The 72,089-nt window shown below is 31.6% G+C and overlaps 3 protein-coding genes across 4 annotated transcripts in view; 2 read left to right on the forward strand and 1 right to left on the reverse strand.

Annotated features, from left to right (window-relative positions):
* Positions 1-16,018: 16,018 nt before the first annotated feature.
* On the reverse strand, positions 16,019-28,557 carry LOC112747144 (probable LRR receptor-like serine/threonine-protein kinase At5g48740). The gene is made up of 16 exons (XM_025795153.3): positions 28,236-28,557; positions 27,295-27,835; positions 25,856-26,310; positions 24,549-24,666; positions 24,167-24,235; positions 24,005-24,073; positions 23,852-23,920; positions 23,047-23,118; positions 22,583-22,651; positions 22,228-22,472; positions 21,524-21,729; positions 20,757-20,883; positions 20,597-20,665; positions 18,721-18,910; positions 17,727-17,859; positions 16,019-16,423 (listed from the first exon to the last, which is right to left on the reverse strand). The coding sequence occupies exons 1-16, from the start codon at positions 28,309-28,311 to the stop codon at positions 16,202-16,204; spliced, it is 2,730 nt and encodes a 909-aa protein (XP_025650938.1). The 5' UTR covers positions 28,312-28,557; the 3' UTR covers positions 16,019-16,201.
* A 14,071-nt stretch (positions 28,558-42,628) lies between these two features.
* Positions 42,629-49,261, forward strand: LOC112726540 (lipoxygenase 3, chloroplastic-like). The gene is made up of 9 exons (XM_029290224.2): positions 42,629-42,995; positions 43,892-44,172; positions 44,268-44,508; positions 45,383-45,712; positions 45,797-45,882; positions 46,727-46,834; positions 46,928-47,232; positions 47,501-47,767; positions 47,844-49,261. Exons 1-9 carry the CDS (start codon positions 42,629-42,631, stop codon positions 47,998-48,000), a joined length of 2,142 nt encoding a protein of 713 aa, XP_029146057.2. The 3' UTR covers positions 48,001-49,261.
* A 16,100-nt stretch (positions 49,262-65,361) lies between these two features.
* Positions 65,362-72,089, forward strand: part of LOC112747172 (coatomer subunit delta) — a 7,049-nt gene continuing 321 nt past the window's right edge. The window contains exons 1-11 of one of the 2 annotated variants that reach the window (XM_025795166.2): positions 65,362-65,522; positions 65,765-65,815; positions 66,497-66,536; positions 67,216-67,439; positions 67,870-68,109; positions 68,204-68,366; positions 68,544-68,848; positions 70,092-70,287; positions 70,382-70,535; positions 70,839-70,901; positions 71,007-71,103. In XM_025795166.2, coding sequence (XP_025650951.1) covers positions 65,813-65,815; positions 66,497-66,536; positions 67,216-67,439; positions 67,870-68,109; positions 68,204-68,366; positions 68,544-68,848; positions 70,092-70,287; positions 70,382-70,535; positions 70,839-70,901; positions 71,007-71,103 — 1,485 coding nt within the window. In that variant the 5' untranslated portion in view covers positions 65,362-65,522; positions 65,765-65,812. Of the gene's footprint in view, positions 65,523-65,660; positions 65,816-66,496; positions 66,537-67,215; positions 67,440-67,869; positions 68,110-68,203; positions 68,367-68,543; positions 68,849-70,091; positions 70,288-70,381; positions 70,536-70,838; positions 70,902-71,006; positions 71,104-72,089 lie in introns of those variants that run through there. The other variant, XM_029292373.2, reaches the window with a different exon arrangement.

Below are 72,089 nucleotides of genomic sequence, written 5' to 3' on the forward strand. Positions count from 1 at the left end.
TTGGAAAGTAGATATCCAGAGCTTTCCAGCAATATATAATAGTCCATACTTTATTTAGAAATTGAGGACGTAACTTGGCGTTGAACGCCAAGTACATGCTGCTGTCTGGAGTTAAACGCCAGAAAAACGTCATGATCCGGAGTTGAACGCCCAAAACACGTTATAACTTGGAGTTCAACTCCAAGAGAAGCCTCAGCTCGTGGATAGATCAAGCTCAGCCCAAACATACACCAAGTGGGCCCCGGAAGTGGATTTATGCATCAATTACTTACTCATGTAAACCCTAGGAGCTAGTTTATTATAAATAGAACTTTTTACTATCATATTATCATCCTGGATTGTATTTTGAATCCTGTGATCACGTTTTGGGGGCTGGCCATTCGGCCATACCTGAACCTTTCACTTATTTATTTTCAACGGTGGAGTTTCTGCACACCATAGATTAAGGGTGTGGAGCTCTGCTGTACCTCAAGTTTCAATACAATTACTATTACTTTCTATTCAATTCTCTTTTATTCTTATTCCAAGATATACGTTGCACTTCAACTTGATGAATGTGATGATCCGTGACACTCATCATCATTCTCACCCCCATGAACGCGCGTGACTGACAACCACTTCCGTTCTACCTTAGGCCGGGCGCATATCTCTTAGATTCCCCAACAGAATCTTCGTGGTATAAGCTAGATAGATGGCGGCATTCATGAGGATCCGGAAAGTCTAAACCTTGTCTGTGGTATTCCGAGTAGGATTCTGGGATTGAATGACTGTGACGAGCTTCAAACTCCTGAAGGCTGGGCGTGATGACAAGCGCAAAAGAATCAAGGGATTCTATTCCAACCTGATTGAGAACCGACAGATGATTAGCCGTGCTGTGACAGAGCATAGGAACGTTTTCACTGAGAGGATGGGATGTAGCCATTAACAACAGTGATGCCCTACATACAACTTGCCATGGAAAGGAGTAAGAAGGATAGGATGAATGTAATAAGAAAGTAGAGATTCAAGAGGAGCACAACATCTCCATACGCCTATCTGAAATTTCCACTATTGATTTACATAAGTATCTCTATCCATTTTATTTTCTGTTTATTTTTATTAATCATATTTGATTTTCTAAATTCCATAATTTTATCCTCCTGACTGGGATTTACAAGATGACCATAGCTTGCTTCATACCAACAATCTCTGTGGGATCGACCCATACTCACGTAAGGTATTACTTGGACGACCCAGTACACTTGCTGGTTAGTTGAACGGAGTTGTGTCCACACATAAGTGCCATAATAAGGATTCCATACAACAACAAAGAATACTACATTGATGTGATCACAATTTCGTCCACCAAGTTTTTGGCGCCGTTGCCGGGGATTGTTCGAGTATGGACAACTGACGGTTCATCTTGTTGCTCAGATTAGGTAATTTTCTTTTCAAAAATCTTTTTCAAAAATTTTTCTTTTATTTTTCGTTTTTCCAAAAATATTTTCAAAAAAAAATAATAAAAATACAAAAAAAATCATAAAATCATAAAAACCAAAAATATTTTGTGTTTCTTGTTTGAGTCTTGAGTCAATTTTTAAGTTTGGTGTCAATTGCATGCTTTAAAAAAATTTTTCTTGCATTTTTTTGAAAATTCATGCATTCATGGTGTTCTTCATGATCTTCAAGTTGTTCTTGACAAGTCTTCTTGTTTGATCTTGAGGTTTTCTTGTTTTGTGTTGTTTGTTGTTTTTCATATGCATTTTTCGTTTGTTAGAGTCCATGCATTAAAGATTTCTAAGTTTGGTGTCTTGCATGTTTTCTTTGCATCAAAAATTTTTCAAAATTATGTTCTTGATGTTCATCATGATCTTCAAAGTGTTCTTGGTGTTCATCTTGACATTCATAGTGTTCTTGCATGCATCTTGTGTTTTGATCCAAAATCTTTATGTTTTGGGTCATTTTTGTGTTTTTCTCTCTCATCATAAAAAAAATTCAAAAAAATAAAAAAATTATCTTTTCCTTTTTTATCTCCTAATTTTCGAAAATTTGAGTTGACTTAGTCAAAAATTTTAAAAATTAGTTGTTTCTTACAAGTCAAGTCAAAGTTTCAATTTTAAAAATCTTATCTTTTCAAAACTTTTTCAAAAATTAAATCTTTTCCTTTTTTTTATTAATTTTCGAAATTTTTTTTAAAATATTTTTCAAAATCTTTTTCTTATCTTTTACATCATATTTTCGAAAATTAGCTAACAAGTAAATGTGATTGATTCAAAAATTTGAAGTTTGTTACTTTCTTGTTAAGAAAGGTTCAATCTTTAAATTCTAGAATCTTATCTTTTAGTTTCTTGTTAGTTAAGTAATTAATTCTAATTTTAAAAATTAAATCTTTTTCAAAACTAATTTCAATCATATCTTTTTAAAACCATATCTTTTAAAATCATATCTTTTCAAAAAAATATCTTTTTAATCTTATCTTTTCATATCTTTTTATCTTATCTAATTATCTTATCTTTTTATCTTATCTTTTTCAAAATTTTATCTTTTTCAAAATTTGATTTCAAAATATCTTATCTAACTTATTTTCTTATCTTTTTCAAATTTGACTTTTTGGTTTTTTCTTATCTTTTTCAAAACCACCTAACTACCTTTCCCTCTCTAATTTTCGAAAATACCTCCCTCTTTTTCAAAATATTCTTTTTAATTAGCTAATTGTTTCAAGTTTTAATTTTAATTTTAATTCATCTTTAATTTTCGAAATTACTAACTCCTTTTCAAAAATATTTTCGAAAATCCCTCTCTCATCTTCTTCTATTTATTTATTTATTTACTAACACTTCTCTTCATCTCTTATCACCTCCGCTATCCTTACTCTTTATACAGACTATTCATCCCTCTCCTTCCATTATCCCCTTTCTTCTTCTACTAATAATAAGGATCCTCTTTACTATGACATAGAAGATTCCTCTTCCTTTTCTTTTCCTCTTCTCTTTCATATGAGCAGGAACAAGGAAAAAGGCATTCTTGTTGAAGCTGATCCAGAACCTGAAAGGACTCTGAAGAGGAAACTAAGAGAAACTAAATTACAACAATTCAGAGACATAGTAGAGCTCAAGGACATCAATGGTCCTTCAAGAAGGCGCCACCCTCACTAAGGTGGACTCATTCCATGTTCTTAAATTTTTCTTCTGCTTTTCATTTTTTTTATGTTATATGTTTATCTATACTTGTGTCTTTATTACATGATCATTAGTAGTTAGTAACTATGTCTTAAAGTTATGAATAAATCCATTAATCCTTCACCTCTCTTAAATGAAAAATGTTTTAATTCAAAAGAACAAGAAGTACATGAATTTCGAATTTATCCTTGAATTTAATTTAATTATATTGATGTGGTGACAATACTTTTTGTTTTCTGAATGAATGCTTGAACAGTGCATATTTTTGATCTTGTTGTTTATGAATGTTAAAATTGTTGGCTCTTGAAAGAATGATGAACAAAGAGAAATGTTATTGATGATCTGAAAAATCATGAAATTGATTCTTGAAGCAAGAAAAAGCAGTGAAAAAGAAAGCTTGCGAAAAAAAAAGTGGCAAAAAAAATAGAAAGAAAAAGAAAAAGCAAGCAGAAAAAGCCAATAGCCCTTAAAACCAAAAGGCAAGGGTAAAAAGGATCCAAGGCTTTGAGCATCAATGGATAGGAGGGCCCAAGGAAATAAAATCTAGGCCTAAGCGGCTAAATCAAGTTGTCCCTAACCATGTGCTTGTGTCATGAAGGTCCAAGTGAAAAGCTTGAGACTGAATGGTTAAAGTCGTGATCCAAAGCAAAAAGAGTGTGCTTAAGAGCTCTGGACACCTCTAAATGGGGACTCTAGCAAAGCTGAGTCACAATCTGAAAAGGTTCACCCAGTCATGTGTCTGTGGCATTTATGTATCCGGTGGTAATACTGGAAAACAAAGTGCTTAGGGCCACGGCCAAGACTCATAAGTAGCTGTGTTCAAGAATCAACATGCTTAACTAGGAAAGTTAATAACACTATCCGAAATTCTAAGTTCCTAGAGAAGCCAATCATTCTAAACTTCAAAGGAAAAAGTGAGATGCCAAAACTGTTCAGAAGCAAAAAGCTACAAGTCCCGCTCATCTAATTATAATTAATATTCATTTGGAATTTATAGTATATTCTCTTCTTTTTATCCTAATTGATTTTCAGTTGCTTGGGGACAAGCAACAATTTAAGTTTGGTGTTGTGATGAGCGGATAATTTATACGCTTTTTGGCATTATTTTTAGGTAGTTTTTAGTAAGTTCAAGCTACTTTTAGGGATGTTTTCATTAGTTTTTATGTTAAATTCACATTTCTGGACTTTACTATGAGTTTGTGTATTTTTCTTTGATTTCAGGTAATTTCTGGCTGAAATTGAGGGACTTGAGCAAAACTCTGAAAAAGGCTGACAAAAGGACTGCTGATGCTGTTGGAATCTGACCTCCCTGCACTCGAAATGAATTTTCTGGAGCTACAGAACTCCAATTGGCGCGCTCTCAACGACGTTGGAAAGTAGACATCCAGAGCTTTCTAGAAATATATAATAGTCCATACTTTATTTGGAAATTGAGGACGTAACTTGGCGTTGAACGCCAAGTACATGCTGCTGTCTGGAGTTAAACGCCAGAAAAACGTCATGATCCGGAGTTGAACGCCCAAAACACGTTATAACTTGGAGTTCAACTCCAAGAGAAGCCTCAGCTCGTGGATAGATCAAGCTCAGCCCAAATATACACCAAGTGGGCCCCGGAAGTGGATTTATGCATCAATTACTTACTCATGTAAACCCTAGGAGCTAGTTTATTATAAATAGAACTTTTTACTATCATATTATCATCCTGGATTGTATTTTGAATCCTGTGATCACATTTTGGGGGCTGGCCATTCGGCCATGCCTGAACCTTTCACTTATGTATTTTCAACGGTGGAGTTTCTGCACACCATAGATTAAGGGTGTGGAGCTCTGCTGTACCTCAAGTTTCAATACAATTACTATTACTTTCTATTCAATTCTCTTTTATTCTTATTCCAAGATATACGTTGCATTTCAACTTGATGAATGTGATGATCCGTGACACTCATCATCATTCTCACCCCCATGAACGCGCGTGACTGACAACCACTTCCGTTCTACCTTAGGCCGGGCGCATATCTCTTAGATTCCCCAACAGAATCTTCGTGGTATAAGCTAGATAGATGGCGGCATTCATGAGGATCCGGAAAGTCTAAACCTTGTCTGTGGTATTCCGAGTAGGATTCTGGGATTGAATGACTGTGACGAGCTTCAAACTCCTGAAGGCTGGGCGTGATGACAAGCGCAAAAGAATTAAGGGATTCTATTCCAACCTGATTGAGAACCGACAGATGATTAGCCGTGCTGTGACAGAGCATAGGAACGTTTTCACTGAGAGGATGGGATGTAGCCATTGACAACAGTGATGCCCTACATACAGCTTGCCATGGAAAGGAGTAAGAAGGATAGGATGAATGTAATAAGAAAGTAGAGATTCAAGAGGAGCACAACATCTCCATACGCCTATCTGAAATTTCCACTATTGATTTACATAAGTATCTCTATCCATTTTATTTTCTGTTTATTTTTATTAATCATATTTGATTTTCTAAATTCCATAATTTTATCCTCCTGACTGGGATTTACAAGATGACCATAGCTTGCTTCATACCAACAATCTCTGTGGGATCGACCCATACTCACGTAAGGTATTACTTGGACGACCCAGTACACTTGCTGGTTAGTTGAACGGAGTTGTGTCCACACATAAGTGCCATAATAAGGATTCCATACAACAACAAAGAATACTACATTGATGTGATCACAATTTCGTCCACCAGATCCTAATCTTAATAATGGAGGTTTAGTTGTCCATAATGTAGAAAATTAAAATCCTCATGGACTTTTGGCCCAGCGTGCCACGCCTTCATGTTGGCGTGTGGCACGCCCTCCCTTTCGGCATGTTGCATACCCTCTCCTATGCTTCCTTGTATGGCCGTGTTGTACACCCTCCTTTCTGGCGTGTTGTACATCAGTTTTCTGTCTCCTGGAGGATGTTTTTCTGGTTGCTTGTGCTTTGCTTTTCTTTTTTTGCTATCATTCTCCTACAATTAACAAGAAATTAAAGCAATCAAAGTACTAATAGAATAACCTTAAAAATCATATAATAGCTAAGAAAAAGTCATCAATTTCCTCCAAGAAACACCAAAGAAAAGTACTTATGATGCTCATGCATCACAATACCAAACTTAAGATCTTGCTTGTCCTCAAGCAAGTAAAGAATCATGCCTTAATCCTCAAAGTTTTAAAGCTTAAAATGCAAGGGTGAATGGTAGCAATTCAAATGGTTTTGGTTAGTCATTTCACTTATGCATAATTCAACACAAATGGTTATAATCTTCCAAAGCCTCAATCCGGATTAGATTATGGAATCCTTCCTTGAATCATCACCTTGAAGCAAGCTTATTTACTTTTTTTTCAGTTTATTTTTGTGTTGGGTTCTTTGCACCTTAAGTCTAGCCGTGATTTTAAATGTTTTGTCTCAAGCTTTGCTCGACACAAAACACCAAAAGTACTTGATTGGAGAGCTCTTTGAGCTTACAATGTCCTTTTAACATTTTCCATCAGTGGTGCTCAAAGCCTTTGGCTTTCTCATTCTTGGGGATGCTTTTCACCTTGAGTTTAGTTATGATTCTAAATGCTTTATTTTCAAGCTTTGCTTGATACATAAGCACCACAAGCACTTGACTTAAGAGGCTCTTAGAACTCATTTTCTTTTAATTTTCTTAGTCAGTGGTATTCAGGGCCTTTGGCTTCTCTTTTAACCCCTTTTTGTTAATTATTATTTGTTATGTTTTGCTTCTTCAAGGCTTTCTCAATGATAAGGATCCCATAATAGTCTCTTAGATTAAGACCTCAAGCAATTTGGCTCATTTTATGTTGAACCTTCTTAATTAGTTTGACCTTCCAAAGTCACATTATCATGCTCTTTATGTTCATTCCCTTTTTTATTTTGTTTCCTTCTTGGCACATAACCCTTGCTTGCTTTATGTAGCAAGCATAATTATAATTGTGGGTTGTGATGAACAAGTCATGATAAGCATGTCAAAAACAAAAATTCTAAATGCATTATATAAGATGGAGCAGGAAAACATACATGCACATAATTAAAAGGAAGGAGACAAAAAGAGTTCAACAACCTTAGTTATTATTGCCATCATTTTCATCATCTTTCTCATCGTCCTCTTCATCACCTTTTAGGCTATGTAGAGCATAGCCTCCAACACCAAATTTAGAATGGTTGCTTATCCTCAAGCAACAAAGAAAAATATTTGTGATAGAAATAGGAATAATCATGATTATCTAGTGGAAGCAATTAAGTGATGCGAAAGCTTATTCAAATAAAATAGACAAAATTAAAAACAAAACAAAAATAAAGATAAAACAATGTAAAATAAATAGGTTGCTAATGTGTTTTCATGGGGATGGACCTTGCATGGGCGAATTGTGACAACACCAAACTTGGTTTGAGAACACCAAACTTACTGTGACACAATCAATGTAAAACTGGACCAAGTACTCAGCAAAATGAAAGCATCCTGTTGATATAGCAACACCATACTCAATCCATGAAACACATACACAACTTTAAACAAAGAAAAAAGAAAGATGAAAGTAGATTATCTAACATTGGGTTGCCTCCCAACAAGCGCTTCTTTAACGTCACTAGCTTAACAATTTGTTCTTGCTAAAGTGGAGGTTGATCATAGTGCTCCAATGCTTCCTTTCTCACTTTGAATATCCTTCTATTGTCTTCTTCTATAATTTTAATGTATTTCAAGGAGAGGATCTTATTTACAGTGTAAGGTCCATACCATCTGTTGTACTTGCATGGCCATATCCATGGTGGCAAAGGAAATTGTATCACTTGTTGTCCAGGTGAGACGTTACTTATAGAAGTCTTCTTATTTCTCCATTTTCTGGACACCTTCTTCCTGGGAACTTTCCTTCTTCATTTGATAATACACTCCCAACACCAAAAGAATAATTGGATTGCAAACTTTTGTTAGTCTCATTTGTATCTTCAATTTGCTGCACCTTTTCTCTTTCTTCTTTTTTTTTTCCAAGCATGGAAGTGGGACTTCTAAAAGTGCTTCATCAAGGGGTTCTTTGAGGTTTGGATCACTTGTTTTAACTTTTATGCAATCTTCGTTATCACTCGAGTGATGTATAGTTTTGAAAATATGAAACACTAAGTGCTCAACATCAATCAAGGCTCTACTAGTAGTTAGAAAATGTTTCCTAGAATGATAGAAGAATTCTCATCCTCTTTCATGTCAAGAATAATAAAATCTGTTGGTAGGAATAATTTTTCCACCTTAATCAATACATTCTCAACCACTCCGTATGCTTACTTTATTGATTTGTCCACCAATTGGAGAGCTATTCTTGTGGGCTTTGTCTCTTAAATTTAAAATTTTTTCATCACACAGAGAGACATCAAATTGATACTTGCCCCTAAATCACACAATGCTCTTTCCAAGGTTGTGTTTTAAATGGTGTAGAGGATTCAAAATTTTCAGAATCTTTCTTTTTACTTGGCAAATTTCTTTGAATGATTGCACTAAACTCTCTAGTCATTACCACTGTTTGACCTTCCTTTAAGGATCTTTTCTTAGACAACAATTTCTTTATAAATTTAACATACAGTGGCATTTGTTCAAGTACCTCTATGAATAGAATGTTGATGTGTAGTGACTTGAATATCTCCAAAAATTTGGAGTATTACTTTTTCTTGTTCTTCCTTTTGAGCCTTTGAGGATATGAAATTCTTGGCTTGTATTCTGCCATCTTAACCTTCTCAATTGATGGCTCTTTTGAAGTTTGAAGTGAAGGTGTAGGGAAACTAGTAGGCACGTGTTCCTCTTGAGGCATGACATTCTCCATTGCTTCTTCCTCTTATTCGTCAGTACCTGTAGTTTCCTTACCAACCACTTTGCCACTCTTCAAATGTATCGCCTTGCATTCTTCTCTTAGATTTAAAATTATGTCACCAAAAAAAAATATTTATGCGTTTTGCTAATTATTGAGCAATTAGTTTCACTTACATTTCCAAATTTCTAATGGAGGCTTTAGTTTTCTGCATAAAGTTTTGAGTATTTTGGACAAAAATAAAGGTTTGTTGGGAGAGTTTTTCTATAAAAATTTCTATATGGGAAAGCTTATGAGGAATTTGGGATTCTTGTGATGGTTGGAGATGTTGTGAGGGTTGGTGGTTGTGACGAGAGTTGCTTGATTGATGATAGGGGTTGAAGTTATTTTGGTGATGGTTGTTGTTGAAATTATTTTAGTAAGAGTTATTGTTAAAGTTATTTTACCTCTGACCTTGATTTTTTTACCCCAAAGAGGTGATTTCTCTATCCAGAATTGTAGGTCTTAGAGAACGGGTCATTATTAGGTGGTCTTAAAGAATTTCTCAGGTAATTTTCTTACTCAATAGAGAATTGGCCATAATCAAAACTTTCATCTTGAGAGATTTCTCCACTCATATAATAAGAAACATCTTGTATATTCACTGCAGAGACTTGCATATTTTCAAGTTGTTGAGTAATAGCATTAATTTGTTGGAACATGACTTTATTTTGGGCTAGAAGAGTGTCCAGTGCATCCAACTCCATCACTCCTTTTCTCATTGTTCTTTCGGAGGAGTATAAGTATTGATTATTAACCACCATTTCAATTAACTCCAATGCTTCATCAGTGGTCATTTTCATATGAAGAGATCCTCCGACTGAGTTATCCAACGAATTTTTTAAGGTCGGGGTAATCCCATTATAGAAAATATGGAGTTGTACCCAATCTGAAAACATATCCGGAGGGTACTTTATAAGCATCTTTTTGTACCTCTCACAAGCTTCATAAAGAGACTCTCTGTCTTGTTGTTTGAATGTCTGGATATCTATTCTCAACTTTGTCAACCTTTGATATGGAAAAAATTTGGTTAGAAACTTGCTCACAAAATTCTCTTAAATTGCTATACTCTCCTTGGGTTGAATTTCAAGCCATTATTTAGCCCGATCCCTTACAAAGAACGGGAGCAACAATAGTCGGTAAACTTTGGCAGGGACCCATCAGTCTTAATCGTTATAGATTCAAAAAAAGTTAGAGATATGTCGGTTAGGATCTTCTTAAATACTTTCACCAAATTGACAATTTTACTGCACCAAAATAATGAGTTGGGGCTTCAACTCAAAGTTGTTAGCATTTAAATTAGGGGTGAAAGTGCTAATACTACAATGCCCAGGATTTGGGGTAGTTAAGGATCTAAGATTCTTCCTAACTTGATGGTCATTTAGGACATTAGGAGTAATAACATTGTTGTTGTTAGCTGCCATATTGAATTCAAACTCTTCTTCAATTTTCTCTTCAATCTCTTCTTCAACTCTCTAGTCTCTAGCTTGTTTTCATTGCCTCTAAAGAGTCATTTTAATTTTAGGATCAAATTGAAGAGGTTCTTTATTCTTATTGTTCTGCATAAACACACACACAGAAAATAAGGGAAATTGGGATTCTATACGTCAAAGTGAAGAGAATCCCCAGTGAGATAACTAGCAAAAATTAAATAACAAGAAAAGAAATGGTCTTATCTAGGTAATCAATTGATTGGTTTGTTGTTAATCTCTATTAATCCTTAGCAATAGCGCCAAAAACTTTATGCAGATTTTACAAAACCACAAACGATCGGCAAGTGTACCGAGTCGTACCAAGTAATACCACGGGAGTGGGTTATTGTTTCCACAAGGATTAATGGACTAAACAAACAATGATCAATTGATTAATCTAATTACACAATCAAAATCAAAGGTTTCAAAAGCAATTACATAAAAATAGTGAATTCAATAAAAGAAAGTCATAAATAATTGAAAAGGTAATATGATTCAAAAGAGTTAAGGTTTTAGAGATATTGAGACTTCTGAAAAAATGTTTTTCATTTTTCATCTTGATCAAGAAATGATGTACCTATGGCAAATCCTTAGTAATCAAATTCTAATTTATAGGTAATTCAATTTCTCTAATCCTAATAAATTATCAATTCCTTTATTAATTAATTGACATAAGAGGTTAAGTGCTTTCACTGATTCAAAAAGCATACAATTCTCAATAACCAAATTTGGTTGATTCGATGTTACTTATCAAATTCAAGGCCAAAACCTAAGAACCATGAGAAGAAATTTTCAAGCTAAATTCAATTAAATAACTTTTTTAAGATATTAAAAGAATTCAAATCATATTAGAATTGCTTTTTAATACATTCAAATCCTTTGGATGAAGAAAGAAAACTTTTTTTAAGAAAACATCAATGTATTAATCAAGATAAAGAAGCTATAATATTAATCTATAGGAATCAACAAAGCTCCAAATCTTAACCAATGAGATTAGTAACTCGTGCTCCAAAAGAAAACCAAAAAAGTTGGGTCATGTGTACGCATGAGAGATGCATATGCATAATTAGACAAAATTTCTCATTAGTGCGTATGCATGGGGATGCATACGCATGATCTATAAAACTTTTAAGGCATGTGCGTACGCATGACTGCCCCTTCGAATGCGTGCCAAAATGATATGCCCCTTCATCTTGGTATGTTACACGCCATGCAGAGACGGACTCAAGGGGAGCAAGTAGTGGCCTTAACCCCCCAACAAATTTTAAACTCATATACTATTATAATAGATGCATTATATATAGTAAAATTTAATAACATAATAATAGTAAAAAGAGTTGGAATTCTTTATCTATTAGGGTTCAAATTTTTCTACATGTATTTATATTATTTGTATTTTTTTATTTAATTTGAAGTTATTTTTATATTTCTTTTCTTAAAATTAATTTGAACATCTATAATCATATAAAAAATATTTTAATATTATTTATAATAATATTATTTTTTCTAATTTTATTTAGTTATTTTTTAGTTATTTTTTATTAATTTTTATCCCTATTATTATATAAAAATACTTTAATATATTTTAAATTTACGTAACAAAATTGTTAGTGCAATTAATTTATATTATTTTATGTCATATTTTTTTTAAAGATATAAAATATAAAAATATAATTTACTGTCACATAAATACTTAATAAAATAAATTAATTAACAAAATATTTAAAAATAGATAATTTTATATTTTATTAGATATAAAATCATAAAAAAATTATAAAGATTGAGATAATTCTTTTATTTAACAAATATTTATTAATTTTTAAATTAAAAAACTAATTTAATTATATCTATTATCAAATATATGACATTATATTTAATTATGCAAGATTTTAACTTTCGACCCCTCCATTCTTAGATTCCTAGATCCGTCCCAGACGTCATGGTTCTTGGCCTCTTGGAGCACGATTTTTGGGCATGTGATACGCCCTGACTTTGGCGTGTTGCATGCCCACTTTTATACGCATACACCATAAATTATTATATATCGTTGGAATGTTCTAGATGTTAGCTTTCTAACGCCACTAAAAGCACTTTATTTGGACCTCCATAACTCAAGTTATGTTCGTTGGAGTAGGAAGAGGTCAGCGTTGTACACCCACTTTGTGCACAAAATTACCCCCTAGACTTTTGGCCTAGTGTACCACGCCCTCATGTTGGCGTGTGGCATGCCAATGCTCTGTTTTGGCTGCCTGGGCGTGTGGCACGCCCTCCTTTTTAGCGTGTTGCATGCCCTCTCCTCTGCTTTCTTATATGGACGTGTTGCACGCCCTCCTTTCTAGCGTGTTGCATGCCAGTTTTCTCTCTTTTGAAGGATGTCTTTTTGGTTGCTTTTTTTTTGCTTATGCTTTACTTTTCTTTTGCTATCATTCTCATATAACTAATAAAAAATCAAAGCACTCAGTATTAATAGAATAACCTTAAAACAAGTAAAAAGTCATCAATTTTCTCTAAGATAACACCAAAAAAAATACTTAAGACGCTCATGCATCAGTGGTCCCAACCTCTTGAGTCTTTCTCTCCGGCCAATCCAAGCCTCAATCAATTCCTCACTAATCCAAGTTTTAATAAACTATATTCAATCTAATTTCATTCAAATTACACAATGTTCATACTAGGATTTCACACCAATTAAAAAAAAGTAGAGGAAAAAAGCTTTTTTATCTTATTCTACATGAACATGTGTTAAAATTTCTACTAGAATTTGAGCTTGAGCTTTCTCTAAAGCATCAAAACCACAATTTTCAATACCTCACACCTTCAAAGTTCAAAAATAGTAAGAAATAGAGAAAAATTTTCATGATTACTCACTGCAAAAGAGGTATAAAAACGTGTAGAGAAAGATGAGAGGAATGTGTAACTACAAACGGATCATCAATCTGAGCTCCAGTTTGTGAGAAAAGTAAATTTCAAGGTATTAATGATTAATTCTTTAGAGTTTTCCTTCTCTTCCTCTCCTCACTCTCGAGCACTCTCTCGCTCTCTCATGAGGACGGAGTCATGTTTCTTGACTCTATAAATGATGAATGTTTTTGTTTTTTTGCCTATTGATCCTATGTAAGACCAAAATTATAAGAATATATATTTCAGTTTGTATTCTAAATATTTTTTTGGTCAGTTTTATATTTTTATTTCTCCCATACGCAATACCAAACAGACTTAAGCGTGTATAATTAATTATAATGTTGATATGCATTTTTTTCTAAATAATTATATTTTCGTAACTCAAATAATTTTTTAAGCTCAAATTTTATCTATAAATTCTTAAATTATGAAATTTAAATTTTCAATTCAGACTAAACACCCATAACTAATTTTTTTAAATATATAATTAACTAATAAATTTTTCGAATCTTACAAATGTGATGAGATGAAAGTTAATGGTGCTAATTCTTAAATTCCTTGCATTTTAAAAACTTTGACCCAAGTATTTTTTTATGGAAATTTTTTTTCTACCTTTTAAAAAAATGGTATTGTATTTTCTCTTAGTGTGTGAAAAAGAGATAAAAAAAAACTAAGGAGAAGGAAAGGGAATAAAAATACGATTGATAATTTTTTTTTTTGTGATAAGATAAGAATTTTTATGAATAAAAATTTGAGATAAAAAATTTTATACAAATTATAAAACAACTCTTTCATCTAAGATTTTTTTGTTTAACCCTTAAATTTACTAACTCCGTAATTGGCTAATGAACTTAAATTGGATAAATAAAGGTTTAATTACTTTATAGGTTCTTAAAGTTTTATCGAATTTTCAATTAAGTCCCTATACTTTTGTTCTTTTCAATTAGATCTTTAAATTATTTAATTTCTTTAATCAAGTTCCTACTGTCAGAAAAAAATTTTAGATAACAGAATATTTTATTAAAAAAGGAATATTCTAAAATTAAAAATAAAAATTCTAATTTAAAACACCTCAATAATTTTTAAATTTAAAAAATGCCCTTAACATTTTTTAATTTAGAAACCTCATCCCCTACTTCTGATCCCCTTCTCACCTCCTACTCTCTCATCCCCTTCGCAGATTTGATTAAAACAAACGGAAAAAAAATTTATGAAAAACGTGTGCAATTGTTGTGAGTTCACTCACTCACTCGTTCTTTCTCTCTCTGACTTTATCATTCGGCTACCAACCTTCGACGCCGCCGATCCATCACATCCATCGGAGACTGAGAGAGAGAGAGACACAGAGAGAGAGAAAGAGAGAGAGAACCGATCCCTTCTGTGTATGACTTCGAAAGATGTAAAAAGCGGTGAATCTGCAGTCACAAAGATCGTTACTCTGACCGAGAAAGCTAAGCTTGCTAGTCGTGAAGGCGTCGTCACTGCCACCGCTGCTCCTTCCTACGCCTTCACCACCATATGCAAGTCCCTTCTCGCTAGTGGAGTCGCCGAAGGAGTGTCAGTTCCGTTTCTCACCTCTTTTTTATTTAATTTTTTAATTTTAAAATTGATTGAATATAATAAATTAATGATAATATCTTGTTGGGGCACCTGATGAACTCAAGTCTGCTCTTTCAGAATTCTTCTCGACTTGAAAATCGGCCGTTATCAATGTTATTGTTGATCCTTATGCTAGTTCAGAGAGTAGGATGCTGCAATAACACAAATTACATAGCCTTATAGTTTTCTATGATTTTTGTTTTTAGATTTCAAATTTCAACAACACAAATTACATAGCCGTGTGATTTTTTAAAGTGTACCATGATATGATAAAGACACAAACTATATTCTATGAATCCACACAAACATAAAATGTTACATGATCATAATAAATACTTGAATGATAGAAACTGAATTTTATATATAGTTATTACTATTATTTCTGTTTCATTTTATCCATTTTTTTTGTATGTTTTTAAGATAAGGTATTTTGGGAGTAAAAAAAAAAACAGAGAGAAGGTATTTCTGGTATAATTTGTATATAATAAATAAGTAAAAGAATGATAGTGACAAAATAAAGGGATTATAGAAATATCTTTCATTGAATATTTATAGTTTTATTGAATTTTCAATTAAATCACTATACTTTTTTTCTTTTCAATTTGGTCTCTAAAAATATACAAATAATTTTACAATTCACTAATATTTTTTTGACGTTTAACGTTAATAGAGACTAAATTGAAAAAAATTAATGTATAAGGACTTAATTAAAAAAAAGTATAGAGATCTAATTAAAAATTTGATAAAATTATAGAGACCTCCAGAGTAATTAAACCATAAATAAATACCTAATTGTTCTCGAAAGATATTTTTTTCACAATTTTTTTTACCTTGAGATACTTACGTCTTTTATCGTCGCCTCTGTCTTTTAGGTGCATATTCTAGATTATGGATCTCAATTGTATTTAAAGTATGATCCTCATTCAAATTGGTTACATTATTGTCACTTTTAGACCCAATGATTTATTTCTCAGAAATAAATAATCCAAACAAACTATCTACAATAAATTAATTTTTGGCCTATTAAATTAAGAGATGTTGTAAAAAACCGAAAAAAATAATAATAATTCAAACTTTATCAAGTATTAGCTGTTGGACTAAATAAATTGCTTTGCTGATCATAACATTTAACGTGACATTTACAACAACAAAAAAGTACAAATCATATAATTAAATTATATATTAGTTCTCTTCTATTATTTCTTTATCTGCATTAGGTGTAAATCAATTGTTGTTTTGACAAGATTCTTCAAGGAATCTGAGTTGAATAGTATAGGCCTCCTTTAATTCTGCTAATACTTGTCCAATGCATGGTCTCTGTGAAGCATCCCTCTCCACTGATTTTACAGCAATCAAAGATGCTTTTTTCATGCTTAAAGGATCAAAAGTTCCTCTTATGTCTTCATCCACAATCTCATATGCACCTGCCTGTAAGTAAGGCTTGGCCTGCAATTGGTAGTTATTACAAAGGGAACAAAAAATGTGAAATTATCTTAGTATTTTACATCATCGTTACACAGACAAAACTTTTAACTTCAATTTGTGAAGAATATGAAGGAAAAAGAATACAACATGGATAGTTTCATAGTTATATTGCTTAGAATTGTTCTCATGCTACATGATTAAATTGTTATTTGTTTTAAATTAGGAGTGTTCAAATCTAAACCGATGCAAATTAAATTGCTTATTTAATTCAAATCAAACTAAAGACCGATTAAAATCGCATTAATTTAAATTTGATTAGATTCTATTTTTTGCAAACTGCATGAATCAGATCGGATCGGATTTCTGATCCACTTTTTAAAACCAGTGCAATCCAATCCAAACTACACAATGTGCTATAATATTATTTTTTATTATTATATTTATAAATTTACTTATAATATATTTAATTTGTTATATTTTTATATTATTCATGTATTATTATTATTTAATAAATATTTTATATTCAAAATGAGATTTATTTATTTGTTTTAACTAACCTAGTTATAATTTTATTTCTATGTTATGTTATTATTGATTTTTTAAGATAGTGTTGAGACTTATTATGTCATTATGATGTTAACTGTTAAGACTTGTTATACACATTTAACTTTTTTAATTTAAAAAATCACAAACCCAATTCAATCCAAACTACTTAAAATTGGATCGAATTTTTTTTAAAAAAAATCATCCAATCCAAATCACACAGCAAGTAAAATTAGAGTTTGCATCATATGAATTTTTTGCTTAAAACTAATATAAATTACACCGCAAATATCCCTATTTTACATTTAACTAGTTCTATCTAGCTCGATTGAAATTACCTTTAGAGGACTTGTGGTTAAAAGAATAGTTTTACATTCTTCAAAATTTTTACACTAAAATCTTTACATCAGAATGATTTTACAATGTAAGATTTCCAGAAATTTGAAAACTTTTAATGAAGCATAACCTTCTTAGTAAAATCTAAAAAGATAGTATGTCAATGAGCTTCATTAATTTAAAAATAGGTACAGTATATTTTTTGTCCTTATTATTTATAATTTTTTTAAAAATATCTGTCATTTTAATTTTATTCAATTTTATTACTAACATTTTTTATTTATGTTAAAACTATCTCATAACGTCAACTCCATCTAAATTGTTAAAGGACAAAATTTTCAAAAATCACAAATATTAAAAAGAAAAATACTTTACCTATTTGAAAAGTTTAACAATAAATAAGCTGCTATAGAAACAATAAAAGGAAGTAAGGAAAATAAGTTACCCATAAGACCAAATTGAATGAGTCAGGGGTCCCTGAGTGACTCAATGGCTCTCTTCCACAAATAAGTTCTAAAAGAACCACTCCAAAACTGTATACATCACTTCTCTCAGTCAACTGCTGAGTGGAATAGTACCTGGCTCATGAAATTAATTTACATAAATAAACAATAAAATAAAGTATTCTCAACATTTACCAAACTCTTCAATTTTATTCCAAAAGTTTAAATTCTTTCAACCTCTGTTGGCTATTAGGATAGCTTTGACAATATTTGAAAAGAAAAGTATAAGTAGACAATGAAAATATTAAATAATATGAACAACAAAGGTATAAGATGTTTATTTTATTAGGTGTGCAGATAGTTATTTTAATATTAATATTTAAATATGTAATTTAAAAGTGTAATATATTTTTATTTGATTGATGATTGTTCATGTTATTCAAAAAAATCATTAGTTACCTAGCATTGTCCTGTTTGAAATTCATAGGCAAAAAATTGAGATCATTTAAGAATGTTGAGGTAAAGTAAAATTGAAAATATGAGAAATGTTAAAAGTAAAAAATATAATAATAATAAGAGTAAAGTATATATATTTTTTATTCCTAAAATTTGACAAAAATTTTAAAAATACCCTTAAATTTTATTTTGTATTAATTTTGTTCCAAAAGTTTTCTTGCATCAAATATACTCTCAACCGCTAAATTTCAAAAAATTTAAGACCAATCTAACAATAATGCATGAAAATTATGCTTGGTTTGCTTTTAGTGAGGGTTGTTCTTATAAAACTGATATTAAATTGGTCTTAAATTTTTTGAAAAATTAGCCGTCAATGGTATATTTTATGCAATTGAAAACTTCCGAAATAAAATTAGAACAAAATAAAACTTAAGGGTATTTTTGAAACTTTTATCAAATTTTAGAAACAAAAAGTATACTTTATCCTAATAATAATAATAATAAAGCAATATTAACTTGTTAATTTTAGTAAAAACATACTCTGGATCAAGATAACCAGCAGTTCCTTTAACAAGAGTGGTGACATGAGTTGCATCAGCATGGATGACTTGCTTAGAAAGGCCTAAGTCACAGACCTTGGCATTCATGTCCATGTCCAAGAGGATGTTGCTGCACTTTATGTCACGGTGAATGATTCGCGGTTCGCTTCCGTTGTGCAAATAATCCAATCCTTAACATTAATTCAAAAATTAGCTTTAGGAATATGCCAATTTTGCTATTGAACATTTTGATGTCATTTAACATTTGATTCATATAATTTACTTGGTCGGCTAAAATTAGGGGTGAGTACGGGTCGGTTTGGTTCGGGTTCAAGGTAAAATTAGAACCGAACCGATCAAAAAGTAATTGGTTTGGTTTGGTTCGGATTTGCGTTTTTTTGTGTTTGTACCCGAACCAAACCAAACCGATTAAGAGCGGATTGGTTTGGTTCGGGTAGCGGGTACCCGATGACTTTGAAATTCATTAAAAAAAACCAAATTGGCAAATTTTTATCTTAAAAATTCAAGAAATACAATAAACATGTAACATCAACAGAAATAATGCAAACATATTAAATACCAAATACATTAAAAATTAAACTCATCAAAATTCAAACATATTAATAGTAAATAATCTTGTCTAATGAAAATATAAAAGTGCAATAGAAATATTAGAAGTTAAATACAAAAGTCTAGTGAATAATCTTTGAAAGAAGCTAAAACCAAAACACATTAAAATCTAAACATTAGTGAGATAGGATTAGGGTTATGAGTTAGAAAACACATAAAAAGTCATATATATTTTATTTAATTAATTATGATCGGGTATACGGGTTGGTTCGGGTTCCGCGCCCCCAAAACCGATACCCGAACTAATCATAAGCAAATATCATTGGTTTGGTTCGGGTTGGACCCGATTACCCGTCGGTTCCAGAACCAATTTGATTGGTTTGGTTCGGGTTCGGGTGGGTAATCGGGTACCCGCTATCCGTGCTCACCCCTAGCTAAAATTGCTAAGAATAATATTTTAAATCAATTCCTAAAAAATTTTTAGCAAGACAATTTAATTTTCAACAAGTTTTATATACTAAATCAGTCTTTAATTTTTTATTTTATTAGACAAATCAATCTTTAGTCAAATTTTAATAAAAAAATAGACAAATTAATTTTATCATTATTTAATAAAAAAATAACAATTTTTGAAAATTCTTAAAATTCTTAAATAAATTTCTCTATACAGAGAAAGTTAATACTCAATTTGGTTCTTAAATTTATACGTTAGTCTTAATTTAGTCTCTAAAATTTAAATTTTCTCTGTTTAGTTTGAAAACTTTACAAATTAGTCTTTAAAATAACTTCCGACATACAAACCTTAATAGAGCGCTGACATGGACAATCAGATGCACCCTGAATCCTGTAAAATGACGTCGTTTTGGTTTTGGCGTTCAAATAGTCTAAAAATGAGCCGTACCACTTACTTTAGGAGAAAAGTTTTAATAAACACCACTTACCATGTTGTTTTTGGGTTATTTGAGTACCAAAACAAAAATAACGTCGTTTACAGAATTCAGTGTGGCATTCGACTGTCTATGTCAACGTTCCATTAGTGTCTGTCAAAAATTGTTTTAGGGACTAACATAAATTGCGTTCGCAAAATATTAAGGACTAAATAAAAGCAATTGAAATTTCAGGGACTAAATTGAAACTCGCGTGTAAGTTAAGAGACTAAATTCAATACTATTTCCGTAAAAATTTAGAGACTGATTTAGTGAATAAAATTTATTAAGGAGTAAAGTATCCAAACCAAATATTTCTTAAGAAATTACTCAATTTAATTTCAAATTGTTACTGTTCAAAACTTATTCCAACTGTTGTACCTTTTGCTGCATCAACAGCAATTTTCAACCTCCGAACCCAGCTTAGAGAAGTTTTTTTACTCTTTGTACCTAATGGGAAAAGAAAAAAAGATAACAAGAGAAAAATGATCATGATGATTGAATTGTTGGGATTATGAAGCTGTATTGAAGAATTTAGTACCATATAGGTGATCAACAAGGGATCCACCAGGCAAGTACTCATAAACTAATATTTGATGCTTTGATTCATTGCAAAATCCTTCCAACGACACAAGATTCTGATGCCGTATGCTTGACAAAATATTAACCTGAGCTCAACACAATATATATTAAATGGTCAAGAATTATAGGCAGTTAGGCACTAGAAAAGAAAAATGGTTACAGAAGTGAACCATGTAATAGAAAACCATGTTTTATGAATTATATAAACATGGGACATTTTGTATTACAGGACAAAATTTCATTGGATCATCAATTTGGCTTGACGCATTTACTTACATGTCACCTTCTTATTTGTGACATACAAGTAATAGTATCAACATAAATGGAGTCCAATTATTTATAATTGGATCCAATGGTTAAACAGAATAATCCTTTGATTTTGACTATTACATAAAATTCTTGTATAGAAAGTAGTTTAATGTCTCATACTTAGAACAACTTCAATAAAATGTTTAGAATTTTAAATTTGACATAAAAAGTTAATTATTTTCAAATTTCACTTTACATTAAATATGATTAACGAAATAAGACCTATCTCAGTATAAAGAGATAGTTTTCCTGTGATGGAAAACTAATTATTTATCATTTTATATAAAGTTTAAATTGAATTAAAACAAAATATTTAAATAACAAATCTTATATCAGTATTTATGATATATAGTCTAACAAATACTAATATAATATTTTATAGGATCCAAAATTGTTAATTAAATTCAGTAATTTAACCTCATTGACAAAAGAATCAGCCCCCAGTTGGGATTTGTCAGAGCGAACTTTGACGGCTACTAATTTTCCATCTGGAAGCTTTCCAAGGTAAACAGGTCCAAAACTTCCCCTTCCTATAATTTCTTTGAAATTTCTTGTTGCTAATTTAATCTCTTTGTAGGAAAACACTCTTGCTGCACCCCAGTTCCTCATATCCCTATCAGACCCTAAAATACATAAAAATTTATCAATTTAAATATTTCACATTATGCTGCACCCTTACAAATACGAATATCTAATATGAATACGATCCAAAATACAAATATAACAAAATATATTAATCAAAAAGTATATTTATATATTTATTGGTGATTTCTTAATAATGATTTTGAATATATCATTGTTCTAATATTTATATCGAAATGTGTATAAAGATATGACTGTGTAAAATATTGTATACTACCAATCAGGGACGGATTTATGTGGAATAGTATAGAGGGGAAGTACCCCACTGGATTTTAAAAAATTCTTTAGTACTCGAATATACAACAATATTATTTATTTGCCTTCACTATGCTATTAAATTTGTCCCATTACATTAAATTATTTTATTGTGATGTTATATACATTTTGTTTTTACTATCAAAATTTTTTAAATTCATCACTGCTACCAATGCATTAAAACTGACTGTAAATATATTTGCATGATGTAAAAGAATGCATACTTGATGTGTGTGAGGCTACTTCATGTTGCATTTTAGTCTTATATAAGAAAAGTGAAATGCTTAGTAATAGAAAGGCTAGTGTAACTCCTCCAACTACTGCTCCTAGAATGATTGCTAGGTGATGTTTATGCACATTGTGCTGATTTTCAGGAACTGTAGTGACTTGAGGTGTCTCATTTGTAGAATTGGATGAAGCATCATCACATGTGGTTGTGGAAAATGTTAGGCACAAGTTCCCTGATGCTCTGCAGAAACAAACAAAACAAAAGGGAAAGAAAACAGATTTAGGTTTGTTGTTTTGACAACATTTTGTGTGTTAAGGAGAAAACTGCATTAACATTAATAAATTATGTACCTGATCTCTAAAGTAGGCTTGTTCAATGTCTGTGGTAATGGACCTTCTAGTCTATTATTTTCTAAATTCCTGCAGAAATAGAGAAAAGAAAGAAAAGGGGGAAAAAATTAAACAATAAATAATAAACCTAAATCTTATTCCTAATTAAAATTTTGGGGAACAAAATAGTCCTTCAAGATCTAAAAGTGATAATTGTGCTTCTCGCCAAACAAATTTTATTATCTTACCATTCACTTAATAAATAAGTTGTCCTTAAAAAGAACCGAGATATTAATAAAGAACTAATTTACTACTATTTTTTGGATAATAAAAGATGAACTAGTTATTTTAAATATTAAGGAAAATTTTGTAGTCCTTAATATTTTTTGTTGGAGATTGGTAGATTCTCTAACATAAATGAAGAGAATTGAAACAAAGGATTCATATTTTAGTTTTTGAGACTTTTTTGATAATTGCTCACTTACAATAAGTGGAGATCCTCCAACTCTCCCAAGCTTTCCGGCACTGTTCCTTTTAGACTATTGTTCTGCAAGTCTCTTTAACATAATGAAAAGAAATAATGTAAACAAAGGCAAAGAATTGTGGCAACATTATTATAATTCGGGTTAATAATCAAATTAGTCGTTGAAAGAGAAGATATTATTTAAATTGGTCCTTAAAAGCTTTTTTCAATCAAATTGGTTCCTTAAAAATTACGAATTAATTATATCTATCCTTCAATTACTCCATTCATAATTTTTGTCAACTACTGATTATGTGAAATGTTAACTGATAGTATACATGACACATAACATGTTCAATTAGATGTGATTAAATATGTTTACGAAAATCTATCAATTTAGTTACTAGGTCATATTAGGAATAGGATTTTTGTAATTGGGAAAAATGACTAAATTAATAAATTTTCATAAACATATTTGATCAATATTCAATTAGACATATCAAGTATTATCAATTAACATTTTACAACATCAATCTTTGAAGAAAATTGTTAATGGAGTGACTGGAGGACAAATATGATTAATTCGCAATTTTGGAAAGACCAATTAAAAAAATTTTTTTGGGATAAATTTGAAGAATGTCTTATCTTTTAGAGACTAATTTAACTATTAACCCTTTCGCAAAAAACTTTCATTTTAATGCATTCTAAAGTGCAAACTCATAAATCAATGCAACTAAATTCACATGTCAATGGTTAATCAAGTTCAATCAATTTTCGTTTCAATTAAAAGAATTTCTAACTTTTAGGGAATTGGGAATGCAACTTACAGTACTCTAAGGTTAATTAAATTCTCCAGCTCTGCACCAAAGGATGTTAGTTGATTGAAACTCAAGTTCCTGCAAATTTTTAGCTGTAATTAGTCATTACCAATTTTTTTTTAATATAATCAAATATCTAAGTTCCTGATTTTGAGGCATTACAGTATCTGAAGACGTTGCAAGCTACCCAAATTTTGTATTTCACCAGAAAGAGATGAGTTGTGCAAATCCCTGATGAACAGTGAAAGCCAATTATGATTATGAGAAATTGAGTGTGAGAAAAACATAAATATAATCTACGGTTTTAGTTGAAAGAAAAATTACAATGTTTTAAGGTCTAACAAGTCACCAAATGTAGGACCAATTGATCTCAAATTTATGTTTGAAAGATCCCTGATAAAATAAAGTCACAATTAGATCACCAATGAAATAAATAAAAGTAAATACTCTTTGGTCACTGAAATATTAGTGAATTACAATTTTGATCATAATTTTCATATACAGTGAAACTTCACACAGATATATTCAATCCAAATTAATCTATATGTGGAAAGACCATATAGAAATTAAATATGCTACTTATACACTAAAAATCAAAATTATTAGAAATTTTATTAGAACTCAAACTATAAATCGCAAATTTGACCGAATCTTGATCCTTTATAAATAAAAAGAAGAAAAAAAAGTATGGTTTGAATTCACAGACAATGATGTAACAAGGTTTCCTTGGCAATTAACGTTTTCCCAAGGAGAGGGAGAGCATGGATCATCTTGCCATCCAAGATCCAATCCAGTGGACTGCTGAATAACCTGCATTGCTGAAACTGGAATACAAATTTATCCCAGAAATGAAAGGTAATTTGCAATTTACCCCTTAACTTTGGTTTATGCACAGTTTACCCTCTAAATTTTTCAAAACGTGCAATTTAACTTCGTAATCCTAACATTACAAAATGGTGAAAAAAATTAAAAAATAAAAAATTACTAAACGCTCTTCCAAATTTTTTCTCTCACGAGGTGTTTTATTAATAAATTTAATGAATTTAATTTGTTACATGGTAAACCATTTTACATAATTAATGATGACATTCATTTTTTTAAATAACTATTTATGTAATAAATATAAAAAATAATTATTTTTGTCAAAATATATAATTAAATATATATATAAAATTATTTTACACTAATAATATATTAAAATTAAATTTTAAATTTAACTCTTAATAAAAGAATAATTTGGGACGAAAGTAATCCCCCGGAGGGCGGAAGCCCCCTTTTTCCCCTGCACCATTAAGGGTCTGTTTAGAAAGTTTTAAAAATAATTTTTTTGAGTTTTTGACTAATAAAAAAGAATAGTATTAATGTTTTGTGTAATTTTTAAAACTACTATTTAGGAGCTTATAGAAAAATTTAAAAAATGGCTTCTCTCATAATATTATTATTTTTTATCACATTTCTATAAAATAAGTACTTTTAGAACTAAAAATTCAAATATAAAATAATTTATTTATAAGCTATTTTTAATATAGCAATTTATTGTTTAAACTATTTTTTCAAAAACAGCTTAATTAAGTTGTTTATCTAAACTGGACCTTAATATTCATAAAAAAAAAAAAACTGGACCTTAATAACAACAAAAATAAAATTGAACGTTTTAAGAGTTTAGAGGGTAAATTACACAGTAGCCAAAGTTCCCGAGGCTAAATTGCAATTTTCCCGGAAAATGAACGTTAACATCAAACTATACTTAATGGAAAATATATATATTCAAATAGGTCCAAAAATTTTGGCATAAGACGTGTTTGTTCTAAAAAAAAATTATTATGTTAAAGTCCTTAAACTTTACAAGTATAATAGAAAGAGCTATGTTTTATTTTTAATTTTTTATAAAGTTTAGGAAGCTAAACGTAATAAAAAATTTTTGGGAACAAAAACTTAAAATATAAAATTTTTTAGGGACCTATTTGTATATATACTGAAAAAAGATATATGAAAATGAATTGGGTGGTAAACCTGTGGTTGAGGAGGCTTCAGATGGAATATGAAGCATCTTGTAAACTTCAAATGCATTGATGAGAGGGTAAAAGGTGTTGTTCTTGAGTGTAATACTCAATCTTGTGATCCCCTTTCGCGTAAAATATAAAGCACTGATCTCTGATCTCATGATTGTATAGTTTGGTTTTACAAGATCTCCATTTATGAATACATCAAATGATGGAAACAGAGGAAGAATTCCAGCAAAGTAAAGGATGATGTAGTAGTCTCCCAATTCTTCGTCCAGAGGCAGGTTATACGTCAGCGTGTTCCTTCGCGCCAAAACTCGGCCGGTTTGAAGAACAGTTACTGGTGGTTGTTCCATAACATTACTTGGATTGAATCCAAGTTGAATGCTGAATCCAGTTGTAGCATGAAAGGGTGTGAATCTTGTATCAGAATCCCATATTCTGTCAAATGGATCCAAAGGATACCTGTATTTTAAAATGCTAAAAGCTCTTCATATCTTCATTAACCAACAAAACTGTTAATTATTTTGTTAGAAAAAAATATAGTAGTTAATTAGAATAGATTCTCTCTCTCAATTCTCTCATTTGTATGACTTAGGGGTATATATGGTCTAGTAAAATCGCATTCGTCTTAATTTAGACTCGGTGTTAAATATATAACCGAATGAAAACGGGTTCGTAAAACTTTAACAATAATTTATAAAAAAAATTTATTTATAATACACTTATTTATAAAGAAAAAACTTGTTACCAAAAAGTTGATATTCATATTTGGACTTAAATTTATCCATAAATTCTAATTTGATACTTTTTTTTATCTATTTTCTAATTCAACAAGTGTGATTAAAAATAAAATAATAAACTCATAATTAATATAACATAATATTGGAATTTGTTTAAAACATATATACTTTTTTGGTTTTCTTAAGGTACACATAGGCTAGATTCGTCTTAATCCAGACCCGACCTTAAATAATGACCGATCTAGATCCATTGAAACCACACTAAATTAGTCTTTAAAATATTCAGATTTGGGTCGAGTCTTTAAACTAGGCCATGTACATCCCTATATGACTATTCACATCCTAATTTTACACCATTAATATATTCTAATTAAATCAATAAAATATCAAAGATAATATTTAGACGGTATTGATTGTCCCTATAAAATTTTCTTACCATTAGTACATAAAAAGTAAATTATTAATTTAAGATATTGATTTAGTTTGATATAAGTTGTTACTAAGATAAGATTCAATTTGACTCCTGACTTTTAAGTATGCTCAATTTTTTCTTGAATTTTATAACTACAAAATCACGTTGGTCTTTTTCAATTTGATCCATTATATTTTTGACATAAGGTATAACTTGTTTTATGTTGTAGTACCAAATACTTATGAGTCATGGATCTTAACAGATATCAAAGAAGAAGAATGTTATGATCCTTACCGGATAGAATCGCCGGTGTAGCCGCAATCGATCCGGTAGCTCTTCCTTAGCAACTTATTTGGAAAGTCAGCCATAGCATTCATGTAGGCGGCTCGTGGAAGCGGCCGGATTTCAAGCGAAGAAATTACCGGCGAACCACCATCTGAAACCGCAATCAAACAGAGTGGCAGAGTGTCCTTATTAACCATCCATAAGAACTCTTCAGTCCATGGATCATGCTCAGAAAGATTAACAGTGGCAGCAATTGAAGTCCCAAGAGAAACAGAGAATGTAGGAGGCACTGCAAGTCCATCATAATTCTTGTACACGAAATTTGCTCTAACAAGAACCAAATTAGTTGCATTGTTCATTGGTATTCTGTAACATTTTCGCCGTCTTGAATTCGAGAAGAATCGTGCCGAGACATTTGTTGAGACTGAACCATCAGTGTAAGTAATGTTTGTAGTCTTGCCTGTGGTTATGTAATTTGTGTCTGGAACCCATGAAATGTTATTTGAATCAATGAAACTTTTTCTTCCACCACAAGAAAGACTCAAGAAACCTGTCCCCAGGAAATTCTATTAGAAAACTTTTATGATTGTAGCATCACATAATGTTAGACTCTTTGAAATTCAAATAATGAAAAATTTTAAACTCAATGTAAATTATATAATTTCTTATTTTGATTAATCACAAAATGTAATGAAAATTGTGTTTTTTTTTTCTTTAGCACCAGCATGACTTGCAAATTAAAAATTGTAACAACTCATGCATGTTCCAGTTTAGATAATGCAGCAATTTTTTTTAAGAGAAACCATATTAAATCAGGTTCAAGACCTCTATTTTGTGAACTGAATGATCTCAAAATCTTAAGTATTTTAACTAAGAAAAAATGGCTAAAGAAATAGCTAGATAAAAATAAAAGAAATTTCATTATTTTATGGATATAAGTATAGACATACCATCTTGTTCACAGAAAGTGACAAACCAGAAGCTATAAAAAAGAAAGAAGCAAGCCCATGCATCCCTCAGTTCCATGAACACTGACTCCAACTCTCAATTTTCTCAACCATAGAATGGAAGAGCATAAATTAAAGGAAATGCTTTAAAAAGTAAAATAGTGTCACATTTCATAATTATGATCATTTGTCGTTGTAAAAAGAAGAATGATGAAAGTGTATTGAAGACATAGGTAAAGGCTTGAAGGAAGGGAAAAGTTTCACACAAAGTGGCAATTTAGAAAATGGGGTGCAAGTTTGGTAGGTAGAAGAAATTATTAATGATGATTGAAAAACTATGTTGAAGCATAATAATTAAAGGAGAAAATTTGAGTGATGTATGCAGGGATGTTATGATTAAAGATTTGCTGAGTCATTAAAATTTGGCAACTGGTTAGTGGATTGCCGGTTATTCTATACTTTTATTTTTTCTCGATGTTTAACAATATGCTATGTTTAGCTAATTTCTGATTTAATTTTGAGTAACTAAATTGATGTATTAAATCTTGAGAAGTTATTTTGAACATTAATCAATTTTAAACTTTTGTTTTTGGATAAACATGTTCAAAAAATAAAAGAGTATTTTAAAGTCTATTATTACCTAATAACAAGTAACTCTCCCAATTTTCTAAAGTGGTGTTAGTGGCTATTATACCATGCTTTGAATGAAAGCTCTGAGATTGTGTATGTGTACTTGTTTGATAGAAAGAATAATAATCATGGACAGTAGGATGCTTAAAGGAGATGAGCATCAAACTAGTCATAACGGATAGTTGATTTTTGGCTTTGCTTTCAACTTAGAATTATAAAAATATGGATTTAACTAATTTGTGCCTTAAAGGCACATTTTAAAAATATGATAATAAATTTTTTTTAATATTTTTATTGTATTTAATGTATTAAAAATCTAAAAATATTTATTTTATAATAATTTTTATAAAATATTTTTTTATAGTATGCATAATTTATATTTTTAAGACACAATATAGCAAAACCTGAGAAACTCATGAGGATAGAGTATTATTATTATTATTTGAAAAGTAGAAGTATCTTCTTAGCAAAGCCATAATCCATACTTCTTTCTTAGTTTATTATTTTCGAAACCCTTTGGTCGGATCCAATATCAAAGCCTGCATTATACAAAGAAATCTTTTAAGGGGTAATAAAGGGAATTGAGTTTTCTATAGTACGGATTTGTTTCAAGATATTTTAATTTATTCTTAGAAATGGTCATATGGTAATATTATAATCATCGCTCAATGGTTTCATAAATGCAAAAGATACCAAACTTAAAAATTTTAAAAATTAAAGATATTAATTTCAAAAATTAAAAAAAAACACAAGAAGATACTAAAATTAAATATTAACACAAAATTTAAATAAAAGATACTATTTTTAAAAATTTAAAAAAAAAGACTCAAAAAATTCGAAAAAAAACACAAACAAGAACAAAAACAAAAAATCAAACAAAAGATCAAGATTAATAAAGAAAAAAGAAAAATTTTTAAAAAATTTTGAAAAAGAAGAAGAAATTAAAAGGCTCAAACAAAATTAAAAACAATACATAATCTAAGCAACAAGATAATCCGTTAATTGTCCAAACTCGAACAATCTCCTGTAATGGTGCCAAAAATTTGGTGCGCGGAATTAAACTTCGCACAACTGAACCAGCAAGTGCACTGGGTCGTCCAAGTAATAACTGAGTGAGTCAGGGTCGATCCCACAAGAATTGTGATTTAAAGCAAGCTATGGTTATCCTGTAGATCTTAGTCAGGCGGAAAGAAAAGTTGGTTGGTTGTTTAAAGCACATAAAAGTAAAATAAAGAAAACGTTATTCAATTGATGGTGAAAGCAATGATAAGAAGATGGTTAAGGTTTCGGAGATGCTTTGTTCTTCTGGATAATTCTGGTCTTACTGTCTCCTCCAACTATGAATAATTTCTTATACGGCAGGCTGTATGTGATCAACACTTTTCTTGAGATGTCACCAATGCTCCTCCAGATCTGAACCCCAGGGTTAGTGCAAATCCAGTCTAATTGAGGATGAAGCTCCTGCAATCCATTCTCCTTAGTGATCATACTCAAAACGCCACAGACAAGGTCGAATCTTCTGAATCAGAGAATGTTGTGCCTTTGGTTCTAGCCTTTACCACAAAAACCCTAATCTCCCCGTACCTCGGCTGAACTGGTGTCTCGAGAAGTCCCCAACGAAATCGTGGATTAGCCGTCAAAGAGATGTATAATTAAGCTAGTGGTTCATCATTTTCCGATGAAAGACTCACTCTGAACCCATGTAGAATGAGATAACTTTATGCCAATTCAACGCATTCATAAGGATGAAGAACGAAGATACATCTTAGAATAGAGAATCAAACACGACTTGAAGATAAAACAGTAATACTTTATTAATCCATAAAACTCAACAGAGCTCCTCCCTTCAACCTAGGAGGTTTAGAAACTCATACTGATAGAAAATACAATGTAAAACGTGTAAAGTATCAAAGGTCTCTGAAAAGTGTAAAAGTTCTCAAATAAATAATAGGCTAATGACTAAGAATTACATAAGAAGGGTAAAACAGTCTTTAAGTGCTAAAATCCACTTCCGGGGCCTACTTGGTGAGTGTTTGGGCTGAGCTTGATTGAGATCCACATGCTAGGAGGCCTCTAGGGTGTTGAACGCTGGTTAGGGGGTCCTTTTTGGGCGTTGGACACTGGTCTCTTCTCCCTTGGGCGTTTGATAAACCCCAATTTGACGGTTTATCTTGTATTGAATTTAGAGTATTTTGTAGACCTTTTCTCACATTTACCCAATGAATTAGCATGGTTTTGTATATTCTCCTTTAATTGTGCTTAAGAGTGAAAACATGCTTTTTAGGTCTTAAAATAAATAAATTTAATTCACCTTGATTCCATTAGATGCCTTGATATGTTTGTCAAGTGATTTAAGGTTTAGGAGGCAAAGATTGGATCAAGGGAATGAAGAAAAAAAGCATGAAAAGTTGGAGAACTCATGAAGAAATGAAAGAACCGGAAAGCTGTCAAGCCGACCTCTTCGCACTTAAACGACCATAACTTGAGCTACAGAGGTCCAAACGATGCGGTTCCAGTTGGGTTGGAAAGCTAACATCCGGGGCTTCGAAACGATCTAAGATTTGCCATAGTTGCATCGCGCATAGGGGCGCGCACGCGCACGGTACGCGGACGCGCCGATGGTGGCACATGACCCACTTAATGCAACATGTGGCCAGCGATTTTAGAAGTCTTGTGGGCTCAATCCAACTCATTTCTGATGCTATTTAAGCCAAGGATTGAAGAGAGAATGAGGATACTTTTCATACTTTTTGATCATTAGTCATAGTTTAGTAGTTAGAAGTAGTTTTTAGATAGAGAAGCTCTCACTTCTCTCTAGAATTAGGATTAGGATCTCATAGTTCTAGGTTTAATTCAAGTCTCCTTCTACTTCTACCTTCAATTGATGATTGCTACACTTTGGTTCTTCTTTCTATCCCTATCCTCTTGTTGTAATTTCTCTTATTTTGTTTCTAGGTTTTGTAATTGAGATATTTTTGTTCGTTTGTTTTCTTTTAATAATGCAATTTGAGATAATTCATGTGATTGTGATGTTGTTGATTGTTGTTTTGTTAATTCTTTGTAATTATTAGTTGTTGATTCCTTTTACTCTTACAAATAAAAATGCTTTCTTTCATTACCCTCCAAGTGTTTGATGAAATGCTTGAGAGGATGTTAGAGTAGAATTCTATGTTCTTGGCTTGAGAAGGTGACTTAGGATTTCTTGAGTCACTAGTATCCAATTGATTGATAGTTGATAGCCATTAACTCTAGCCTTCATTAATCCAATTAGTGGAAAGCTAGGATTTATGGACTAAGATTGATATAACTCACTTGACTTTCCTTTGTTAATTGATTTAAGGATGACTAAGTGAGATTAATCCTTGCAACTACCATACTTGTGGCTAGTGATAATGATGAAGACCCTTGACAACCAAACCTTGCCAAGACCATTTTGTTAATAAAGTTTTCTTACCATTTACTATTCATATTTCTCGTCCAAAACCCCAAAATAAACAAGGCCATAACCAATAACAAGAACACTACCCTGCAAGTCCTTTGAGAGACGACTCGAGGTTTAAATACTTCGGTTTATAGATTTTAGGGGTTTGTACTTGTGACAAACAAATTTTTGTATGAAAGGATTATTGTTGGTTTAGAGACTATACTTTACAACGAGATTTCATTAGTGAAATTCTAAACCGTCAAAAATCCAATCGTCAAAATGGCGCCGTTGCCGGGGACTTGCAATGGTGAGCGCGCTGTGCGCGCGCGCGCGGATTGTCCCGCGCGGATTTGCTCCCTGCTTTTCTCCTTCCTCCTTTCTCCTTCTTTCCTCTTCTCTTCTTCTTTCTTTCTCATTTTTTTCTTCTTCCTCTCTTGAAAGATTTTTTTTTCTTTTCTCTTTTAATATAAAATTTTTTTTTAATAATAAAAAAATATAATAATAAATAAATAAATAAATAAATAAATAAATAAAATACTAAAAAAATAAAAAAATTATTAAAAATATTAAAAAAAAAATTTCTCTTCTTCCATTTCCTTTTGTCTATTACATTTGCATACTTTTATTCTTTGCATTTTAATTTTGTTTCTATAATTTGTTCTCATTTTATTTTCTAAATTTCTCATTTTAATAATGGTGTTGAATTCTCTCACTCAATTGTTGAGAATTTCTTGCATTTATTTTGGTGCTTCATGACTTGTCACATTAATTGTAATATTTGTCAACACACAAGATTAGTGCTTTAGTCCTTCCTAATTCATTACCCTTTGTTTTTTTCTTGTACCGCTTCATCATTGAGTTAGGATAGAATTAAATGCTTTCATGCGTATCACTAATCTTGGTTGTGTCAATTCTTATTTAATCTTGATGCTCAATATACTCTCCATGCTTTAACTTTACTCTTGCATCAAGTATCAGTTGATATGCCTTTTGCTTATATTGATTTCTCACTCACATGTTGTAGCTACCATGTAGTAGGGAATCATACTCTTATTTGGCATTAGCCCCCGCCTATGTTCTATTTGCCTTGATATCTTTGTTATAGGCTTAATTTTCTTTCCTTTTCTTTCCTTCTAGGTTGGCCACCAAGGAGGGAGAAAGGAAAAGCTGTTAAATGGGGCAACAAACAAGTCATCCACACAACCTTTTGAAGGAGCTCATCAATTGTAACACCCATCCACCTTGCTCTTCTTTGCATGCACCGAGGACGGTGCAATCTTCAAGTGTGGGGAGGTCGTTCGACCGATCTCTATGGGTAAAAATTTCCTTTTCAACACCAATGTTAGTTAGTCGTTGTATTGCATGATAGGTTGCATGTTAGTTAGAATTTGTACATATTTTTACCACTTCTTTTTTTATTAGGACTACTTGGTTAGGATGATGATTTCTTTTCCAAGAAACCATTTTAGGGCAACCTACCAATTTGAAAAAGAAAATTTGTGGAACTTGCTTGAAAGAATTTATTTTGGAACATGGTTTTTGAGCTAAGAACACAAGCATGTGAGTTTTGAGCCTAATTGTGTGGTTACATCTTATAACCACTTATTTTCCTTCTTGTGTGTAATTGTTCTCTTTCTATGATTGTAATCTTTGATTTGTTTGAATCTATATGTCCCACTATTCCTTGTATTCATGCATTTATATGATTGAGGCCATCATTTCATTAGCTCACTTACCCAAATGGCCTTACCTTTTATCTTCCTTTGTTAGCCAAATTTGAACCTACGATTAACCCACTTTGTTCTCAATTTAGCACAGTACAAGCCTTAAAGCGGAAAACAATGAATATCCTTTATTTGGATCTTTGATTGGCTTAGGCTAGTGAGTGTGAGTGTCATTCAAGAGTGGGAAAACTTTGGGACATTGGTTGGGATAAAAAGGTGTTTGTGTTTTGTATTTTTATATTGGAAAATTGGGTACATACTCATGTATTGATTAAATGTATAGACCTTATGCATTGATATTCATGTGTATAGTTTGAAAGAAAAAGAAAAATGAAAAGAAAAAAAAAGTGAAAAAGAAAAAGAAAAGAAAAGAAAAGAAAAAATGTATATAGAAAAAGAAAGAAAAAAAAAGCAATAAAGGGGACAAAATGCCCCAAAGTGAAGCTCAATAAGAATCAATGCATAAGTGTTGTGAAATGAAAAGAAAATGCATGAGTATGTGAAAAAGTGAGGAATGGGTAGTTAGATTAGTACTTAATTGTATAGGTCATTATATAGGTTAGGTGGGAAAGTTTAAGTTAATCAAAGATTCAAACCCTAAGTCCACTAGCCATATATGATCCTACCTTGACCCTAGCCCCATTACAACCTAAAGAAAAGACCTCATGATACATGCATGCATGCATTGAATAATTGTTGATTGTTAGAAGATAAACAAATCTTGGAAAGCATGATTAGGGGAGAATTGAGAGAATCAACCCCAAACACCGAGCGACTAGAGTGCAAACACTTCCGGTGAGGGTTCGATGCTCAATTCCTTGATTCCCGGCTTTCATGAGCGTTCTTCTCGCAAGTCTACTTGAACTTCATTTTGATATTCGAATTGGTAGGATTCATGAATCGTTATATGATCTTGGCCCTACTTGTGCACGTATGACTTGGAAGATTGATTTATTTTTAACCAAGTAGGTAGAATCATTTTGCATTTAGTTGCATGTATATAGTTTCTTTGCTTTGAATAAGTGTCATATCCCTTATTTCATTCTTGGTTTAGCATGAGGACATGCTAAGGTTTAAGTGTGGGGAGGTTGATAAACCCCAATTTGACGGTTTATCTTGTATTGAATTTAGAGTATTTTGTAGACCTTTTCTCACATTTACCCAATGAATTAGCATGATTTTGTATATTCTCCTTTAATTGTGCTTAAGAGTGAAAACATGCTTTTTAGGTCTTAAAATAAATAAATTTAATTCACCTTGATTCCATTAGATGCCTTGATATGTTTGTCAAGTGATTTAAGGTTTAGGAGGCAAAGATTGGATCAAGGGAATGAAGAAAGAAAGCATGAAAAGTTGGAGAACTCATGAAGAAATGAAAGAACCGAAAAGCTGTCAAGCCGACCTCTTCGCACTTAAACGACCATAACTTGAGCTACAGAGGTCCAAACGATGCGGTTCCAGTTGGGTTGGAAAGCTAACATCCGGGGCTTCGAAACGATCTAAGATTTGCCATAGTTGCATCGCGCATAGGGGCGCGCACGCACACGGTACGCGGACGCGCCGATGGTGGCACATGACCCACTTAATGCAACACGTGGCCAGCGATTTTAGAAGCCTTGTGGGCCCAATCCAACTCATTTCTGATGCTATTTAAGCCAAGAATTGAAGGGAGAATGAGGATACTTTTCATACTTTTTGATCATTAGTCATAGTTTAGTAGTTAGAAGTAGTTTTTAGAGAGAGAAGCTCTCACTTCTCTCTAGAATTAGGATTAGGACTTAGGGTTAGATTAGGATCTCATAGTTCTAGGTTTAATTCAAGTCTCCTTCTACTTCTACCTTCAATTGATGATTGCTACACTTTGGTTCTTCTTTCTATCCCTATCCTCTTGTTGTAATTTCTCTTATTTTGTTTCTAGGTTTTGTAATTGAGATATTTTTGTTCTTTTGTTTTCTTTTAATAATGCAATTTGAGATAATTCATGTGATTGTGATGTTGTTGATTGTTGTTTTGTTAATTCTTTGTAATTGTTAGTTGTTGATTCCTTTTACTCTTACAAATAAAAATGCTTTCTTTCATTACCCTCCAAGTGTTTGATGAAATGCTTGAGAGGATGTTAGAGTAGAATTCTATGTTCTTGGCTTGAGAAGGTGACTTAGGATTTCTTGAGTCACTAGTGTCCAATTGATTGATAGTTGATAGCCATTAACTCTAGCCTTCATTAATCCAATTAGTGGAAAGCTAGGATTTATGAACTAGGATTGATATAACTCACTTGACTTTCCTTTGTTAATTGATTTAAGGATGACTAAGTGGGATTAATCCTTGCAACTACCATACTTGTGGCTAGTGATAATGATGAAGACCCTTGACAACCAAACCTTGCCAAGACCATTTTGTTAATAAAGTTTTCTTACCATTTACTATTCATATTTCTCGTCCAAAATCCCAAAATAAACAAGGCCATAACCAATAACAAGAACACTACCCTGCAAGTCCTTTGAGAGACCGAGGTTTAGATACTTCGGTTTATAGATTTTAGGGGTTTGTACTTGTGACAAACAAATTTTTGTATGAAAGGATTATTGTTGGTTTAGAGACTATACTTTACAACGAGATTTCATTAGTGAAATTCTAAACCGTCAAAAATCCAATCGTCAGCGTTGGACACCAGAATAGGGTTGGAGGCTGGCGTTGAACGCCAGTTTTGGGCCTTCAATTTTGAAGCAAAGTATGGACTATTATATATTGCTGGAAAGGCTTGGATGTTAGCTTTCCATAGCCGTTGAGAACTCTCCATTTGGATTTCTATGGCTTCATACAGTGGTTTCTCTGCCTCTGAATCAGACTTTTGCTCCAACTCCTATATTTCAGCCATAAAATACCTGAAATTGCATATAAACACACAAACTTAAAGTAGAATAAAAAATGTGAATTTTGCACTAAAACCTATAAAAACTTAATAAAACTTAAACAAACCTACTAAAAACTATATGAAAATGATGGCATAAAGCATATAAAATATCCGCTCATCAATGAGTATGGAAATTTTGAGGCCAATAAGAAGGGATAAGAGAATTATATCTTCGACCCCACGGTGGGCGCCAATTGTTCTTGAGTGAGTAACCTGGAAATGACTTGGCTTCCAAGAGTCGGCACCGAGCTATTGTCCTCAATCCCAAAGTGGTGGCTGGAATACCCAAGCTTTCCGTCCAAAAGTTATATCACGTTGTAGAGAAAACAGGAAAAAGGGAGAGTGTACCTACAAAAGGCACTCCGATGATTAAGTCAGTATTGTATATTCAGCGTATCCGAAAAAAATACTTTACCTTCTATATATGTAGGGCAAGCTGTTTAGCAGTTTCATTTTCATGATTATTTTTATTGAAAAATAGTTATGTCATATCAAGACGTTACAATATCGAATCGAGCGTTTGATTCCAAGCTGTATAATTTGAGTGAGTTATAACTTATTAAACCGAGTTATAACGTATGATGCCGAACTGTGACTTTTTAAATCGACTCTAACAGTCATATCAGTACTAATATTTAATTATGTTTATTCGATTTTAAAAAAATTAAGCATTTAAAATTGATAATTTTAAATTAAAAAATTAACGTGTTTATATTATTTTTAAACTAAAAAATTATAAATAAAATCACCTTTATTATTTCAAAAAATTTCAATAAAGACGCATTGGAGGTCTGTCCATTATAAAGGATCTTTCTTGTCAAGGCCCAAATTATTCTTTAAAAATGTATATACCCTTAAGCAAAAACTATCATCAAATGACACACGATGTCAACTTAATCAGGAATTATAATCTGTTAATATGTTTTTTGTTTAGGATCGCTAAGCAATGTAACACACCTCTGTAGCTACCGAAAAAAATCTATAGTTATGTCTTCAAACTGCGTCACATTATTTTTGGTTTTGTAAAGTGATGTTTTAAGAGATTGACATGTGTAATCTACACATGTAATTCCATCTACATAGTAACATTCGTCTAACCACTATTATCTGACGTTAACGATATATACAAATCATCAAGCTTAGAGAAGATTCCAACTATTGTGAACCACAACAAATACCTAATAAATACGGTATAATATACTCTAGTCGTTGGAGATGAGACATATTCGTCAGTGTACCATTGGAGAGGGACCAGTCACAATGTTGTCACCGTCCCAAGATATTTTTAGATTTAATAGCCACTCTATTGTATATATATTCAAAAGATGGAGAATGCATGATGTTCAGATATATATATAATATAGCAGAAAATTTTGAGATTAGTAACTTTTAATATTTTTTATTATTATTTATTTAGTATAAATATTAAATTATTTTTAATAAATAAATTAAATTTTACTAACATATATATACAAATTTTAAAAAAAATATAAATATAAACTATATTAATTTATATATATAATTTTATTAAATATAAATATAAACTGTATTAATTAATATATATAAAATATTTATAAATATAAATATAAATTATTATTAATTAAATATAAATAAAAAATAATAATATTTATTAATCATATAGTATTGTTAACGGAGGCCAAGTTGTAGCTGATTGCTTAAAATTTCCAACACAAATCTGATGAACATTCTTAACAAACTCTCAATTGGCTGCATTACAGGAAAACTATTATTTATTCCAACCTATCTTTTAAAGAATAATGTTTGAAAAATAATAATACACAATTATTTATTTAGTTTAATATTTATAATTATATATTTATTATATTTAAAATTATCTATTTATTTCAATAATAATTAATAAATATAAAATAAAAAATTAAATTATTTTAGATTGAACTTTACTATTTAGTAAATAATTTTTTTTTTTGAAAAGGTGATGACTCTATCATATCATATCACATTAATAATATTGGCCTCATCATCCTAAAATGGCAAGTGAGGAAGGAATTCATAAACAACGACAAAACAAAATACATTAAAAAAAATAAAAAACTATATAGATATAAAAAATCGATCATTAAATTAATTATTATATATTGTGTATAAATATATATATTATTTAATTTATTTTTAATATATATTTTATATTGATCACTAATTTAATAGTTGATGTTTAATATACATCTAGTATATATAATTAAAAAAAATTTATTTCACAATTATTATATATAAAGCCTTGGTTCTTCTAATAATTAAGTACCGTCCCCTGCACATATAATTATATATCCTAATTAAACACATTAGTCACATTAATTAGAGATTTATTTTAGTTATATATTATATAGTATAAGAGAATTTGAAGTTTTGAACTAAAATTTAACATTTGAACTATATTTTACTACTCTAGATAGCAACCCTCACGCAAAAAGATGAGGATGGGTAGAGGTGGCAGTGGGATGGATAGGGGCGAATTTTTGTCTATCCGATCCCATCTTGCCGTTCTTGTATTTTACTATTATCTGCCTCACTTCTATCTGCAGATAGTAGGCTGTTCTATCCTAATCTATTTCCATGGGTACTCTCTGTTTCTATCCGTCCCTATAAAAATTAAATAATATTTTAATTTTTACATATTTATATATAAATTAAGATAAAAATTTAAATTCATAACTAAATTAAAATACAAACATAAGATTCATACGATATCAAATAACTGAAAATTAAAAAAATTAATGTTTAATCACTACAAATTTAACAGCATAATAAAAAATATTGTATCAAAAGAGTCTTCAATCATTATTCTTGTTCTTCTACCATTTAACAAACCTACATTGAAAACACAGCATAAAAACTAGTTAAGTTAAGCATTATGATTAGTAAACACAAAATTTTATCAAATAACTTGGCATCATTTTTGAAAAAAAGGTGAAATAATTTTTAGAAGTAACAGCAATACCATTGAGAAGAAAACAACACTAAATTAAAATTTCAAAGCAAAGATAAACAAAAATAAAAGCAGCCAACACTTATTTTAGAATTGAACAATTTGCATAAGTATAGTTTCCATGGTCAACCAATAAAATAACTCTAATGATGATACAATTAAAAATTACTATATAACTATGCAGAAATAGTTACTCTAACTCTAACTTTGTAAAAAGATAAATAAAAAAATCAATCTTAGTAATGCCTCATGCTAAGAAATAAGAATATATAAAAATTGAGTCCTATTAACCAATCTCACCACTCTTTATCTGTTAACCACAACTAATCAAGTGTTACTCCAGCGAAAATTTTTCAATTATATCAAAAGGCCAAGTACAAAATCTATAAGATGGGTTCCAAGGTCCAAGTTCCTAGTCAATCTTTTTAAAAGTAAAGCCAAAAATAAATTAGGGTGGTTGTTCATTCTTGTTTAACTAATTGCTAGTTAGTTGTTAAGGGAATGTGGTCTAAACTAAATTAAAAATTGAAATTAAAGTTAGTCCACCGTAGCCGGTAACTTCAGCTATTCATTAAAGGAGGGACTTATCTTGGTCAATATAAATTTTTGGAGTCGACATGTGAGTTTGAGTGAAATCACTGTAAGGTTTGGAAGTGAGTCATTCATCACATCATCAGTTCATTATCATTTATTTATGGTGCTACTATATCTATTTGTATGCACGGCAAAATTATTTTTGTAAGATAACAAATAATATTAATTTAATATTAATAAAAATGGGAAACACGACCTTTTCTTAGGAGTATGGTTTCAAGTAACATTTCTTAAGAAATTGAAAAAAGGGTTTAGCACCAATGCATCATATATTTTGTCTTATTCATTTATAATTGGAAAGCAGCATAATCCAAAACTATAGGTTGCATTCAAATAAAATAAAAAATATTGCAGATGAAATGAATATTTTATGAGTCTAGTTTAACAAAATCGAAGCATCAACAATACAAAATAAAAAATCAAAATGGACACAATCAAAACATTAACAACGCAACATCAAAAATTAAAGCATCAAACTTTAACATCACAAAATCAACTATCAACAACACAAAATCAGATTATCAGCCATCAACAACAATCATAAGTAATTTTATGAATTTAGTTTAACTATTTTAACATAAAAATTAAATCATACAAAATTAACTTAAAATAAAAACTGAAGAAGCGAACCGGAGAGGAGTGCTTACCAGTTAGCAGAGAGACGATGAGGGAGAAGCGAGCAGAGACCAGAGACCGCAAACGGGAGAGGCGAGCTGGCAAGGACAATGATAGCAAGGACAGTGATGGCGAGGAGAGAAGTGGGAGCGACATCGACGTGAGCTCAGTGATGAAAGACAGCAGTGAGGTGACCAAAGCAGTTGAACAGAGATTGTGGTCCTTGGAGAAGAGCTGAAGAGGTGAGCTCAGTAGCTATGATGACGCCGATCGGCTGAGCAGAGGCGGTCGTCCTTGGAAGCTTAGAGAAAAGCTAAAGAGGGAAATTGAGAGTCTGAAATTTAGGAACTAAAGTGTGACTGACGATGACATTGCAATCCTAATGACCTAATTCCCAAAAATTATATATATATATATATATATATATATATATATATATATATATATATATATATGCATTCCGAAACAGATAGGGGCAGATTTATCCTAAATTCGACTCCGTTTCGTCCCACTCAATACCACGCTTCGGTCTAACTCCATCTCGCTCCAGGTCAAATTTAAACCCGTCCCGATCGAGTAGGGGCGGACGAATACCCGCGGTACAGGTACAGAGGTACTACTGCCACCCCTAAGGATGGGTGGGTAAGGAAATAAAATTTGGCGTGTATATGTATACACATAATCAAAACCAAATATAAATCTTTATGTTCCATGGTGCATGCATTGTTTGTTTCTATGATAAACAGTAGGGGTTAAATAATTAAATTAAAGTGTTATTATTTTGTTAGTTATACACGCAAGATATGCATGTGCACGTACGTATATATAATGGGTTATGCTACGTGTACACCATAATCAGTCACCAAAGTCAGTCATCAGTATAAAATATATATGAGAATACAAATATACATTGAAAATAAATTAAACCACACATGTATTTATATACAAATATATTAGTGGCTGATTTTAGTGGCTGATTTATTTTGATGTACAAATAACATTTCTCATATATAATATTTCAAATTTTAATCATAAAATCGTTTTGTTGATGATGCATGCGGGTGTAAGATTAGTTAAGATTGTGGATGTTGTTGAATAGAATTTAAAAATTGAAGAAATTTTCAAATAATGTAACACATAAATTTTCGATAATGTGTTGTCGTATGAATTAAAGGTGAGCAGTACATACAGCTTTGCCAGAAGAAACCAATTTATATATATTCATATGTATATAACACATCATCATCATTGTCATATTTTACAAGCTAATTTAATTTCTTTTTTTCTGATAAAACTTCATATTAAGTTGTCTTTACCAACCTCAAACTTGTATATATGTACACGAAACTTCATTCAATTTGGAAGTTTGTACAATTCTGTTACTATAAATAGGTTTCATTCTTTTTGGTACATCTTAAGTTAATAAGCTATACTACTCTATAACTATAGCACTAGCATTGTGTATAAAGGAATAGTAACAAATACACACTTTAGGGTTTGTTAGAGTTGAAATTGAGAATTGAAATGAGGATGGTTAAGGAAATTTTGGGACAAAGTGTAGTGGTTGAAGCATTTTGTTTTGAAGCTTCTAGAAGATTATGTCACACTCGTCAAAATAATAATAAGAAACACAAAATTTCAATGTTTCCCAGTTTCTCTTGCTCATCAATTCTGTTGCCCATTGTGAAGAGGAGAACCACCTTTGATGATTTGATTAGTAGTAATAAGAGTCTCCATGATGGTGGTGGTGTAACATTGACGATAAGTGCAAGTGTAGCTATAAAGAATAGTAAGGAGTTCATGGCAATGATGCTTCATTACTTTGATAGTTTCAGCCATAATACAACTGGGGATAGAGGAATCGTCATGCAGCTAGTTAGCACTCAAATTGATCCCAGTAAGCATGCACTTTTTTTTTTTTTACATAATTCTAGAAAATATTATTTTTTGATAATTATTTATGTGTTTTTTATCTCTTATTTTTGTTTTTCAATACCATCCAATTAAAGATTAATAAAATAATAAAATACTTATATATTATTTTCAAGTTTTGAAAATAATTTTGTTAGTTGGATACCAACCAAATAACTATTAGCTGAGTTAAAAAAAAATCTAAAAATTACAAAAGAAATATAATTCACTCCAAAAATTTAATTTTACCTGAAATTCTAATCACTTTAGTTCTCTAAAATATTCTTAAAACGAATAAAATTGTAAACTGACAAAAAAATAAATTATTATTAAATTGGTCATTTATGTCAAATCCCAATTTTATTATTAAACTCTTGTTTTTTTTATTATAGGACTTGTTTGGATAAACTTCTAAAAAAATATCTTTTTTTTTAATTATTTTTTTTTAAAAGATCTTATCGAAAAGTAAAAGTAATTGTATATTTGGGTATCTCATACAAAAAATTCTTTTTATCTATCAATTATATTTAGGTATAACAATATAAAAGTACTTTTTTCTTTATTTATTACGTGAAAAACATTTCTTTTTTTTTAGAAAAAAAAAGATCTTTTAAAAAAAGATGTAAATTATAATTTTTTTAAAAAAATTATTTTAAATACTTTTACTTTTATTATTAAAAATTTGTCAATTACGCTAAAAATAAAAAAAATATTTTTTATTTAAAAAAATATTTTTTTTTATTAAGATAATAGTACTAAATAAGTACTTTATTAACTTTTTTACACAAAAAGCATTTTCTCATAAAAACATGAAGCTAAACCAATATGAATGATTATTATTTGTGTTGACTCGTTGTGTGATTTGCCCTAATTGAATTGAAGCAACAATGGAGGGAAAGCTGAGCAAGAGAGCCGTACTGGATTGGACAAGAGAATTATTATTTAATGGAGGTGGGGATAGTGAGAGGTCCACTCACAAAGTTGAATTTGAGATTGACTCTAATTTTGGATTTCCCGGAGCCATTACAGTCACAAACAAATATGACAAAGAGATCTTCTTGGAAACCATCTCCATTGAAGGAGGCTTTGTGGAATTTTCTTGCAATTCTTGGGTTCAACCTGAAAAGGTTCACCCAGACAAGAGAATTTTCTTCACCAACAAGGTAGCCATTTGATTATATATTATTATATTTTAATTTGGTTATTGTATCCACCACAAATAATTAAAAAATGAAAATTGTGTATTGTTTATTATTAGGCATGCTTACCATGTGACACAGCAGAGGGTGTGAAGGAACTACGAAAAGAAGAGCTGAGACAAAAGAGGGGAGATGGAAATGGAATGAGGAAGGTGATGAGTGATAGGGTTTATGACTATGATGTCTACAATGACTTGGGAAATCTAGACAAGGGCATTCAACATGTTAGGCCAATTTTGGGAACCAAACAACATCCTAATCCTAGGCGTTGTCGAACTGGCCGTCCACCTGTCATAACCAGTGAGATCATATTCATCTTAATTATTTCTCTTTAATCACGTGATGTTTTCGTGTGAAAATGATAGTTAAAAACTATTAAATCATTTAGTATATTTAACTAAATTACTAAAATATAATATATATTAATATTTTAGTTTTGATTTTTATTAGGGATGTATATGGTCTGGTCCGATCCGTCTTAAAGATTTGGTCTGGTTTCGAACATTTTAGGGAATTAATTTGGCGTGATTTTACTGGATGTAGGGTAGAGTAAGAATTTTAAAAATAGACCCGATCATTATTTTGGGTCGGATCTGGGCCAATAGGAACCCGGCTTTACTCGACCCATGTGCATTCTAAAAAAATTAAAAAAGATATATATGTTTTAAATTTATTTTAATATTATGTTATATTAATTATAAGTTTATTGTTTTATTTTTAAACACACTTGTTAAATTAAAAAATAGATCAAAGAAGCATCAAATTAAAATTTATAGACAAATTTAAGTTCAAATATGAATATCAACTTTTTTGTAACAAATTTCTTTTTCATAAATAAATGCATCATAAATAAGTTTTTTTATTAAGTATCGTTAAAACTTAAAAGACCCGGTTTAGACCCGGTATAGTTGTGGCCCAAAAATATTTAGGTTTCATTGGGTCTAAGGTCGGATTAAGGTCTAAAAAATAGACTCAGTATATATTTAGAGTTAAGTCTGAATCAGGACAAATCCGATTTCACCCCACCATAAACACCCCTACTTTTCATATAAGTAATCTATATAAGTAATCTATCACTGTTATTCTGTTAAAATACTTAATATGTGCATTACTATTAATTAATATGATTAAACACATTTTGAATAATTTGTAACCATATATATGCATGTGACAGACGAAAAATATGAGTCGTGTGTGAATGCATTCATGGAAACATACGTGCCAAGAGATGAAGTGTTTGAAGGAGTTAGAAAGGAGGCACTTGATGTGGAGAGAGTGAAAGGTGTAACAAGAAATTTGATTCCCTTCATAAGAACTTATATAACTAAGTGTGGAGTCTTTAAGGAGCTATCAGAGATTAAGAACATATACAAAAGAAGGCATCAAGTGGATGCAATGAATCATACTAATGAGGAGAATGGAACACTTTCTATTGATGTTAACAAGTTATTCCAAGATTCCTTCGAAGAGTACTTCAAATTTAGCACTCCACACATTATAAGTGGTATGTCAGCTAATAATAATAATTTTAATAGTTTCAAATTGAATATTATAATGAAGAGAATTTGCTTAAAATTAATTATTATAGGGAATGGTGGTTGCTGCATAACAGATGAAGAACTTGGGCGTCAGGCCTTGGCTGGCGTCAACCCTTTAAGCATAAAAAGGCTTCAGGTATAATTAATTTTACTATTTGAATCAATTTTGAGAAGAAAATAATAATTTTCCATAAAATTATGTTACGTATATAAATGATAATGAAAAAAAAAACCACTCAGACATCTAAAACTTTATTTTTAAGATGTATTCTAATAATTAAAAATTAAATTATATTATTTTTTTTAAAATTAGGTCAGACATCGAAAAAATAGTGAATCAAATTTTGAACTGGTATAAATTAATATTATTTTTTTATAGAAAATAACTATAATATTTTTATTATAGAAAATTATTAAAATATTTTTATTATATATATTAATTTTGAGAATCTTAAATTCTAACCCTTTAATTCTTTGCATCATAGGATTAGAATTTAGAGTTTTCAAAATTAATATATATAAAAGTATTGTAGTAATTTTTTATAAAAAAAAAAACAATATTAATTTAGACCAATTTAAGATTTGATTCACCATTTTTTCAATTAAATTAATTGTTTTAGTCTAATTTTGACAAAAATAATACGATTTAATCGATTATATGTATTAAATTTTAATTACTAAAAAATATCTTAAAAAAGTTTTAGACGTCTTTTATCTAAATAATTCCAAAAAAAAACTATAGGAAATTACAGCTTGCAAGTAGGAGATCCAGATATATTGATAGTTACTCAATTAGGCATGTTATAGTTAGTTATTTAACTATTTTTTTTCACATTATATATTCTAATTAACTACAACAAGCAACCTTTCTCAGCCAATTATTAGAACATGTCGAATAGTTATTATGTTTTGTCACGTTTGTTTTAAAACTTTTATTCTGATTATTTGACAGTTGACACGTTTGTTCTAAAATTTTGTAGACTTTTCCACCGGTGAGTGATTTGGACCCCTCCATGTATGGTCCACAAGAGTCCGCTCTAAAAGAAGAGCACATAATTAGCCACTTGGACGGCATGTCCGTACAACAGGTATACGTACATAGTTACATACACATATACATGGCCTTCTATGAATTCTTGTACAATTTATAACACCCAAAATTATTTCTTTTTTGAATATAGGCTATAGAGGAAAAGAAGCTATTCATTTTGGATTACCATGATGCTTATATGCCATTTCTAAAAGGGATCAATGCTCAAGAGGACCGAAAAGCATATGCAACTCGTACCATATTGTACTTGACTAGAATGGGAACTTTGAAACCTATTGCCATAGAGCTGAGTCTTCCTGAGGGGGAGCACCAACAACAACAATCCAAACAGGTTCTAACACCTCCATTGGATGCCACTTCTTATTGGTTGTGGCAACTTGCCAAAGCACATGTTTGCTCCAATGATGCTGGAGTTCACCAACTTGTTCATCACTGGTATGCAACTCAATTAAATCCTTACCTTTTTTATACTCTCCATCTTGTAATATTCATCAATCATCATGTGGTCATGTAATATTGAAAGAAACCAAAGTTAGTTGAAGTCAAATGAACTCTATAACGTATAAAAGTAATACTTGAATATTTTTATATCAAGATATTTATTATTTTATTTTGTCGAAAATCGATTTTTAAAGAGTATTCTTAAAGTACATCATGGAACTGTGTTGAGTTTTTTTGCTGTTTAACAAAATTTTAGCTTTAGGTTGAGGACCCACGCGTGCATGGAGCCATTCATCATAGCAGCACATCGCCAGATGAGTGTCACGCACCCTATCTTCAAGCTCCTAAAGCCTCATATGAAATACACACTGCAGATAAATGCATTGGCTCGCGAGGCTCTTATCAATGGTGGAGGCATCATTGAATCTGACTTCTCTACCGGCAGATACAGCACTGAGATCATCTCGGCCGCTTACAAAGATTGGTGGCGTTTTGACATGGAAGCCCTCCCAGCTGACCTTATTAGAAGGTTCGTGTACATTAACGATTCTTATTTAGGAACCTATAAACATAATCTCATTATCATTGCCCTGAACATTATGCAGGGGACTAGCAGAACCAGACAGAGCACAACCTCATGGGATAAAACTTACAATTGAAGATTACCCTTATGCAAATGATGGGCTTCTTATTGTTGGGCTAACCGTGGAGAGCTCTCGACAACCGGGAGACTTCGGGGAGGAATCAAGCGAGAGAACATAAGATGAGAAGACACCACATCCAACTCAAAACCTTAAGGTGTCAAGTTAATGGGTCTCTTATCTTTTAAACTCCTCACTCTTCCATGCTTTCTTAGATGTGTGACTAACTTCAACACTCCTCACACTTGCAATACTAACAATCTCCCCCTCAAGTGTGAGCCTCCACATCAAGTATCAACTCCCCTCTAACTCCTCCATCACCATGAGTATTCGTCCATCACACCGCCGCAAAACACCGCGGGACACGCTGCCCGGACCACCTTTGCCGGGAAGACTTTCGATGCTTCACCTTGAATACCCCTTAAAACCACCTGACCGATTAACCATCGGCTCTGATACCACTTGTTGGGCTAACCGTGGAGAGCTCTCGACAACCGGGGAGACTTCGGGGAGGAATCAAGCGAGAGAACATAAGATGAGAAGACACCACATCCAACTCAAAACCTTAAGGTGTCAAGTTAATGGGTCTCTTATCTTTTAAACTCCTCACTCTTCCATGCTTTCTTAGATGTGTGACTAACTTCAACACTCCTCACACTTGCAATACTAACACTCAGTTGCTTCTAATTATTAGAAACTGACGAATGCCTGCGAAAGTGAATATCAGCTACATGAATAAAACCCTCTGCTTTAGAACAAACAGTAGCTCAAAGGGAGAACAGTATAATCTTATGATGATCAGAACAAGGAGCATCAGAAGCACTAGAAGTATGGAAATACAACACATCACCTTAGATATACACTTACACACAGTTACTCCACATTTGTGCACTATTCAACAGCAACTTCCCTATGATAGTTACTCAGTTTCAGATCAACTCCGGTCTCGCTGCGAAATGGTCACAGCAAATTTATACCTTCTTTGCACCACCTTAGATAAATAAACATCTACACTCAACAGAACCAGAAAAACAATCCCAAATATGTCATAGGGATAGTTTACATATTAACACACTTAAGGTAACGTGACTTGTTTTTCTTTTTCATCAAGGACTCTTATACATCAACATCACATCGGAGATCACTAGCTAATCCTAACTTAAAAAATGTCTTGCATGCAATGCCGATGACGAAAAATGTGAGGATAAGTAAGAAACAAAATGATATCTATTGTAAGTAAATACAAGCTAAAGATTTCATTCATCTGGTGGATGTTAAATCAAATTAATCAATCATATTTCTCCCTCTAAGAGTAAACGAGGAAGAAACCCCAAGAAAGGGCCAAGACAATGTCACCGACGGTTTGCCGGAGCCAATCCCAGTATAAGCAGGGCATTAGCTAAAGCTTAAGGTGCCGTGCTTTATGTAAAGGTGAGGAATGAGGAATGTCTCTAGGGTAGCTTTTGGTAGAGAGACAGAGACGAAAAGACTGAGATTGAGAGACAGAGACTAAGGTAGCGTTTGTTTTGAGGTACTGAGATAGAGACTGAGAGACTGAGATTCAGTATCGTGTTTGTTAGTTCAGAGACGGGTACTAAAATTTCTGTCTCTGTCTCTAAAATTTCAGTATTTCAGTACCTCCAAAAAATAGGGACACAGGGGACTGAAATCTTTAGAAATGGAGACTGAAACTTTAATAACATTTTATACCTAAAATACTTTTATTTCAATTAATTAATTCTAATTTTATCTTTTGTGCAAATTAAATTAGAGTTTCATTCTTGTTTCAATTCCTGTCTCCCATTTTACACCAAACAGAATACTGAAATTTATTTCAATCCCTGTCTCTTAGTCTCTGTCTCTCAGTATCAGTCTTTCCGTCTCTGTCTCTCCACCAAACGCTACCTAAGAGACATAGATTGAAATAAATCTAAGTATTCTGTTTGGTGCAAAGTGGGAGACTGAAACTAAAACAAGAATAAAATTCTAATTTAATTTGCACAAAGGTAAAATTAAAATTAATTAATTGAAATGAGGGTATTTTAGATACAAAATGTTATTAAAGTTTCAATCTTCATCTCTAAAAATTTTAGTCCCATGTGTCCCTACTTTTTGGAGGTACTTAGGCAGTGTTTGGTTTCAAAGACACAGACACAGAGACATGGACACGTTAGAACATGTCCTATGTTTGTTTGTTGAGACACAAATCTTTGATGGACACGTTAGTACACAAGCATACACAAAATACATGTATTCAGTGTACTCCCAAAATATTGAGACACAGAGACACAAACAATTAGACACACTTATTTACTCTTTTACCCCTTGTTAATTTCTTAACCTTAATTCTTCTTTCTCTCTCCCCTTCTCCATCCACCGTGATTGTTCTCCTTCCTCCCTCCTCCCTCCTTTTGCCGTTGCATCCCGTGGTCCAGATTCGCCGTCAGTACTGCATCTCCTCGTTCAGATCCACCGCCGCTGCAGCCGCCGCCGACGCTGCATCTCTCCCTTCGTCCAGATCCACATACTGCCGCCGCTGCGTCTCCCACTTCGTCCAGATCCGAGCGCTGCTGCTGTGTCTCCTCCTTCGTCCAGATCTGCTGCCGCCGCTACGTCTCCTTCTTCGTCCAAATTTGTCGCTGTCGGCTCTCCTCCCTCTTCATGATATCCACGGCCGCCTCTCCCTCTTCCTCTTTGAGTTTGCCATTGGCACCTCTTCCTCTATCTTGGTTCTTCTCTTTTTCAGAGTTTTCTCTTCAGTTACCTTTTCCTCCATAGAAAAATAATTTTTGTTGATTTTTTAAAAAATTTTGCTGATTGATTTGTGGTGAATCGTGCGTGATGATGAATTTGTAATGGTAGAGATGGTGGATGATAGTGGTAGCAATGGTGGCTGATTTTTTTTATAAGGATAATATAGACTTTTTCTAATTTTATTGTGTCTTGTTCAATGTTTACCAAACACAGTACATAGACACTAATAATTTGTGTCCATGTCTTTAATGTCTATGTCTCTGTGTCTCTGTCTCATGGGATACATAAACCAAACGCTGCCTAAAATACTGAAATTTTAGGGACATAGACAGAAATTTTAATACCGGTCTCTGAACCAACAAACATGATATTGAGTCTCAGTCTTCCAGTCTCTGTCTAAGTGTCTCAAAACAAATGCTACCTAGATTATTTATGCCTCTAAGGATAGGGTGTTTGCTGAAAAGTTAAAATTTTTAATGATGATCATACCTGCTTAAAGGAGACAAAGAATAGATTAGCCAACACAGAATGATTAGCAAATAAATTGGTAAAAAAGCTTCCAAAATACCCAAATCTAAGGTTTTGAGAATCGGACCGATCATCAAACCGCTCTAGTAATTGATTCACTAATTTACTAATCTAACCGATCTAATCGTAGTTCAATCGAAAAAATTATTTTAGAATTAAACAATAAATAAATTATATTCTAGACACTGATAGTTCATAGTTAATTGAATATGTGTTGTGATGCTGCATTATTTAAAGCCTTTATTCTAAATTATAGATGCAATTTTTGACAAGATAGTCATTTTTCAATAGATGAATTAGTTTCATTTGCTTCAACATATGGGCTCCTGTGACATGGTTCTCGTTACCTTTAGTGCTTAATTGAGTTTATAAGTGTGCTGCAGCTGCTAATTTACATGTTTCTTTCTCATAATAACAAAAGAATATTAGAATTAAGTTAAAAAAATTGTCAATTTTCAAAGTCTTTAACGTTGTCTCCACAGACATTTCTTTCACTTTCAATTACAATAAGTACAACATAATGAAAAGTTGTATCTAATTTATCTACAAAACTACATCAAAATGATATCAGAAGCATTTGTTTACTTCTGGATTCACTAATAATTTCTACAAGAACATTCACCCTCTTGAAATCTGTGAAATCATGCTCTATCGCGCGCAATGATCTTCCTAAAAGATTACCATGTGTTCATAACACGCAGTGGAAGAAAAGAAGACAATCCTAAAGATCTATTTTTGTGTTTAAACTTTATTCCAATAATAATATATAGATCAGATCTAAATTCCTCAGTACGTTAGTAAAAATCTTTTTCTCCTTCGATGGTACGAAGGCGCTATGCGTATCCACACCGAGACCAACCTTTGCTGTCAACTCCTTGACCAATGGACATCTGATCTAAATTGAGAAACCTCTTGCAACTCTTTGCACGCCATAAACTTCTTCTCCAAGAATTAAGCTCACATACATTTATGTGTGTAGAGGTAAAGAAATAAAACCTTTGTGTTTTATTCTCACCATCTGTTTCCTGTACACTTGGCATACATATATATAGTATGAGATTTGTTACTGATTTTAAATTTGAATCTCAATTCAAATTTAAATCATATCTTGTCATATCTTGAAATTCTAAATCTGAATCCTTCAAATTTATGAATCATATCATAACTCAATTTGAAAAAGAATCAGTTATGATCTCATCCAACTTTAGAAATAGAATAACTAATTATTCTCAAATCTAATTTAATATTCTCAATTATCATACTATTATTATATTTTTGGTGCTAGCAAAGAATATAATAATATTCCATTTTGAATTAATATAATTATTTATTTGATCAAATCAAAATAATAATTAAATAATTCTATAGCAAAGATTAGAACACTCGTTAATGTGTGACCCCATAGGTTCAATACTAAGCGAGTAGTAAATTAGTATACTAAATTTACTAATCAAGGTTGGCGTCTAGCAACACTCCTCAACGGCCCGATAATATGAAGTAATATATTTTTACTAAGAACCTTAGAAGAACAAAGTATAATTCCTTCCATCTTTTCAGCTCTTGGTTAACCTTTAGAGTATGATTTAATTGTCAAACTCTAACATGTTACCATTATTATAATGAACTGTGAATGACCAAAGAAACTCATTTCTTCATCCATTCAATCCCCTTGGCCAAGGTTTTATTCATCTCAGTCATTATAATCTATCATAGAGCTCAAACTCTTTACCGATAGTTGACGGATTCCATTAATTATTAATTCTACAAGTATTTAAATCATACCCAATATCCATTCAACTAGCACCCTAGGGTATTAGGTGTCCGGAATCAAAGTATAATAAATACATTGTTAATTACTATGACAGTTGCAGGTTAAAGAAAACTCTATTACTATGTTAATCTTGAGAATATCCTATTGACAAATATACGGTAATTATAACAATTAGGATTTCTATGAGTGAGTTAGTTCAATGGTCATATCTCTATATGCACCATCTATATATATAATTTAATAAATGAGATCTATTAATCTTCATCCAATGAAGACCATTATATATATATATTGATCTTTCCAGATTATTATTGTTCTTTTTAATAATCCTATGACCAAGAACAATTTAGATTAAATTATAAAAAATTTATCTCTCAATATTATAATCGCTATCACAATAATAAATCTCTAAATTTAATCAAGGACGTTATTATATTAACATTTTAATATAATAACAATAACAAATTATTTGACACGTGATTGATTGGATTGTAGTCATACTACTTATTACCAATAATCTCCCACTTGCACGAGAGCCAATCATGATAGATTGGATCTTGGGCATACTATTATCTCAATAATCTCCCACTTGCACTAGAGCCAATCAATCATGTATATACTTTTTAATGCACATTTGTGTTTATCAAAACTCTTTTGATCTTAAACACCTTAGCTTTTGAGCACATGTGCTTGACTTTTTGCAAGATACGCCTAGTGCATAATAAATATCACGTTTTTTCAAAAACGAAATCTCCCACTACAATAGTGCATAATTTTATTTTAAGGACAATCCTTATTGAACATGATTATAAAAAATCTAAGTAGCCATTAGATCTATCTTTATAGAATTGTATCATTATACAAATAGGCTACTTTTTCGAAAAGTTAGTTTGACGATCAAACCTTTTATACTTTCAGGAAAATGTATATCTTCTATTGAGTGGTATACAATTCTAATAAAAGTAATTGTACTCCTACTCTTTCTTTAAGATGGAATCTCTTTTTTAAAAAAGAGTTTAACCTCTTATCACAGACACTTTGTCATAAGAAGAGTGATAAAAATAATCTCATTATTTTTTTAGAGTAACCAATAAATCTCATCTATCGGACCTAATATCAATTCTATTATTGTGCAATCTCTTAACACATATAAGACATCTCCAAACTCTAATGTTTTTGAGTTTCAGTTTATGCCTTTTCCATATCTCATATGGATAAAAAAATTGATTTAGTGAGAAATTTGTTAATTTAGCAATATTTCTAAAACGTAATCCAAATATTTAACAAACACTTATCTTCAGCTAAATCAAATTCTATATTTCTTTAAACATGATAGAGTACATACAGTACTAGTATTTGTGCGTTGAGAATCTCATTCTCTATTCAATAGAATATCAATTAGATAATTAGAGATTTTACTTTAAACTCTTATAATAAAAATACTAAATATCTTTAATATTGGTAATTTTGATTGGCATCCTCAATACTCATATTGAGTTTTTCTAAAGAGATCACAAATATTAATCATATTAAGTTCAATTATAAATTGTTTGTAACAAAATAAATCTCCAAAAATGCTTGCAAGAATAATTCTCGCTAAAGCCATTTGACTAATGACATTCCAACTTCTAAAGTCGTTTAATTCAAAATATATTGTCCAATACTCCCACTAGTTTAAATAAAATCTTTGATAGTCATACTATCTTATTTTGAGCATTATACATCTTCTCAAGATGTTTAATAATAAATAGTAGGTTGTTTTTGAAATTGGAACTCGTGGTTGTCAAAACAACCCATGTTGCAGTAAAGTAATATTCTAAATTCTTCACAACTTTTAACCATTCCATAATCAAATTTATTGGAGATTATTATTTCAATAGGATTGTCATCTCAATGATAACCTTTTGAAAAAAATAATTCTAAATTGTAGCCAATACATTACTTTCAAATATGCCACACAAAAATAGACATATTTAAAAATTTATAATATGAAAGTAAATTAAGAAATCTATATTTCTGTTAAAATTATTTAGAATCATGAATGAGTACCTTGGTTGTCAAGTTGTTACTCATACCTATTCTAAATAAATATGATTAAATTATATCCCATATAATTATAACCCCAAATAATTATCTGGTTGTCAGACAATTATTTAACTGAATTATATTTTATACCCCTAGGTTGTCTAGGTTCAAGTATAAAATTAATTCTCCTTATACATCATCATATGCATAAATAAATTCCATCTTTGAGTACAAGTCTCTTAGTTGTCAGGTTGTTCCTTATAAACAAGAGATAAATTTATTTTTGACAATATCCTAACTTTTAGGACTTATCTCTATTGTTAGAGAATTTCTACCAGTATTCTTGGATTAAATTTTATACTCCCAGATTGTCTGGGTAAAAATATAAAATTAAATTCCTAATATATTAAACGTATATACTGATTATTATTTTGAAAATAAAACTCTTGGTTGTCAGGCCGCTCTTTATAATTAAGAATATTAAAAAAATTAATTTCTAAAATTATAGTGTTCAAAACACATTAATCAAATCAAAATTTGATTTTTAATACACTAACGTTTAGTTTTATAGACCTGTCAAATCAAATTTCACATTCTCAATATATATACACTTATATATAAAAATAAATATTTTTATTCCTTTAAAGTGACATTTCAAAGTCATGATAAAAAAATCAAATAAAATTTGATTAAATTCATAACCATAAAAAATAATAATTTAATCACAATTAAATAATTAATATTGAAATAAATTAACTATTAATTTATTAGAAAATCATCTCAATGGAAATAAATGCATCGCATGCTTAAAGAAAATTTGAATTAATCCTATTAATTCACAAATTTTAAGAAAATATGAATAAAAATTTAAACACAAAAAAGCCAAAGCTCTGATACCACTGAAAGATTACCATGTGTTTATAACACGCAGTGGAAGAAAAGAAGGAAATCCTAAAGATCTATTTTTGTGTTTAAACTTTATTCCAATAATAATATATAGATCAGATCTAAATACCTCAGTACGTTAGTAAAAATCTTTTTCTCCTTCGATGGTACGAAGGCGTTATGCGTATCCACACCGAGACCAACCTTTGTTGTCAACTCCTTGACCAATGGACATCTGATCTAAATTGAGAAACCTCTTGCAACTCTTTGCACACCATAAAATTCTTCTCCAAGAATTAAGCTCACATACATTTATGTGTGTAGAGGTAAAGGAATAAAACCTTTGTGTTTTATTCTCACCATCTGTTTCCTGTACTCTTGGCATACATATATATAGTATGAGATTTGTTACTGATTTTAAATTTGAATCTCAATTCAAATTTAAATAATATCTTGTCATATCTTGAAATTCTAAATCTGAATCTTTCAAATTTATGAATCATATCATAACTCAATTTGAAAAAGAATCAGTTAAGATCTCATCCAACTTTAGAAATAGAATAACTAATTATTCTCAAATCTCATTTAATATTCTCAATTATCATACTATTATTATATTTTTGGTGCTAGCAAAGAATATAATAATATTCCATTTTGAATTAATATAATTATTTATTTGATCAAATCAAAATAATAATTAAATAATTCTATAGCAAAGATTAGAACACTCGTTAATGTGTGACCCCATAGGTTCAATACTAAGCGAGTAGTAAATTAGTATACTAAATTTACTAATCAAGGTTGGCGTCTAGCAACACTCCTCAACAGCCCGATAGTATGAAGTAATATATTTTTACTAAGAACCTTAGAAGAACAAAGTATAATTCCTTCCATCTTTTCAGCTCTTGGTTAACTCTTAGAGTATGATTTAATTGTCAAACTCTAACATGTTACCATTATTATAATGAACTGTGAATGACCTAAGAAACTCATTTCTTCATCCATTCAATCCCCTTGGCCAAGGTTTTATTCATCTCAGTCATTATAATCTATCATAGAGCTCAAACTCTTTACCGATAGTTGACGGATTCCATTAATCATTAATTCTACAAGTATTTAAATCATACCCAATATCCATTCAACTAGCACCCTAGGGTATTAGGTGTCCGAAATCAAAGTATAATAAATACATTGTTAATTACTATGACGGTTGCAGGTTAAAGGAAACTCTATTACTATGTTAATCTTGAGAATATCCTATTGACAAATATACGGTAATTATAACAATTAGGATTTCTATGAGTGAGTTAGTTCAATGGTCATATCTCTATATGCACCATCTATATATATAATTTAATAAATGAGATCTATTAATCTTTATCCAATGAAGACCATTATATATATATATATATTGATCTTTCCCGATTATTAGTGTCCTTTTTAATAATCATATGACCAAGAATAATTTAGATTAAATTATAAAAAATTTATCTCTCAATATTACGATCGCTATCACAATAATAAATCTCTAAATTTAATCAAGGACGTTATTATATTAACATTTTAATATAATAACAATAATAAATTATTTGACACGTGATTGATTGAATTGTAGTCATACTACTTATTCCCAACACTTCCTACTATAAATCTCCCTACTATAAATTTTGGATATAATTTTTAGCACAGTAATTTTTGAATGGTTTTCTATCCAGCAGTTATAGGTAGTGGATCGGATCATTTTTAACGCTTATTTTTGGTTGGATTGATTCGAAAGGTCGGTTCGATCCAGTTTTTAGAACCATGCCCAAACCTGAAGCACTCCGAAGCTTTAACATACTTCAAAAGCAAATGTGACTTAAACTTGAACAAGTCTTCTTTGACAAGAGAACTTGGAGATGCAAGGCATATTGTGTATGGTGATGCTACTGCACAATATGGGATGGTGAGTAACTATGGTAAGACTCTGCCGAAGTGCAACCCGGGATCAACTGTGCGCATCTCAACAATTCTTCATCCTAACCCCGAAGAAGATCCCACTTTTGACAAGATGTATATGTATTTGGATGGATGCAAGAAGGGGTTTAGTGCAGGCTGTAGACTTCTAATAGCGTTTGATGGAATATTTCTAAAAACAAGATTTGGTGGACAAATCTTAGCAGCCATTAGACAAGACGCCAATAGTCATATCTATGTAATTGAATATGTCATTGTCCCAATGGAGAACACGGCGAACTGGAGGTGGTTCCTTGAGCTGCTGCTGAGGATCTCGGGCCTTACAAAGAAAAGGGTTGGTGTTTCATTTCGGACATGCAAAAGGTAACAATTATTGTTATTTAAGCTTCTTTTCTTGGTTGTGTTTCAATAATTGTTGTATTTCAATAATTGTTTTGTTTCAATATTTTTTGTTTCAATAATTGTTATTGCTTGCATGGTTCTGTTTTAATGATTGTTGTTGCTTGCATGGTTCTATTTCAATATGATGCTGTATTGGTAGACTAAAGTAGGATTGTACTTAATAAGTCGTGGGGATTAAATTGTTGACACTTATACATGTGCAGGGACTTAATTTATGTCACTTATGTAAGGGTTAGGGACCAATTTGAGTCACGATATTGTAAGTTATTAATATTAGTGGTTTTGTGTAGGATCTAATTACAGCTGTTCATGAGGTCATGCTTGATGTCCCCAAAGATTTTGTGTATAGCACTTGTGGAGAAACTTTAATAAGCAGTGAAAAGACAACGAACTCAGAAGATTATTGTGGGAGTGTGCAGGATTCATTGAAGGCATGAAGAAAATTCAAAGAGCTAACAAGAAAGCATGAGAGTACCTTTTCAAATGGCGAAGAGATGCATGGAGTCGGGTCTTCTTTAGCAATGCACCAAAATGCGACAACATGTGTAACAATGCCTGTGAGGTATGCCAGAATCAAGGAAGTAAGGGCTGAACCGATTATCACACTACTCGAGAAAGTTAGAATATATGCCATGAGGACAATTGCTAGGAACAAGTTGAAATTGAAGAAGTTAGATGCTCTTATATTTTTTGGGTGCATTTCATTGCTTTGAAATAGGGATGCCCTGTGTCTATGCTTGTGCTGCATTGCTAAGGCAGACAAACAGCCTGAAAATTTTTGTCATAAAATAGATGCATACAATGATAGATATGCATTCCATATTAACCTTATTTCTGGCCAGAAATTATGGGAGAAGTCAATCTACAACAAACCGAAGCACCCAAATTTAAGAAGATACTGGGAGCACCCAAAAAGAAATGAAGAAAGGATGTTGATAAAGGCCCAGTAGGAGGCAAGAAGCAAAAGACCACCAATACGAAGAGGGTATATAAAGAGGATTCTTGCCGCCATTGTGGTGGTAAGGGTCATGACAAGAGGAATTATGCCAAGAAGAAGGTTGACGATGAGGCTACAGCTGCTGTATCTGGTGAAGCTGATACAGGTACTCAGTAATAACCTCCACCTGCTGCAACTGATGTACAAGATGAAGGCAATGCTACTGGGATTGAGTTTGACATGAGTCAACCCATTGTGTCAGAAAATGAAGACTCTTAACAGGTTTTCAATTATTGTTCTCTTTTCTTGTTGCTTTATATATTTCCTTTCGTCTAATTAAATATTGTTCTATAGGTTGCAACAGTTATTGTGCAATCCCAGGAAAGAGCAGCAAAGCTCCCACAAAAAGAAGATAACCTCGTCCCTCAACTATTTCACCATCACCAACTGCACCAGCTTTGATTATCCACCAGCCACCAGTGCTCCTCTATCAACTATTTCAACTACTCCTCCACTACCTACTGCTTCAGTTTTAAATACTCCATCACCACCAACTACTTGTATTGATCCAATGGTTGGTGTATCTGCAGCTACAACTTCAAGGTTGCGTAACATCTTGCAATTTGTTTCAACCCTGGGGTTCAAATCACCAAAAAAATCCAAGAATTGAACATTTAGATATTTTTCGGTTGAGACATTTTGGTTTTAAACATTAATTTTATAGTTTCTGAGTTTCATATATGTGTTAGGGTGTATGTGTTTTGGTTTGAGTTAAATACTCTATGTTATTTTTTAATAGTGTCTAGTTTGACATAGACAAGTTTAAAAATAGTTAACATTATGTGAATATTATCATTGAATGTTTAAAATATTATTATTGTTCTTTAACTTCATATTCCTTCATTTTTAAATTACAATTAGCAACAACAACGACAAATAGAACATTGTGTTATCATTTCTATTCATTTGTTCACAGAGTACAACAATCACAACTATCATATTTAGGCTTTTCTATTACACAATATCCAAATGGCCTTCACCACTTTTATGCTACATAGACAACAATCACAATTACTAACATAATAATAATCAACAACAAACAAAATGTCAGTTTTAGAGCCCTAACTTCAAACTCCAAGCTTCCAATCTTTCAGGCAAATTTCATTCTCCACTCTTCTATTTCAAATTTAAGATTATCTCTGCCATTTACTTCTTCTTCATCCTGAACTTTGTCAGCCACATAAGGAGACCACATGCCCATGGAAAAGAAATGTTACAAATTGAAAGAGTAACGACACTAGCTATATACATTAACAAAAATTATTTACATTGTAGTTTGGACAACTATAAAATAGTCTTTTTGGATTCGCATCTATTCCTGACCATTTGAGGACGGGTCAGCTGTAACACCTTACCCTTTAAAGTCTTATGCTTAAGTCATAAATCAATGAGGGTTTGGTGCTACGACACAAGATCGAGATATAAATATTTATGTATAGAAGAAGATATTAAACTAGAAGCCTATAAGAGGATTTAAACCTCGGATAAACGACAATTCTTCAATCGTTCACGCTAATTAGCATACGTAACTGTGTTGGAAAGAGGTAGCTAATTAAAAGCTTAAGGAAAGAATAAGGGTAAAGAAATATATATAAGTATATATAAATATCTATTAGCCTCGGCTCGCGAAGATTAGCCAGCTAGAGTTACAACAATAAAACAGTAAATATACGTAACATATCTCTCCAAGAATACATCATAAGCCTCTATAGGCAAGTCTTTAAAATAAATACATCATATAAGTTTTTCCAAAAGAATAAGAGATTCTAAAGTCAAACAGAAGCAAAAGTCTTCTTCGCCATTTTTCAGATAAGATTCCTGCTCAATGAGAAGAGCTGGGACCTGCATCTGAAAATAAAATAGAAATAATATATAGGTGAGAATATAATCCACCGGTTCCTAGTAGGGTAAAAGTGCCAAATCGATATAATCAGAAACTCTCAAGGCAATCTTAATCTTTAATGTTTTATTGATCCAAGCCTAAGGTTTCCACTAAACCAGAAAATGGCAACTTACCTAAGGGATTCTGAACTATCTATTTATTCTCAGTTTTCCATAAACTTCCAATCATCACATTAGGAACAACTCTCAGTGTCATCATTTCCAGCATAAGAGATCTCTTAGTTTTTCAAATACATACAAAACAATATAAAGAATACAAAAATAGAGAGAACAGATAGAGCAATTAGGTCAAATAGCATATAGATACAATTAATCAACAAGACAAGCCAAATATAAGATAGACACCCAATCAATACACATAAATACAAATGAGAAAACAAGTTTGTCGGGAAAGCCAAATAGTAAAAAATAGAGTTTAAATGAGAAAACAAGACTTGTGCGTATGCATAAGTGCGTATGCACAAATCAGAAGTGCATCCCAGGTTGTGCGTATGCATGACTAGTTGTGCGTAACATTTCTCTCGTGCGTGCACACACCCTTTGTGCGTACGCACGATCCTTGACACCTGTTCTAACCTGTGCGGGCACACAACCATGTGCGTGGACATAACCATGTGTTTGCGCACACATACCAAAAATTTTGGTTTTTTTTTTTGCAAACTCTCAAATTTCAGATTTTTATACTCAATTTTAAACTCTCATAACTTTTTCTACGAAATTTTTATTTCCTTAATTCTTAATCGACTTTAAAGCTCTCACCACCTCCTTTAATTTAAGACAAATTTCATCCAAATCCGAACTCCAAGCACCAAGTTATGTCCCATCGAAGTTGGCTAAAAATATACTTTTACCAAATTCACACAATCCTTCACTTTTATCAATTCTCAATTCAATTTAAGTCTAAACCATTTCTATACATCCAAACACTCATTTATCAATCCTCAACCATTCTAAACCTAAATCAACCCACTTCCAACTTATTTTACACCTTTTATAACAACCACACACAACACTCATATATCCAAATTCACCATCAACCAAGAATCAATTATTTCATTAGCATATAACAATTTACACCACTTATCTCCACTTACCAAACAGAAAATTCCTCACCCTATCACGGAATCTGTCCCAATTTTCTCATCAAATTATCATCATAATCAATAAACACCACCCAATTTACAATATCACAACCAATTGAATCATGCAATTATCAACATATTACAATTTTCACTAATCCAAATAATCAACCATAATATTACATGGTATTTATCCGAAACTTAAACATATACCTTAATGTCACAATTTTAAACTTTTCCTTCCAAACTTTCCAAGCCTCAAGTTGGTTCACACCAATGTCTAAGTTTAAATTCCACAAATCTACCAAATCAAGTTTTCAATTACTCAATCTAATACCATATCATACAATTTGCCACAATGTTAAACCTAGGGCTCATATAAATTGATAAACCAAGAGGTAAAAAGGAATCCTTACTTTTACCCACTGAAATATGTGACGGAAACCACCAAGAACACAATTTAGAAAACTGCTATAACATCAAAATCACCAAAATCTTCAATACCTAAGCTCAATACACGAAATCAGATTTGAATGAGAAACTGGAGCTAAAATTTCGAGTTACTCACCAAACTAATCAAATAGAATTGAAGAGGAGGAAATTAGCTTCACATGGCCACAAATGATGCGGCGATCGGAGTTTCGAAACAAAAGTTATTTAGGTTTGAAGTTGAGCTAGGGTTTTCTTCTCCCTTCTCTCTCTTCTCTTTCAATGTGCTCTCTTGATAAAAAAGGGAGAATATGTGCTGAAATAAGTGTGTCAAGAGTGTGTGTAGGTTTATGTAGTATGGGCTTGGGCTTTGGGCCTAACATGGGGCTCCTTTTAGTGATTTTTGGCTCGTTTGATCTAACCTTGGGCCAAAACCTTTAAGATAAGTGTTTGAGTTTCATTCTAAATATATTTTTTTTTATCATTTTCACATTTTCAATTTTTCTCACTCGTAGTACCAGACAAATTTAAGCTGATACCAAAAATTTTAATGCTAGTACGCATTTTTTCCAAAATCATTATATTTTCACGCTCAATTTAATTTTCTTAACTCAAATTTTACCAGTTAAATTTCTAAATTATAAATTCTAATATTTTTACATATTATAGGCGTCTTAATCCCAATAAACGTAGTTTTTATTAATTAATTACTTAAATTTAATTTTCTCGGGTCTTACAACGGCTATCATACCCACACTTATCTAGAAGTCGTTCGTGACTATTTCTAGTAGTTCTCCTCCCTTAGCTTTTCTTGAATATTCTGTTATTGGAGCTACCAATAAGGTTGCTGCCTCCACCTATCATGATCCATTCAAATCATGCTTAACAACAACAAAAAAGAAGGAGAGCAGAGAAGAAGAAAGAGAGTAACTTCTAAGAGTGGACACAACCATTTGAAACTCAAATTAGGGATTAGGGTTATAAACCGCTACATGGACTAAATTGAGTTAAATAGTGATAATAGTCACGTCATATAGTCGTTACTTATCCAGCATGGCATCCCTCTGTACACGTCATCACTCTGTTAAGGAATATTTTCTAAAAAGTATTTCAGGAACGACCGTGAGTCACTTTTGTTAAATTCAAGGACGATTTTGGGGCCAATCTAAGTTTAGGGACGACTTTGATTTGTAAGTTCAGAGACCATTTTGAGATTTAACTGTATTTAAAATTATTAATTGTTGCACATCACAAATGCTCAAAATGAATATGCTCATTATAGATAGATCATAAATAACACACTTAGGCTGCGTTTGGTTAGTGTATACCAAATGACATAGACACTAAGACATAAATAAAAAAGACATAGACACAAAATACATGTATACATATTTTATGTTTGGAACACAAACATACAAGACACATAAATTATTAAAAAGTCTATAATATCCTCATCATCTACTTTCACCACCACCGTTGCCAGACTCCTCATTAACCTCAAAATATAATTAACAAAAAATTTCAATAATTTCAACAATAAATTCAATCATCAATGGCAGCAAAAATTCTATTTAATAATCAATTCAACAATTTTTTCAAGAAGAAAAATTAAAACAAATCTAAAAAAGAGTGGGCAAGGAGAAAGAGTAGGAGAGATGTGGCAGTGAAAAGGTGACAGGAAAGAAGTGAAAGTGACGGAATCAAAGAGAGAGAAGAAGAACAGCGAATCTAGAGATAATGTGAAAAATGGATCTGAAAGCAACCATGACAAAAGGCAACAAGGACAGCAACTGTGATGAAATAGAAGCGAAGAACAAAGAAAAAAGAGAAAGAAAAAGGAGGGAAGGAAGAGAGGCAACGGTTGGTTGGAGAAAGGGAGGAGAAAGGTGAAGATGATGGTTTGGGTGTGAGGGAGAAAAGAAAGAAGAACTAATGCAGAGAGAGGGAAAGCGTGAAAAATGGAAGAAGGAGAAAGAAGATCTGTAAAGGGTATAATTGAAAAAAAAAATAGAAAAAAATTGTGTCTATGTCTAAAAATTTGTGTTCCACTCCTTGGTCCGTTACACAAATTTTGTGTATTTGTGTACTTGTGTATTCATTCGTGTCTGCTAAAAATTCGTGTCTCAGCAAACAAACCATAAACCTGTACCACCATATTTATGTCTCAGTGTTTATATCTCTCAAACCAAAAGCTACCCTAATGACTAATATCTTCTTCTTCACCATCTACAGTATAAAATAAAAATGTTTAGATACCACTAGATTTTAAAAAAAGAATTAAAAAGATCATTTATAAAATTGAACAATGCTAGGGGTCAGCAATTTTTGTGATTGTTAGCCATCAACTAGCCATCAATGATGATTTGATGGTATGAGATTGGTGTGAGATTTCATCCAATGGCTCATCTTCTTCTGCTGGTTACATGCTAGCCAAAATTCAATAAAACTGCTGGACTTAGACTTTTCCTATAAATTTTTTAGTATGTTTGGCATATGTTTTTAAAGCAAAAGTAAAATTGTTAAAAATATCAAAAAACATTTTTTTAAAATTACAATTCTTCTTATTTTTAAAAGACTTTTTTTACTTAAATTTTTTTAACATAATACATAAAAATTATTTTTATATTATGAACCCAAATATAATTAATAAATAAAAAAATTATATAAAATATCCAAATATTAAGTTTTTTTTTTAAATATCTTTTGAAACAACCCCGCTTAAATAAATTTTTTAACTCTCACAAACAAACTCTTACAAAAGAAGTCATATACTTCGAACGTGCAACAACCCCGGTGTTTCTTTTTTGTTAAGTTATTGTATCTCAACTCAGTGTATGATTTTTCCGACTTTAATTTAATTGCGTGTTTCAAGTCCCAGATCCGCATTTTTCCAATTTTCAGATTGTGTTTTTGGGGTAACGTTCTCTCTCTCTCTCTCTCTCTCTCTCTCTCTCTCTCTCTCTCTCTCTCTCTCTCTCTATATATATATATATATATATATATATATATATATATATATATATATATATATATATATATATATATATATGATCGTGTCTTCCAATTCTGCGTGCGTCACAGCATTTTTTATAACACCATTTCGCATTACATCATCTGATACTGACTCTCTTTGGATTTATATTTTTCTCTTTGGCAGCTTTCAATTCAAGGCAAGAAGCACATTCCTCATCCTAAAGATTAAAAGATGGTAACACTTCTTATAACTGCATCTCTGGACTTGTTTGTGTTTTTACCAACTGTTTAATTGATCATTGTAATGTATCTATGTATTTATTCAAATTATTTTACTTATGTTATTTTCATAGAATTGTTTCGAAGGTCTTCTAGCTACGCTAGTTTCGTTAAGGTACTGATGAAGTGTTTATTTACGTGTCGGTGATATGGAATTTACAATGTACCTTGTTATACAGATTTATTTTTATTATTTCTTGGATGTCTGCTGATAAATTTGGATCCTTTGAGTTGTTTACCACTTTGATGTCGAATTTAGCTTTGAATCTTTAACCGACTTGTCCAAGTTGCTCGAGTTGATTGTATGAGCAATTTAATTGCTGACTGAGTGCAGCTAAAATGGTGACATTGATAGTTAGAAGAGCAAATTTCAGCTATTATCGTAATAATCATGGATAGTTTAGATTAATAGTTATTTTAGATTAGGCGAATAGGCGACCGCTTTGGGGAAAAAAAATTACATGGCTTTGTGTCCCTATCTTCTTTTATTCTTTGTTTTTTCTTTTTTATCTCGTTTTCTTTTTTTAATGTGAAATTGAGAATGCTATATTATATTCTTGTTCTCTTTTATGTGTTCTTGACTTTGGTTTACTCCTGTTAAATAATTATTTCAAGTGTTTCTCTTTTAATCATTCAGGTTGTCCTTGCTGCATCCATATTGCACAAATCTGGTAAAGGTGAGTACATTGTGGCCCTCCATCCCCAGGCTCTTTCCATACTTATTTTTTAGCTTATTTGTTTGCTAGTTTATCTGGCTTGCCTCCTATTTATGTTTAGAACCTGAAACATGTGAAAGCAATTTTTGTAACAATAACTATCTATATCTAGACATGAGTTCATCTTCCTTTACACTAATTGAATTTTGAACGGAACCTATCATTTAGCATTCAGGAATCAGGATACTTAAGAAAGTAGCATAAGTATCTACCTTTGGTATTTGTTTTGTGTTCCGTCATTGCTGTTTGTTTCAATAATATGGTTTAGATCATGGTATTGAATGTTTAGAACCAATGTTTTGGATAAGCCTGATTTGGGGAACATATTTTGTTAAATGATGTCTTCTATCCCTGTAAACCATCTGCTGCTAACTTCCATACCTATTTAAACCTTTTCCTACTTCCTTGATTCAATCTTTTACCAGTGAATAAATGTGTTTCTTAATGTTACATCTTGGTAATTTTGCGGTTGTTTTGTTTCTCATTTTATTTTATATTTTATATTTTGGGTATCCTAGATTCATTTTTAGTTTGCAAACCGCAGATAAGTCCTGAATTGATGTTGAGTCTGGTATTGCTAAATTATTTTGGATTCAGCATCAATGCCCTTATGCTGATAAGCCTTTTACTTCTTTTGCAGTTTTGGTTTCTAGACAGTTTGTGGATATGACTCGCATGAGAATTGAGGGTCTTCTAGCAGCATTTCCCAAGTTGATAGGAACTGGAAAACAGCACACGTATGTTGAGACTGAGAATGTGCGTTATGTTTACCAGCCAATGGAGGCACTGTACCTGCTTCTTATAACAAACAAGCAGAGCAACATATTGGAAGATTTGGATACTCTAAGAATTTTGTCGAAACTTGTATCCTTCTTCTGAACCTATATGTTTGGTAGATATTAAGTATGTTCTTAAATTTCAATTGGTTAGTCTTCTGGATATGTGCAATGTCAGTTTTGTCCTTGAACTTATACAGCTTGTTCGCCTAAATCAGTTATTTCATTGACTTTTTCTATGCCTTGTATTCTAAGTTTCCTCTCTTTCTGTTGTTTTCCCTTTTAGTTCTAACTTTTAGTGGTAAAATATTTTGGTACATGACTTTGCATTCTTACTTCGGAGGTTGCATTTAGTAACATTAATCTTTATAGTAAGGTTCAGAATGGTTCACATTTGACCAAATGGTTTTTGGGATGGGAGGATATTTTAGCTTTGATCTCTGATTTGGAACCATTGATGAAATTTCTGTCAAAATTTAGCTTACAATTAGTTTATTCCTTAATCATCAACATTTTAGGTACCTGAATATTCTGACTACTTTGAAGAAAGTATTTGCAAATGTGCATTTGACCTGATTTTTGCATTTGACGAAGTACTCTCTCTTGGGCACAAGGAAAATGTGACTGTTGCACAAGTTAAGCAATACTGTGAGATGGAGAGTCATGAAGAGAAGCTGCACAGACAGATGAGGGAGGACAAGATTAGAGAAGCAAAGGATGAAATGAAAAGGAAAGCTAATGAGATTGATAAAAACAAGGTATGACTGGATGTGATTTTCTTTTTAATTTTTGTTTATTTAAATTCTAATAGTGTGCATCATTTAATCAAAAGGCAATTCATGTAATATACAGATTATAAAGAACAGAGGTGATAATTATAAAGGAGGGTTTGGCCCATTACAGTCAATGGGCTCAGGAATATTTGAGAATAGCTTTAATGATACAAGCATCTCCAGCAGTGGAACTGGTTCCAGATTGAGTTCTGATGTTGATTCCTTTTCTACCAAGTCTAAAGGTCAGCTTTCATCGTTTTCATGAATGCTTCTAGAATGCTTCAAAATATATTTAGTTAAAAGGACATCGAGCATCATCTAGTTCGTAAATTTGCAATGTATTCTATGTTTGGATTTACATGTTGCACTATCAAGAGTTTGTTCTTTTCATTTATGTAATCCCTTTTTCTGTTCCTTAGCCCGCCTAACTTCAGCTGCCACTGCTCCACCAAAGGGTCTTGGAATGACGCTAGGTAAATCTAAAAGGACAAACCAGTTTTTGGAATCACTGAAAGCAGAAGGTGAGGTCATTGTGGAAGATGTTCGGCCAACGCTTGGCAAGTCTCAGGCAGCTGCTCCACCACCTACTGATCCCATCACTCTAACGGTTGAGGAGAAACTAAATGTCACACTTAAAAGAGACGGTGGAGTAAGTAACTTTGATGTTCAAGGTTCATTGTGTCTTCAGATTCTTAACCAAGAAGATGGACATGTTCAAGTTCAGGTATCACTTTCTCTGTGTGTGTCTCAGCCTCAATGTCTGTCCACTGGGCTTGTTTCCTGCTGGTTTGACTAATCTAAGTAGTCTTTTTGAGTAATTAATTATTCTGACTTTTATCCAGAAACAAGAAAAGAGAAATTACTTATGCCTTTTCACCAAATCTCACTGGTAGTCGGGTAAAGAAGTGCATCGTGCATGTGTAACAGTTATTCCACTCGTTAATTATTTTGCTCTCTGATGTTGTTTAGACGGTTTCCTCATTCACTGTTGTCATGTTTGGCATACTTTACAAACGTAATTAGCAGTGATACTTTAGGTAAACTATTAAAGGGAGGAAGAGAAGGGAAAATAAAATGGGAAGGGACCAAATAGCAGTGTAATTATGTCAAAAAGAATTAATTCTAGAAGAACAAATGTTAAAATAATTGCGTTGTGTTTTGTCTATAGTTTGAATATTCTAAAGTAGATTTAAAGAGTTATTGTTTCCTATATAATCTAAAATTACATTTAGATTTTAGAGATATAATTATAAAAAAAGGATATAGCATAATTAGGCTAAGTAGGTGAATGGTTGATACTGTAGAGGTGATAATGAAATTTCATCTGAACAGTATTTTCACTTTTTAATGGACAAAAGAATCTTCATATTTACTTGGGTTTCATCAAAAGTAGTCTTGAAATTTCCAAAAGTAATTTTGAAGATCTAAAATAGAACTAAATACTAAATGTTACTGTACATTGTCATTTTATTACTATCTAACTTATGTTTGGACAGCCTAAAACATTTAGATGGACAAAAAATAGAAGAGGAAGATAATGAGCGTTAAAACTCCTATTCCTATAGAGTGATAACAATGTGAGTCCTTTGGTTGATCATCAAATTGCTATTTAAAGCATTCCTATGTTTTGATATGAAATCTTTTATAAATGAACACAAAAAATTAAGATATATTTGTATTGTTCAAGTGCAGTTTCCATTTTTCAAAACTTTATTCCTCTGTTTGCCACTTGAAGTTATATTTGAAGTGATTCTCCCTGCAATTTTAAAATGATATATGCATCAACTAAAGTTGCTTCTATTCATGTCCATTCATTTGTACCACAATTCCAACATATGTTGTTCTTGCTCTGATTGTCTTTTAATTTGTCTCGTTATTTTCTTTCATGGCTGGTTTTGAATGGATACATTGATAGGCGAAACAATTCAAAATAGTTGATAACATGCATTTGTGCGTTGTTTTAACAGGTTCAGACTGGTGAAAATCAAGGTGTTTCATTCAAGACACACCCCAACATGAACAAAGAATTATTTGCCAATGAAAATATACTTGGCTTAAGGGACGCCAATAGGCCTTTCCCTACTGGTCAATCTGGCGATGCTGGTATTGGCCTTCTTAAGTGGAGAATGCAAAGCACTGATGAGAAAATGGTTCCACTCATAAGTCAGTTATATCTTAATATCTATAATTGATGTGCTTTATTATTTGTTGTTCTTTGCTCTAAAAACTTATGGTTTGACATGTATGTCTCTTGCAGTAAACTGCTGGCCCTCCTCTTCAGGAAATCAAACTTATGTCAACATAGAGTATGAAGCTTCATCAATGTTTGATCTGCAGAATGTTGTGATCTCAGTACCTCTTCCTGCTCTTCGAGAAGCACCATCTGTTAATCAGATTGATGGAGAATGGAGGTATGGGTTTTTTAAGGCTTCATAATCCCAGGGACAACCTTGACTTGTGTGTTGAATTGAAGTTTTCATTGCATGAGTTTGTTGTTTCATTAGAAATGTTTTTTGGTTTGTTTTAAAGGTTTGCCATCCTTAAAGAACTGATTAGATGCACATGAATTAGAGTGATCTATAAAGCTAATGTTTCTATCATTGGAGGGCCCAAATTATCACCATATGATTTTTCTCTTTTTGTGGTTCTAAATAATTTTATTGTGATAACAATCTTGCTCCTTTTACTTTTCCCCAATAAAATTGGCTTTGCAGGTATGACCCAAGGAATTCCATTTTGGAATGGTCTGTTATTCTGATTGATAATTCAAACCGCAGGTATGTTGCAATTAAGAGTGACATTTTATTAAAAAATGAATTATGCTATGTTATTATCTTTGTATTATCGAATTGCTTTCCGACTATGATAACATTATTTGGCAGTGGATCGTTGGAGTTTGTTGTACCACAAGCAGATTCGTCATCTTTCTTTCCCATAGCAGTCCGTTTTATGGCCACTAACACATTCAGTAACCTGAAGGTTTGTTTCGATTTTATGTTTTCCGCAGTTGGATATATCATCTTATTTCAACAATATGTCAAATTGATCCAATTGAAACTGATACATTTATATGACTGGGAAGGTCTATATCATGGATTAATAGTGTATCTTTTCGTACTTACCTTCAATTCCTATTTACCATCATCATCTTCTGTATTGACTTCTTTCTAACTCTAGGTAATATAATATAGCCTCATAGAAATCTTCTAACTGATAAATGAAATAAAAAGTTGATATAATTTGTCTTGAAATTTTTAAAACTAATGAATTCTTTTTATTTGCTTATTTGAGGATGTATCATTCTCATCATTTTATAGTTGGCACACAATAGCTGAAAATTGAGGTTTAAATAAATGTTTTGTCCTTGCTTCCTAACATATAACGTTACTCCCTACAAAGTTTTTATTTTGGTCTGATCTAAATATTTTTTGAAGATCAGCATAAATGGCCTTTGAAAATTTTATAATGTTTTCATCCTTGTTCGCATTATTTGTGGACTTCTCTTATTTTGTGTTGTCAATTAATTCATAATATGCACACTTATGAAAATTTGGGAATTGGGACTAGAGCCAAAACATTCTACAGAGCAAAACAGAAATGAAGTATATTTATAAGAGTTTGATTATTATGCTATGCCTCGATGCCGTAAGAGTTTATATTGTCGTTCAATTATTTTTTGGTTTTTCACAGTATCCTCCAATTCGACAGGCTAATAATTAATCTGTCGCAGATTGTAGCTCTATTTAAGGGTTTGCCGGCCAATGGGTTGCTATGTTATTGTCATTCAATTACGAGTATTTGTAGGTCTTAAGTTAATGGATGGTTGATTGGAACACTTCCATTATGTGAAGCCTTTTTACATTGATAGTACATCGATATTAAATCCTACTTTTTAGGACCAAAAAGATAATTAAGCTGAAAACCCTGATTTAATGGTTGGGAATATTTTCATTTGACACATAACC

Source organism: Arachis hypogaea, chromosome 2 (genome assembly GCF_003086295.3).
Source record: "Arachis hypogaea cultivar Tifrunner chromosome 2, arahy.Tifrunner.gnm2.J5K5, whole genome shotgun sequence".
NCBI lineage: Eukaryota > Viridiplantae > Streptophyta > Magnoliopsida > Fabales > Fabaceae > Arachis > Arachis hypogaea.

Excerpts from the sequence above, each read along its gene's own strand:
- LOC112747144 (XM_025795153.3), bottom strand. The coding sequence starts at position 28,311 with ATGGAACTGAGGGATGCATGGGCTTGCTTCTTTCTTTTTTATAGCTTC. Across the intron at positions 27,836-28,235 it reads CACTTTCTGTGAACAAGATG|GTTTCTTGAGTCTTTCTTGT; the intron begins GTATGTCTATAC and ends TCCTGGGGACAG. Across the intron at positions 20,884-21,523 it reads CTGATTCTTTTGTCAATGAG|GTTAATATTTTGTCAAGCAT; the intron begins GTTAAATTACTG and ends TGTTGAGCTCAG.
- LOC112726540 (XM_029290224.2), top strand. The coding sequence starts at position 42,629 with ATGGTTAAGGAAATTTTGGGACAAAGTGTAGTGGTTGAAGCATTTTGT. Across the intron at positions 45,883-46,726 it reads TAAGCATAAAAAGGCTTCAG|ACTTTTCCACCGGTGAGTGA; the intron begins GTATAATTAATT and ends AAAATTTTGTAG. Across the intron at positions 47,233-47,500 it reads CACCAACTTGTTCATCACTG|GTTGAGGACCCACGCGTGCA; the intron begins GTATGCAACTCA and ends TTTTAGCTTTAG.